Source organism: Pipra filicauda, unplaced genomic scaffold (assembly GCF_003945595.2).
Source record: "Pipra filicauda isolate LSUMZ 115617 unplaced genomic scaffold, ASM394559v2 scaffold701_size143630_pilon, whole genome shotgun sequence".
Lineage (NCBI taxonomy): Eukaryota > Metazoa > Chordata > Aves > Passeriformes > Pipridae > Pipra > Pipra filicauda.
This window is the reverse complement of record NW_024104867.1, coordinates 1-61,850: the sequence shown is the minus strand read 5'-3', so window position 1 is coordinate 61,850 and position 61,850 is coordinate 1. Positions and strand designations below refer to the sequence as shown.

General features: G+C 52.7%; 4 protein-coding genes across 7 annotated transcripts; 2 read left to right on the top strand and 2 right to left on the bottom strand.

Annotated features, from left to right (window-relative positions):
* Nucleotides 1-1,430: 1,430 nt before the first annotated feature.
* On the bottom strand, nucleotides 1,431-11,135 carry LOC114002127. Its single transcript, XM_027747921.2, has 9 exons — nucleotides 11,078-11,135; nucleotides 10,100-10,213; nucleotides 7,380-9,071; nucleotides 6,646-6,745; nucleotides 5,645-5,793; nucleotides 5,374-5,486; nucleotides 4,810-4,899; nucleotides 3,633-3,755; nucleotides 1,431-3,119 (listed from the first exon to the last, which is right to left on the bottom strand). The coding sequence occupies exons 1-9, from the start codon at nucleotides 11,133-11,135 to the stop codon at nucleotides 2,925-2,927; spliced, it is 2,634 nt and encodes an 877-aa protein (XP_027603722.2). The 3' UTR covers nucleotides 1,431-2,924.
* A 3,081-nt stretch (nucleotides 11,136-14,216) lies between these two features.
* LOC114002128 (glutamine amidotransferase-like class 1 domain-containing protein 3A, mitochondrial) lies at nucleotides 14,217-19,345 on the top strand. The gene is made up of 4 exons (XM_027747922.2): nucleotides 14,217-14,402; nucleotides 16,217-16,388; nucleotides 17,425-17,626; nucleotides 18,903-19,345. Exons 1-4 carry the CDS (start codon nucleotides 14,295-14,297, stop codon nucleotides 19,093-19,095), a joined length of 675 nt encoding a protein of 224 aa, XP_027603723.1. The 5' UTR covers nucleotides 14,217-14,294; the 3' UTR covers nucleotides 19,096-19,345.
* A 1,380-nt stretch (nucleotides 19,346-20,725) lies between these two features.
* Nucleotides 20,726-24,968, bottom strand: LOC114002134 (centrin-2-like). Its single transcript, XM_027747941.2, has 5 exons — nucleotides 24,876-24,968; nucleotides 23,411-23,569; nucleotides 22,139-22,267; nucleotides 21,335-21,472; nucleotides 20,726-20,903 (listed from the first exon to the last, which is right to left on the bottom strand). The coding sequence occupies exons 1-5, from the start codon at nucleotides 24,921-24,923 to the stop codon at nucleotides 20,814-20,816; spliced, it is 564 nt and encodes a 187-aa protein (XP_027603742.1). The 5' UTR covers nucleotides 24,924-24,968; the 3' UTR covers nucleotides 20,726-20,813.
* Nucleotides 24,969-25,967: 999 nt separating this feature from the next.
* NSDHL (NAD(P) dependent steroid dehydrogenase-like) lies at nucleotides 25,968-39,988 on the top strand. 4 transcript variants are annotated; one of them, XM_027747930.2, is made up of 8 exons: nucleotides 25,968-26,094; nucleotides 26,913-26,962; nucleotides 29,981-30,142; nucleotides 31,827-31,973; nucleotides 33,238-33,366; nucleotides 34,866-35,008; nucleotides 37,930-38,032; nucleotides 38,772-39,988. In XM_027747930.2, exons 2-8 carry the CDS (start codon nucleotides 26,942-26,944, stop codon nucleotides 39,105-39,107), a joined length of 1,041 nt encoding a protein of 346 aa, XP_027603731.2. In that variant the 5' UTR covers nucleotides 25,968-26,094; nucleotides 26,913-26,941; the 3' UTR covers nucleotides 39,108-39,988. The 4 variants fall into 4 exon arrangements, with proteins under 4 accessions (XP_027603731.2, XP_039245029.1, XP_027603735.2 ...); XM_039389095.1 differs by having other exon boundaries at nucleotides 26,831-26,962; XM_027747934.2 differs by lacking the exon at nucleotides 25,968-26,094 and adding an exon at nucleotides 26,265-26,279.
* Nucleotides 39,989-61,850: the final 21,862 nt, after the last annotated feature.

The window sequence follows — 61,850 nt, the reverse complement described above, 5'->3', positions numbered from 1 at the left end:
CTCGGTGCCCACGCGCGGGCTCGGCCGTGGCCCTGAGTCAGTTCCTGTTCCTGTGGCCCCGTCTATTCTCAGGAGGGTGAGCTGGCTTTTCCTGAGACTGGAAAACACACTTATTTTCCATTCTCTCTTTTTTCCTTCTCTTTCCATTGACACGGGTGTCTAGACTCCACAAAGGGCAAAATCAAGGTGGGCCAGCCCTCCTTCCTGGGTTGTTTCCAACCCCAGTGGGATTGAAGCGTTGGCTGTTGCACAAAGAGGCCCATTCATGAGGTTATTTTGTCTCCCAGGGTGACCTTTCAGGCCCAAAGGGCCTCCAAGGCATTGACAACGCGACCGAAATCGAATTGGTTTTGCCGAATTCTCTGATTTTCCTCAAACTCCTCCTGTGGTGGAGGTCTGAGGACCCCACATTCCCTCCTGTCCCTCTCGTTTGGAACGTGGATGGAGCGATTCCTTCCCGTTGAGAGCAGCAGCACCAGAAGGGCTCAGCGAAGAGTCTCCCTTGAGGGGGGCCTGGACACCCTTTTTTGACCATAACCCCCATTTTTAGAGTGATGAAAACACTCTTGTCAATACCTCAAAAATGGATCTTTTTGGTACCAAAGTATTCAAATGTTTATCTCAGCACTTTCTAACCGAAGTGTTTTGGATTTGCCACTTCAAACAGCAACTTTTTTTCTCTCTCTCCACTTCTCTTTAAAAACATTTTGCTTCCCCTTAAGTGCTGGGAAAACTGTGGAAAGAGTAGAAATATTTTCTTGCCTTGATTTAACTGAAAGATCCCATTTAAATCCCCTCCCTAGACTATTTCTTTCCAGTTTGCTGGTACACAGGAGAGCCTTACATGAAATCTCTCCTTGTCTTACTTCAGCAAAGGGAGAAATGGTTCCTCCCCCAGTGTCCTGATACTGCAATCCACACTTTCTGCGAGTAAAAAACAAACACCCCAGAGAGAAAGAGTGAGGTGTCAAGTGAAGAATCCACTGTTTTTAAGCCACTTTCAGTTCGTGGCACACTAAAATGCATCATTATTTGGCACACTGAAGCCAGGGCTGTTTCCTCACACCAAAATGCTTCAGCCCCTCTCCAAATTCACACTTCTCACTACATTCCCTCAGATTTTGGTGTTTATGAGGTTTATTTTACTGAGTTAAGGTGTTGAAATTCAGCCCTGGGACCAGGGTTTGGTGTGGGGAGTTATCTTTCCCACCCTGGGAAATATCACAGTCTGATTCTCTCCTAAGATCCTTTTTGCATCCTTCATGGCCAGGAACCCCCACACACTGACATCCAGAACTTGTTGACCCACCAGGTTTTGCTCAAGTTCTTGCCACAGATGATTGCACAGCCCGGGATGGTTTCAGTTTATTGAAAATCTTTTATTGCTCTCCAAAACCCAGTTTTAATAAACTCCAAAGAGATACAGGAAGTAGACCAGCAATTTTATTTAACAAACTCAATGGATCTGGAATTTTCTCTGCAGGAAGAGAGCCAGCTCTGTGAGAACAAGCTGAGAAGACCTGGTTTGGCTGTAGTTTGTAGAGGTTGAGCTCCTCTGACTGCACAGCATTTGTCCTTGAATTCCAGCACAACTCCAGGTGAAACCAATGACTCAATGGCTTGGTTTCAGCTGGAGTTTGATCAGCACCTTGCACCTGAGTCAGGTAAGAATAAGATCAGCAGTTTTTGGAGGTGAAACAAGCAACAGTTTGCCAAGGAAAACTCCTCATGAAGGTTTGAAATTCTCTTTCCACCTCCTCCTGGTCAGCAGCTCCCACTCTGCACTGGATTTGTCTACCCTGCCTGTCCTTCCTAAAGAGTCTCCTCCCATTCCAACACTCCAATCACAGGAGCCGTCCCATCTCCAAGATGCCACCAAGATCACAGGTGAGGGCACATCTCCAGCTCCTCTGGTTTATTCCCCATATTTCATGAGTTTGCACAGAAACTGGGCCCCCAGTGAGGACAAATGATTGCCTGGAGTGGCTGGAATTCCTCCCCCTGATCCTGTGAAATCTGCCCTCTGGAAGAGACGTGCCATGAGATGTGACCAGTTGGGTTGTAAGGCAAGAGACCAGCTCCTGGCCTCCTCACACACATAGAAATTGCCCTCCTGAAATTCACACTCGGCAGAAAATGGGAAGGGAGGGTCTTCCCTAATTCTCCAGCACCTCTAAGGATATATTGTTGGAGTCACCAGAAAGGTCATTCCAGCCTGGCTCTGACAGTGAAATACAGCAGATGGCATCCAGGGAATGGCATTGCTTTTGAGTGTTGGGTTCTCCCAGCAGAGGAAAGACTCCCAGATGGAGGTCTGAAGAGGTGACCTCCACTCTAAAGAAGACATGGCAGAAGACTCCCCATCTCACCACCCTTTGCCTGCCCTATTTCAGCCAGTCCATTGTACCCCCAGCACAGCACCTGAGCACACCTTCCCTGCTCCCTCTCCCCCTTCCTGTGGCACTGGGGACACAGGTGGCCTTGGCAGCACTGGGGGAAGGGTTGAACTTGCTGATTTGAAAGGTCTTTCCCACCTCACTGACTGTGTGATTCAAGTTTCATGCAGTGTTTTCCCCCCGCCCTGTAACTCTGAAACACTTCACCTCCCTCCGTGCCCCAAACCGAAGGAATCACCTCCCAGTGAAAGGAATAAAGCCCTGGCACTCTGGGGCCAGCCTGGCACCAAAATAACCCTTGCTTTGGTCATGTCTGCCCTCCAGTGAAAGCTGGCAGCGTCGTCCAGTGAAAATTGTCCTCCTGGGTGACTGTGGTTTGTAAGTCAGCACCGGGATACTTTAGCAGTGTCCAGAGAAAAAGGAATGAATCACCCCCACAGCTGGAAACCCTCTCCCAGTCCCCAGTGACAGGTCATTTTCCAGCAAATGGTTTCCCACTGAGCACGGAGTCGCTGGAGCTGCCTGGAGTCAGAGGCGGGTGTGATGCTCACAACCATCATCAGGGGCCTGTGCTGGCCCTGTCTCCGCCCGGGCAGCCGTGCCCACCCCGTTGGGCACAGCGTGGCTGCGACCCAGGGCTTCCTCACGGCCTTTCACGGGGCCAGTGCTGCTGTTGGGGGCCTCCTGGTGCTTCTTCTGCACCTGCTCCAGTATCTGCAGCACCTGGAAGGAGTAAACACCGCTGTGAGCGGGTCAGCAGCTGAAATAACCACGGAATCATAAAGTCATGGTTGGAAGGGACCTTTAAAGGTCATCAAGGCCAAGCCCCTGCCATGGGCAGGGACATCTTCAAAGGTCCTACTAGCCAGCCCTTCCATTTTCAGCTAGACCTTTTCTTTCAAGCTACGTGTCTGGGCTCAGTTTTGGGATCGCACTCGTTTCTGTCTGCTCAGGGATCTCTGGGAAGGGTGTACACGGAGTGCCTGTCCCACGGAGGCCCCCTGGATCTTGGAGCTCTTTCCATGAATGAATCGGTCTCACCTTGCTTCCAGAAGATCACACAGAGGTGTGATGGTGATCTGGAGCAGGATCAGGACAGAGCAACGTGGAGCTCTGCTCTTCTTCACACCACCCTGTGATAACTTCTCACGCTGTCCTTATAAAACTGGGAAACCCCCAGTCTGAAACCCACTTCGTGGAGAAAGGAAATAGGAGTGAAATCCGGGTGAATTTTACCTGAGACTTGGGGATGAGGCCGACTCTGAAGAACCCAATGTTCCCACTGTCGATTTTGGTGCAGTCCACCACGGTGGAGGCAACGTTCTCTGGAGAGGGCCCGTCACAAAGGACTGCATCCACCTGAAGAGCAACATTTCCACACCAAAACCCCCTCAGGCACTTGGGAAAAAAGGGTTCCCCCTCTCAACAGCAAGTGATTATTATCTGAGGCAATACTGCTCCTTCCTCCAGAGCAAGGGAATGTGGGGAAAAGCCAAAGAAGGTTCTGTGGGGTGCAGGGCAGCAGTACAGCAAAGACAGGTTTGCACCATCTGAGGAGCTTTGAAGAAGTCCCATCCACCAAGAAAACGGGTGTAAACCCAGATTTTTGAGGAGATTTGTACCAGCTGTTGTTTAAAACTGCCCTCACTCAAGTGCCACAGATACAAAGTGTGGAACCCTCAGGATTTAGTGGTGAAATCATAGAATCATGGAATATTCTGAGCTGGAAGGGACCCCCAAGAATCATCCAGTCCAATTCCAGGCCCTGCACAGACACTCCAACAATCCCCCCTGTCCCTCAGAGTGTTGTTCAAACCCTCCTGGAGCTCTGGCAGCCTTGGGGCTGTGCCCACTGCCCTGGGGAGCCTGGTCAGTGCCAACCACCCTCTGGGGGAAGAACCTTTCCCTGAGATCCAACCTGACCCAACTGAAGACAATGAATGTCCCTTGACCATGGTACTTCCAGAATGTGTGAAAGTCCTAAAAGCCAGGAATATTTTGGAGCTTGGCACCGGTTTTAGAGCAGCTTCAGCTTGAAATGGGAATGCCCTGTGCTCTCACAGCCCAGTGCCAGCTGGAGCCCTGGCACATCCAGGCATCAGGGTTTGATTGCTCATAAGAAAAGAAGGAGTTTTTTTTTTTGCTCATCTCGTCCTGTGTTGGAAGATGAACAGACTCACATTGCCAAGCCATAACTACACAGTGCAAATCAGAGCAATTCTGGTTTCTAACCAAGTCCCAAAGCTTAAAATGTTCTTTTACTGCGACACCAACACAAGGAACGTCCATGAGATTTTTTTTTAAAAGAGATGCTTTCCAAGAGTCTAGATACCATCTCTTGGTTTGCCTACTGGGAGCAAAGTGGTTGTGTCCTTCCATCCCCACATCCCTTGGGAGCAGAGAGCCCTGTTACCTTGTCTCCCAGCCTGGCATACACTTGGTTGTGGTGGGTGGTGTCGGCCTCTCCCGTTGGGTTGGCTGATGTGACCACAATGGGCCCGACCTGGGGGCAGAAAAATGAGAATGAAGGCTCTGAGCTGGTTCTGCTGGATCAAACAGGCGACTCGAGCTCGGAACCTCACTCCTGAGTGTCTGTGGCTCCAAAGAGAGCTTGGTGTGGCTCACCCAGGTACAGGCTCCTCCTTTGGAGGCAACTACAGTCCCACCAAAGTGTGTTGGGGTGTCAGACACTCGCTTAAATTGGGGTTTGTTGATGAAGATCATGAAACAACATTTTGTTTTCCAAAGGCCTGCAATGTCTGCCCCAGGCTATCCCAGTTCCTCTGGCCCCTTTCTGGACCTTCTGAAGTTCCTGTGGCCTCAGCTGAGCCTGTGCTCGCAAGGACAGCGCAGGAAATCAGACAGAATGTCTGTCCACGGCCTTTTTTCTGGGTTTCTGACCTGGTGGTTGCTCCTTTTACCCTCTTTGCTGCCACAAAACCACTTCCAGCCGGGCTGAGGCTGCCGTGGCACTCACCAGGTCGATGAGGTGCGTGGTGACAGAGCAGTCGGGGATGCGGATGGCGACGCTCTGAGGGGTCCCAACGTATTTGGCAGAGTCCTTCATTCCCAGGAAGTCCACCCACTCACCTGCAGAAGAATCAGGTGGCACTTAGGGATGTACATCAGCCCAAACACAACGATCTTACTGGGAATATCTCCACGGAACATCTCCAGAATTACTCCACGGGGTGGAGTTTCCAAGCTAAAGCTCTCCAGAGAACTTGGAACCAAGAGCACTTCCTCACCTCTGGGAACCACCAAGCTGATAGGAGATGGCCAGGCAGCCTCCATGAAGTCCCAGAGGAGGGGAGTGAACAAATGCTTGGCAGGTTCCAGTTGCTTGAGGCTGGAAATCCAGAGGGACATGGGGCGATCCTGAGCCTGGCGCTTGGACCTGGAAAAGGGGTGAGAAAAGAGGAGTCTGGAATTCAGACAGGGATTTAATTTCGAGCTGAAAAGGGAACTGTGTTGGTGAGAGCTAGAGCTAAGACAAGGTGTGAAGGCTCTGCCCCAGGGCACCAGTCTCTAGTACAAGCAGGACTGTTCAGCTGTGACTATTCCCAACCAGGAATGTTTTCTCCAAATCAAGGTTTTGCACTGTGATGGGTGGGAATCCCAATTTCTAAGGAAACCCCACCAATATGAGGGGTCTCAGCTGCTCACAGGAGTCCAAGCAAAAGCCTGTTGTCACAAGAGAGGTTTTGGATGTGACAACATGTACCTCCCAAACCTACAGGATAACCCCCTGTCCCGTCTGCCACTCTCTGGGTTTCTGGTGGTCCCCAAGTTACAAAGCTCCACCACCTGCCAGGAGCAGCTCCTAGAAGACAATTACAGCTCTATTTTCTCCTTCCCTCATCTGGATCTTCTCCCCCACCTTGCTGTTCCCACCAAGGCTGAGCTGCCTTGCCCTTGACCAGCTGCAGCCAGCGCTCAGTAGCAGCTCTGAGTTCCAGAAGCTTCTTTAGACCACGACAAGGACTGACCTGTGAGCTTTCTGAGTTCTAGAAGCTTCTTTAGACCACGACAAGGACTGACCTGTGAGCTTTCTGAGTTCTAGAAGCTTCTTTAGGCCACAACAAGGACTGACCTGTGAGCTTTCTGAGTTCCAGAAGCTTCTTTAGGCCACGACAAGGACTGACCTGTGAGCTTTCTGAGTTCTAGAAGCTTCTTTAGACCACAACAAGGACTGACCTGTGAGCTTTCTGAGTTCCAGAAGCTTCTTTAGGCCACGACAAGGACTGACCTGTGAGCTTTCTCCACGGCATCGGGGCGGTTGCAGGCGGCCACAAGCACGTACACGGTGTCTGTGGGGATGCCACAAGTCCCTCCACTCCTCAGGATATCTGTGGGCACGAGAACAGGGCAGAACCCCCTGAGTGAGGGGCTGTAATTCCCACAGCAGAGCTGTCACGGCCAAACCAGCCAATTCCGTGCTCTCCTCTCCTTTTCCCAACTAACAAAGCGTTCCCTCTGGCAGTGCATTTTTCTGGGGTTCATCCAAGGGGAGATCTGGCACTTAGGGGAGTTCTGGGCCACGTTCCTCAGGGCCAGAAGTGGAGAGAGCAAGCACCAGGCATTGGTGCCATTTGTCTGTACAGAGCTTTCCGTGGCAGCTCCAGCTTGAAGGATTCCTGGAGTCCAGGGTGATGAACAGATAGGAAAATGATATGGGAGACAATTTGCTGCTAAACTCAGATAATTACTCTCATAACTTGGCCCACCTCACCAAAACACCACCAGATTGTCCTGGTTTCCACATCAAGGCCAGGTTGGACGGGGCTTGGAGCAACCTGGGCTAGTGGAAGGTGTCTCTGCCCATGGCAGGGGGTGGGATGAGATGAACTTTAAGGTCCCTCCCAACGTAAACCATTCTGTGACTCTATGATTGGAAAAATGTCCTTTAAGCAGCTGTTCTGCTACGAATTCGCCCAGAATTTCCCCTCCACCCCCACACTGTGCCCTTTGCTCTCCCCTTACCTGCAATCCTCTTGACTGAGGACGCTCTCCTGGCGGGCAGGTGAAGGCACTTGCTCATCCCTCCCCTCACACCACCGAGCTGCACGATGGGCCCTCCCATGGGCAGGCAGGGACCCTCGAAGGTGCCGCTGGAAAGGGCAGACAGGAAGCAGTAAAAGCTGACCAGCCCGAAGCTGAGGGTGGCAGCCGTGTCATATCCAGTGGGAAGGGCATGGATGGCATCCAGGAAGAAGCTGAGAGCGACCAGCATGAACGTGAGGGAGTAGAAGAACCAGGTGATGTTTAGGAAGAGGGTGCAGAGGACGATGAAGCCGTTGAAGAGCATGAAAGCAGCGATGCCCACGGCCGAGTGGAAGCTTCTGGTGGTGCCATAGAGGCCACCATATCTTGCCAAGCCCCAGATGATCCACATGACGGCGTGGAGGATGAAGGCACTGCTCTCCAGGGTTTTACCCCTGGCAAAGGCCACTGAGCCGCCCAGAAGCTTAAGGATCCCACCAGCTACCACTACCCATGGAATGACAACGGTGGCAAGGGGAGCCTGGGGGTCTCCTGGGGCCGTCAGAGCAGAAGAAGCCAGGACGCTGCATGCAAAGGCGAGAGCTTCTGCATCTGCATACTTGGAGTAGCCCAGGTATGGAGCGTGAAGGTCTGGCCCCTCACGGAGCTTCAGGAAACTGCTGCGGGCGAGGAGGGCCTTCACAGCCCCCTTCCCCTTCCCTGGGGGGGTCTTGGCCCCTGCTTTCACATTGTACAGGTGAATTAGAGCCACCAGGGCTGAGGCCACGAAAACAGCCACGGCCACACCTTGGGGGCCCCCTGCAAAAAACCCCCTGGGATGGCAAGCCAAGGCGAGGCAGGAGGCCACATAAACCAGCAAATACAAGCCGTCCAGAGGGCTCTTGAGGGAGAGGAAGAGAGCCAAGACGGCAAAAAGGATGGAGAAAACCACCAGGAATGGGGTAGGGAGTGATGGCTCCTCTGGCTGCCACAGTGGGTACAGGAGGCAGTAGCCTCCAGCAAACTTGAGGATGGAAGTGAATCCAAAGGATGTGGCCATCAGAACATCCATTGCACGGTAGGATAAGATGCAGATGCCAATCTGGTAGATGCCAGCTGCCCACAGCCAGGGCACCTGGCCCATGAAGAGTTTGCTGGTGATGCCCAGGAGCCTGCAGCCAAAAACCCCGGCCCACAGCATGTTCAGGATCAGCCCCGTGGCCGCAAAGGGATTGGTGCTGCCACCGGCGGCTTGGGTCTGCTCGTGGCCCTTTTTCTTGGCCAGATCCGTGCCAGGGAGGGCCATTTTTCCTTTGGTCAGGAAATAGAGGATCCTTCCCAGGGCAAAGTACCCCCCCAGCAAGCAGACGATGAGGTAATTGCAAGCGACAGCGGACGGGCCCAAGGCGCGGCTGTGACGCGTGGCCACGTCGTGGGCACTGGCCAGGGAGGTGGCACCGGAGATGAGGGCCAGGACGGGCTCTCTGCACAGCAATCCCACCACTGCCACGAGGAGCAGTGCCACGGTGAAGGTGGCCAGGCCGGGCACCACGGCATCGCGGAGGTCCCCGGCGTCGCCCAGCGCGCCCTGCCCGGCCAGGACGAAGGTCACTCCGTAGCCACACCAGAAGGCTGAGATGGTCAGGCAGAGGGACGGCAACAGGGAGGCATTCCTGGGGCTTCTCCGGATCCCTGGGGAACAAACACAGGCAGGGCTGTGATTTCCAGACAGTGGGATGTGGGAAGAGGGAGTTGGGCCAAGATCGCTGGGCCAGCCTGGAGCCGCACAGATCCTGCGTGGAGCAAGATTCCTCCTGGAGAAGAGGAGGCTCAGGGAGGGCCTTCTCACCCCCTACAGCTCCCTGACAGGAGGCTGTAGTGAGGTGGGTGTCGGGCTCTTCTCCTGATGAGAGAAAATGGCCTCAAGGGGAGGTTTAGGTTGGATATTGGGAAAATTTCTTCACAGAAAGGGTTGTCCAGCCCTGGCACAATTGTGGAGGGGAATGGTGGAGTCACCACTTCTGGAAGTGTTCCAAAAACACGTGGATGTGGCACTTGAGGACATGGTTTAGTGGTGGACATGGTGGTGGTGGCGCTGGTTGATGGTTGGCATTGGTGATCTTAAAGGTCTTTCCCAACAATTCTGATTCCATGACTGATTTTAATGTCCTCATTACTCTGAGTTAAAAATGAGAAATAATTCAACATTCATTCTAAAAAGTGTGGATTCTGCTACAGGCAGTGATTTTTTCTCTCAGTTAAGTTGATCTCCTGGCATGTCCAGATGGACATTCCAAACCATGGATGCTGAAAGCACTCTCAGAAAGCCTGGGAACCCTTTTTTGAGGAGTCATGGATTCATTGTGTTAAAACTCTCAGAGATCCTTGTTTAACACAAACATTGATTTCTTCTCTTGCCTGTACAGTAAAAATTTGCTGTGCTGACACAGAATCCCAGACTGGTTTGGGTTGGAAGGAACCTTAAAGCTCCTCCAGTGCCACCCCCTGCCAAGGGCAGGGACACCTCCCACTAGCCCAGGTTGCTCCAAGCCCTGTCCAACCTGGCCTTGGACACTTCCAGGGATCCAGGAGCAGCCACAGCTTCTCTGGGCAAATTCCAGGAGAAGGGCTCAGTTGTCCCTGAGGCTGCTGTGGTTTGTATCAGCCCCAGCACATGCTAAGCTGTGGGAGGGGGAGGCCTTGAACCCCCCAAATCTTACCTGCATAGGCCAAAAGAGCTGATAAAATGAGCAGAAGGACTCCAAGAGCTGTGCTGGGGATCAGAGGGGCTGCTCTGGCTGAGCTGTAGAAATGCACAGCCAGCAGAAGTGATCCTATGGGAAAAAGGAGAAACAGCTTGTAAACTTGGCCCAAAAAACCAGGAGAGAACCAGGGTGGACAGGGCAGGGAATAGAGGAAAAATGACAGTACAAGATCTGCAAATAGTAAGTGTTGTGACTTGGTTTGTGCCCAAAGGTCTCACTCCTTTCTGGGTGCCTGGTTTCAGAAAACTTGAAAATAATCATTTCACAACCTGAGAGGTTGTGGATGTTCCCATTCCATCAAGGCCAGGTTGGAGCAACCTGGGCTAGTGGAAGGTGCCCCTGGCCACGGCAGGGGGTGGAACTGGATGGGCTTGAAGGTCCCTCCCAACCCAAGACCTTCTGGAATTCCGTGCAAGTGTCTGAAAGGGCTCCCCCGTTGCCAGATAAAGGGGAAAAATCCGTGATTCCAGTTACACAAAAGACAGACACACACACACATCCTTCAGATAATCCCAGAGACGCTGTGCCAGCAGAAAACCAGCCCCAAAATGCAAAGAGACAGAAAACAAAGAAGGAGGAAATGAAAGGGAGTGAACACGGCAAACAGGAGAACGGCTGGAGAAGGGAGAGGGAGTACATCCAAACCCAGATGATTTATTCCAACGACTACCAAAAAAAAAAAAAAAAGTTTGGATTTGCTTCCCACCCAGGACGGAACCGGCACAAAACTCCACGCCAGCACTTCGCGTAGCCAAGACAAATATTTTGTTGGCCGCTGGAAACGGGCGCGGGGGAGCGAAAAAAGCTTCACCCGCGGGCAGCGCGGCTGGCGAATAAACCTCTTTAGGTTTATTCTGCTAAAGGATGGGGGGGGGGGGGGCGTCCAGGAAAGTGAGTCCCGAGCCCGCATGCCGTGCCAGGACGGATCCCTACCTGCGGCAATGCCCAGGAGCCCGAGGCAGCAGTGCAGGGACCCCGCGCCGTCGCCCATCGCGGTGTGCGCGGAGCCCCGGCCGAGGGCGGCACTGCCGCCGCCTTCCCTCCCATGCTCTTTATAACCAAAGCATCGCGCCTGGCCCGCGCTCGGTCCTCCCTGCTCTCCACCCCTTTTGCCTACAAACCTCTTCTGTTCGAGGCGCTCTCTCCGGGTGCGGGAGGAAAATGCAAATGACTTTTTTCGGGCCGCGATAAATTTGGGGCCGTGAGTCAGCGCGGGCTGCCGGGAGCTCCCTCCAGAGGCCTCTTAATTTTACTCTTGATTAACCCTTGTTAAAAAAGACACTTGACAAATAAGGCTGAGGGTTTATTGCCGTGGCTGCCTCTTTGCTGCTGCCAGCGAGGAAATTGCGCCGGTTAAAATGAAGGTTTTTGCAAGAACCCATCTTGCTGGAGCAAACAAGCACTTTGCAAGCCCAGGAGCTCCTTGGGGACCAGTTGTTTCTCCTGAACACTGGCCACGGTGCTGCTGTTTGTCCCTGCCACAGCTCTGAATGCCTGGCACCGCCACCCTGTGCTGGGCAGGCTCGGTGCCACCCCTTCAAGGTGACTTCTGTCCATCTCTCGCTCCACATCCATCCCAGCCCGTCCAGAGGAGCCCTGTTGGCCTCGAGTAAGTGTCAGGCATTGCCAGGATCGCTGCTGTCCCCAGAGGTGACATGAGGGACCTGCTGACAGCTTCCTGCTGCTTCCCACAGAGAACATGTGGTCAGGGCATAAAGGTGTGTCTGGCTGGAGGAGGGGCTGCAGGAAGCAGTGGACACAGGGATCACACTGGGTCACAGGCCAGGTGGGAACTGGGCAGAGAACTGTTCTGTGAGAGCTGACCGAGCTCTGATGGAAACAGGGGCAGGGCAGCACCTGCCTGGCCTGGACATTCCTCCATCGTTTCGTTTGTGGGTGAGGGACCAGTGTAGGGATTGCTCCCATTAGGGAATTTGCCCCAGTTAAAGCAAATTCTACTCTCCTGACAAGCTAAAAGATGCAGAACAGTGTGAAAAACTCCACATTAATATTCCTGGGCTGGTCAGGGATATTCCTGGTGCTCCCTCCAGGAGGAAGCTCTGATGTTCCTCTCAGTAGGTCCTGCTCCACAGCCAGGCCAGAAGAAGAGAAAAGCTGTTGGAAATGACACTGGGAACTGCTGGAGCTCAAATTCAGGCCTGTGGGATCATCTGAGAGGTGACAGACCTGCAGCAGCATCTGGAACAACCCTCAGGGTCCACAGGTAAATGCCAAGAAATCCCACCTTTCCCGCTCCCTGAGCCAGCTGGAGCAGGATGGATTCCAGTGAGCAACTGGATTCCCTCATGGCCCCCCAACTTCCCTGTTTTTTTCAGGAGGACAGTTCCCTTTAACTGTATTCACCCTTCAGGAAGAGCTTTGAGGCAAAATCCTCCTTCCCAGCCCTCTTCCCAAGAATATCAATGCAGATTAAAGCCAGGTGTTAGTATCAAAGCCCAGATTAAAGCCAGGTGTTAATATCAAAGCCCAATGTCTCCACCACAATAAATGTGGGCAGATGCTGCCACCCAGGATGGAATAACCCTGCTGAGAAATGTTATTTATCACAAATCTCTATTGCAGGGAGATCTTTAGGGCTGACACATCTGCTGAGACAGAAACAAGCCTGGTTTGTCCACTTACACCAAACCAATTAAACCAGTAAGGGGAACCAGCCCCATCAGTTTGCAACACGCAGAGCTAAACAATGTGGTTTGCAGCAAGGAGATTGTTTAAATCCCCAATCTCTGGCTATCTCTGTTCCATCACTAACAGGACTGCTCCTGGACCAGCTGGAGGAAGAAGTTGCAGCATAATTCAGCTGGTTTTTCATGCAAGAGGAGATAATACACCTCTAAACCATCGTTAGAATTCCCTGGATAACAAAACAAGCAGCAGTGAAAATGCTTTGGGTATCTTTAATGCATATCTCACAGTTTAATTCGTGTTCTGGGCAATAAAAGCAACTGAGAGGCAAAGCCTGTGGGACTGCAAGTCCTCTCTCACATGTTTTTTGTTCCTGCTTGTACAGGTGTCCAAAATCCCTCATTTTGGGACATGCAGTAAATGAAGTCATGAGCCTGCTCTGAGTAACCAACTTGCCAAAACACTGGTTCATCACCCACAGGAGGTACTTCATGTCTCTCCCAAATCTGACAGAGCCCCAAGGAGCGTGTCTTACAGATAACCCTGGAAAACATTCTGCACTCTTCTTGCAGAGGTATTTTGTTCTCTCCTGAAGGATGGGAAGTCAGCCTTGACAGGGCAGTTGTTTCACCAGGCCAAGCTGAGACAGAGGTCCAGGGTCTTCTCAGATGTGAGCAGAGCAAGGGCAGGGAAGGAGGAGTTTCAGACAATGTTTAATCTGCTGCCAGTGCCCCTCCAGAGCTCAGGGCTCTGCCAGTTCCTGGCACCACTTCCCTGCCAAATGGAGAGGTGGGGCTGTTGAGGAAGAATCAAGTTATCCCTCTAAACAACACTCTTGGGTGGGATTTTGGGGTGTCCTGTGCAGGGCCGTGAGCTGGACTTGATAATCCTTGTGGGTCCCTTCCAGCTCAGGATATTCTATGGCTTTTTGACCATGAATTTCTAACCTCAGGCCAGGAACATCTACAGCTGAGTGCAAAACATCTGCCCTCGAGAGGGGGGATCTGAGGGAAAGAACATTCAGAGTCAGAAAAGGAAATCTTGGCGTTAAGCCTGAGGCAGCCTATGCAGTGTTAGGGTTTAAAAAATGGGGTCCAGAGAGGAATTCACTGGCTTCAACACTTGCTCTGGGCAGGCTCCCTTTGACACCACCTCCTGTGCAAAGGTTTTGGTGCTTTAGTCTGAACTAGAATGGAAAATCAAGAGCTGAGAAGGAAAAACACAGCTGCTCTGTTGGGCACGTCACGTCAGCTGGGGCTGCTTTGCAGACAACGTGCTGGGAGGAAGATCTGTGAGGGAGCAGCCAGTTGAGGAAACAAATAATATTTACATGCCCTGCCTGTGGAACTGGAAATAAAACCCTCCTGCCAGCGAGAAATTCAGCCCAACCCTCCTGGCCCCACCTGCTCCTGGGGGAGGGATTGTGCTATAAAAGACTCCGGGTGGTGAACAGAGCTCACAGCAGCGCCCCGGGGCTCTCCAGGGAATCCTGCTCCGGTGCTCCATGGGGAAGAGGGTGGCTGTGGTGCTGGCTGGCTGTGGGGTCTACGATGGGAGCGAGATCCACGAGGCTTCGGCTGTGCTGGTGCATCTCAGCAGGGAGGGGGCACAGGTAAGAGGCTCCTGCCCCGGCTCCAGCTCTTTTTGCCCCTCTCTGCTCCTCAGTCTTCTCCTCCTTGTCTCCCAGACAAACCACAAGCTCCCTGTCGCTTGCAAATCATGAGTGAGTGGAGTCAGAGGGGACAGCAGAGCACGGGAGCTGTTCCAGTGAGCCTGGAGAACTCCCTGCTCCCTGCTCAGCTCTGCTGTACCACGGGCTGGGCTTGGATCTCTGTGCTCAGTGTCTCCAAACTCTTTCCCGAACAGACTTTCCTGAATGCCTTCTCTATTCTTTTTTTTTTTTTTTTTTTTGGCTTGTATTCCCTCTTTTCTGCTCCGCTGTTTCAGTTTAAAAGACTGTTATTGGTTTGGGCTCTTTGAAATCCAGCTTTTTAAAACCTCAAAGATTAGAAGCGAAAATTGAATCAGAGAATCACAGGATGGTTTGGTTTAGGAGGGACCTTAAAGATCATCCAGTTGAACTCCCTGCCATGGGCAGGGACACCTTCCACTATGCCAGGTTGCTCAGAGCTCCATCCAGCCCCGTCCTGAGCACTTCCAGGGATGGGGAGTCCACCTCTCTGATGAGAGAATAGACAAGTTCTTGTGAGTTGAATTTGGGGAGGAGTAAAAAAAAAGGCAGCTCTAATATACTATTAGTCAGGAGAGCCACACGGTGAGACTGGAAAAGGAGGGAGGGACCCTGTGGAAAACATCACACTCAGCTCTGAGCCGGCCACGTGTCTGGGGCAGAGCCGTTCCCTCGGGAATGGCTCTGTGGGACACAGAGGTACAGTGATGATGTACTATTGAGGACATGAACTCAATTCCACACCCTTCCACCTCTGCCTGCTCAGTTCGGCTCAGAGCTGGGACTTGTCCAAGCGTTTTCTCCACAGGGTGTAATTTTGCCTCTTTTCCTCTCCTCGGGTCGCTCCCCTCCTGCCATTCCCGAAGCGGCGGGCTCGGAGCACGTCCTGCCTCATCCCTGGATCGCCGGGGGCCTCTAGTGGAGGAAACTCAGGCGTTATTCAATCCCTGCTTTCATCGGGAAACACGAATGTCTCAGCTGGAAGGGAGGAGAGCGCAGCACCTCCCTCCTACGTCCCCCCTCGGGGAGCTGCGGAGAGCCACGAGGTCTCCCCTCGGCCTCCTCTTCCCCAAACTAGACAAGCCCAAAGTCTTTAGCTGCTCCTCCCAGGACGTTCCTTCCAGCCCTGGCACCGGCTTTGCCCTCTTCGAGCTCCTTCACATCCTTCTTACACCGTGCAGCCTGGAATTGCACGGGGTGTTCAGCCCCAAAATCTTTTCCCCACCTGTTTGCCACCCTCCACTCTCAACTGCTGCATGTGAGCTTGGAAATGCTGGAGGAAGGGGAAGCATTTTCCAGAAAAACACTCTGGCTTTGGGAAAACAGTAGCTGGGGAGAGGAAACTCCAAGTCCCATCTCTGAGGGAGGCACATGGTGGGACAGCAGCTCCCACAGGGATCCACTGGCTCTGTGGGGCAGCTGGGACGGGGCTGGGGCTGCCCCAGTGAGGGGGATTCGTTGGGATAGGGATGGAAACCTCCAAGAAACAGCTTCACCAAGGGCTCCTCAGCCCCCAAAACAAGCAGTGTGGGCTCCCTGCTTTGCCCCTGGGCAGAAGCTACAAAAAGCCTCTCTTTCCCTCCTCTGCCTGATGCCAGTAGCAGATCCAGGTGAAGGTCACGGCATTCCCCGGCAAAGTCCTTTCCTAACCTAGTCCCTCAGCACCCGCTCCCTGTGACCTTCCACGCGTTTCTCCCTCATTCCTGAAGGATAACAGCCCTTTCCCCTGTGCCCAGGCAGAGGTTTTTGCTCCCAACATCTCCCAGATGCACGTGGTGGACCACGTGAAGGGGCAGCCGACGCCGGAGCAGCGCAACGTGCTGGTGGAAAGTGCCAGGATAGCCAGAGGGAACATCAAGGATCTGGCTCAGCTGGATGTCAAGGGGCTGGATGCCCTGATCATTCCAGGTAGGACCTGTGTGGGGCCTGCATGTCCACAGCCTTGGGAACAGCTTGGGTAAGCCTGGAATGACACAGGAGTCATGGGCTGGACAGGAACTGGAAGCAGGGACTGGGAGGACAGACATGGCTTGGACTCGGATCAAAAGAGAGCATGGCAATGCCAAGGGGATCCCAAGAGGAGAGGGTACCTGCCAACTGAATGATCCTCTGTGCCATCCAGAGGATCATTCCCTGAATGGAGAACTATCCCTTCCCTCCCCACTATCCTTTCCTCCTTCCCAGGAGAGGCTGGGACAGAGAGGGTGGGTCAAAGGCAGAAAGCTTGGTCAGTCTGAGTCTATCTCTAGTGCAAGTGGGATTCCAGTGGGATGGATGAGGCCTGGAGCAGGGATTAAGAGGGGAAATATGTCAGTGTGTTCCCCCAGCATTCAGGAAGGAGCTGTTGGGTGAAGCACACACCCACTGGAGCACTGGAGTGGAAGCAGGGGAGGTGCTTGGGTGTCTCAGCCCACAAAGGTTCAGGACCTCTGTTTTTAATTCCATTATCAACACTGGACAAGTGCTGCCACCCCCCACGTCCAGATTAGCATTCCATCCTGCAATCCCTGGGAAAAACCCTGCTGGGATATCACCTCCCAGCCTAATCTTCTCTTCCCCCTTCTCTTCCCCCTTCTCTTCCCCCTTCTCTTCCCCCTTCTCTTCCCCCTTCTCTTCCCCCTTCTCTTCCCCCTTCTCTTCCCCCTTCTCTTCCCCACCTTCTCTTCCCCTTTTTTCCCCTTCCCTTTTTTTCTTCTCTTCCCCCTTCCCTCTTCCCCCTTCTCTTCCCCCTTCTCTTCCCCCTTCTCTTCCCCCTTCTCTTCCCCCTTCTCTTCTCCGTCTCCCCCGTCTCTTCCCCCTTCTCTTCCCCCTTCTCTTCCCCCTTCTCTTCCCCCTTCTCTTCCCCCTTCTCTTCCCCCTTCTCTTCCCCCTTCTCTTCCCCCTTCTCTTCCCCCTTCTCTTCCCCCTTCTCTTCCCCCTTCTCTTCCCCCTTCTCTTCCCCCAGGTGGCTTTGGAGTGGCCAAAAACCTGAGCACTTGGGCCACCCAAGGCAAGAACTGCAGCGTCTGCAGGGAGGTGGAGGACGTGCTGAGGGCCTTCCACGCTGCCCACAAGCCCATCGGGCTGTGCTGCATCTCCCCAGTGCTGGCAGCCAAACTCTTCCCGGGCTGTGAGGTGACAGTGGGACACGACACCGAGTGTGAGAAGTGAGTGACCCACTGGGGCTCTCAGGGGGGACTGGGAGGCTCGAAGTTTATTAGGGAAGGCTCTTGTTGAGCTCCAAGAAACACCCCCCTTCCTCCTCAGAGACAGACCTGGGGAAGATCTCAATCAGAATTATTTGCTACACAGGGCAAAAGCTAAAAAATCCTAGTAGAGTAAAATACAGCATAAAATAGTGTGGTGCACTGTGTCAAGGGAATTATATTCCAAAAGAAACAATCACCGAGTGGAGATTGAGGTAACACACCACACACTGATCATGGGCAGGTCTTTCAGCCAGGGCAGGGGGTGGAACTGGATGGGCTTTAAGCTCCCTTCCAACCCTGGGGAGTGACCATGAAGAGATGTCCCCGTTCCACAGGAGAAGCTCCACACGCTCCAAGAAAGCCTGTGGGAGAATCTGCCGTGTCACGGTTGGACTGGGCTTTTATGAAGTGCTGGACTGCCAGTCCTGTATTCCCAGGCCATCTCTCAAATCCTGCCTCGAGGGCCTGGAAGACTTTTACCATTTCTCAGCAGATCAGAAGGAATGACCTCACACCAGATTTGCTGGCATTGTTATTTTTGTGTTTCCACAAGTCTGATGGAAATAAGACACTTAATTTTTTTAAGTAAAGCTTAAATTGAGACACCTCATTTGAAATACAGACCTATATTTGCCTCCCCCATGCACGTGGCACCTCATGGACCCAGGGTAGGAGAGACACCAGAGCACTGACTCCAAGTGAAGCAGATCCAAGGTAGGAGCAGGATGGTGGCACAAGCCTTGGAGTGTTAAGAGAGGGAGTTAAAGTGTCCTCAGTCCTACAGGAAAGCTGTGGCTGAATCCTCCCAAAAACCCCAAACCTAAACCTAATTGTTGCCCAGAGCAGCAGCTTTGGCTGCCCCATCCCTGGAAGTGTCCAAGGCCAGGTTGGAGGGGGCTTGGAGCAACCTGGGCTGGTGGAAGGTGTCCCTGCCCATGGCAGGGGGTGGCACTGGATGAGCTTTAAGCCCTCTCCCAACCCAAACCAGTCTGGGATTCCATAAACACTAAGTCTGGCATGGGCAGAGTTAAGCAGTGGAACATTAAGGGTTATTTTGGCTTTCCTTCAGATGTTTAACTCTAATCTGGAGGTGTTCCCTGTTCTGTAAGCCTGGAGAAACTCCTGTGGCAGGAAAAGATCTGGCTCCTATTGAGCAGGTTTTGAGCAGGGACCATCATCTCTTTTCTCTCTCAGCCTTCATCTCAGGGTGGGTTTGTCCCCTCCTCCCTTGCAGGTGGCCCTATGCCAAGACTGCCGAGTCCATGCGGGAGCTGGGCTGCAAACACGTCAACAGCCACGTCACCGAGATCCACGTGGACCCCAGGAACAGGCTGGTGACCACCAGCGCCTTCATGTGCAACGCCCCCATCCATGAGATCCACGACGGCATCGGGAACATGGTCAAGGAAGTGGTCAGGCTTGCCTGAAGGCCACGAGGTCCAGCTCCTTCCCCTCTGACACCCACGTGTCACCGGGAAAAGTGCCACCCAGCTGGAGCTGTGCCCCCTCCCCGCCCTTCCCAGAGCACCGGTGGCTGTGAGGAGGGACAGTCTGGAGTTGGGGTGTTCTGCCACGGCAAACTGGCAGGAAGGGGGGTGTGGGCACACACTGAGCTGGCACAGAGTCATGGAATGGTTTGGGCTGGGAGGGACCTCAAAGCCCACCTCGTCCATGGGCAGGGACCCTTCCACTGGCCCAGGTTGCTCCAGCCTGGCCTTGGACACTTCCAGGGATGGAGCAGCCACAGCTTCTCTGGGCAATCTGTGCCAGGGCCTCCCCACCCTCACAGCCAAGAATTCCTTCCCAATATCCCACCTAACCTTGCCCTGCTCCAGCTTAAGGCCATGCCAGGTTTCCCCAGGGCTCCAGTTCAGTCTCCCCAACCCCCAGCTCCCGGAACAGGTGAATTGTGGCAAAAGGAAGGAACATGGTTCTGCTCCCAAATAAAACCTGCTGGTTTTCCATGGGCTGAACTCTGCTGCTGGTTCTCCTTGCCCTCTGGATCAGGATGTTCTCTCAGTGCCACTGGTGGGCCAGGGAGGGGGAAAAACCATACAGGAAAAAATCCAATTCAGTATCAGTATCCAGGTCTGGTGGGAAGAGGAGGAATTCTTCTCTGGTATAAACAGAACCAGAGAATTCCAGGTTGGCAGGACCTCAAGGCTGAGCTGGCCCAGCTGCCTGCCCAACTGGATCTTAAAACTCTCCCAAGCTGGGCCATCCAGCACTTCCCTGAGCAGACATTCCCATGGCTGATTGTTCTCATCGTGAAAATTGTCCTTGGGAATCTCCTCAGGAATAACCTGTACCCATTACCCCCAGCTTTTCCACAACCCCCTTATGCAAAGGGACTTTCCATCTCCTCTGTATCCACCCTTTAAATACCAGAGCATGGTGATAAATTGTCCCCTAAACCTCATTTTCCCAGGGCTGAACAAGCCCTGTTGTCTCAGCTTTCCCTCCCAGGACCTGGATCACCTTCTCCACATCGTCTTTTTTTGCAGAGTGGGGATCAAAACTCTTTGCACAACTGAAAATAAGACACTTTACTTTAAACACAATCACATTTGCAGCCACTGAACGTTCCTCCAAACACGGGGAGCTCTCAGCTCTGGCACTTTTCCTTTGGCAAAGGGAGTTCTTTGACCATGTGAACTGAACACGAGTTAAATTGCAGCAATTTATTTACTGTTTTGAGTTTAAAGAACATCCTAAAAAGGGGGGAGGAGATAATCCCCGTAAAACACGTTATAAAAAGCTGATCCCTGCAAATATGAAGAGTTCACTGGGCCCAAACTCCCAACTACTGGGGAACAGAGATTGACCCTGGCTGCTTTTGAGTTCTCTCTTTACCAAACTAGAATGGTTTGACAGATTTTTTTTTTTTTTGGTCAGAAAAGGATCTGAATCCTGCCCCAAAAATGTGATTTGTGCACTGAAAGCAGCGTAAACATCTCCCAAGCACAGAGCAGCAACCAGCATGCAAACAGGGTGGGGAACTGCTCACAAACACCTTTAAAACCATCCACTTGGAACAAAACTGGCCTGGTTTTTTTTTTTTATGCTGACTCAAAACAAAGAAAGGACTGGGGGAAAAAATGAGGCATCCACCCAGTGTGTGCAAAGGAATAAATCCAACTGTGCTTCAGTACAGGCTGGTCTTCTTCATGATCCGCAGGAATTCCTGCTCGTCCACTTCCCCATCCCCATCTCTGTCTGCCTCATCGATCATCTCCTGCAAGAGATTGGTGAGCAGGAGTCAGATGTGGATTGGAATGTCTGGATTCAGCAGGATTAGAACCAGTTTTTGGTAAGTTGTACTAACACCGGAGGGGACGGTGTTCCCTCAATGTCAGACTTAACTCCGTGACAAAATATTGCCCCAACTAGACATTCATTTGTTTTTCTAAATATACTTATGCAGAAATCTGCCTCAAAAAATATGACAGGAAATTTCCTGGGAGAAACAAAGTGCTTGGAGCAGAGTTATTCCCTTTCCATCACTCTCAGAAAGCTGCAATTCTACTGCTGCCATTTGAACCGTGTGGGCTCAACCTCAAAATCCACTGCTGGACACAAACTCTTCCATTCCCACCGGGAAAAAGGGGATTTTCCTACAGCTCCAGCACGAAGATCCCACTTCCCTCCCCCCCCCCAGGTACAAACCTGCAGCTCCTCATCTGTGAGGTTTTCCCCCAGTTCTCTGGCCACACGTTTGAGGTTTTGGAAGGAGATTTTGCTGGTTTCGTCGTCGTCGAAGAGTTTGAAGGCCTTGAGAATTTCCTCTTTGGAGTCTTTTTCAGCCTTAGAAAAGGAAGGAGAAGGAAGTCTGAAAGGAAAAATAAGGGGGAGCTGTGTCGTAGGGAACACTCCAAGTAAAGTTATAAAAGATCTGATAGACTGAGAAACCCTTAAGAGTAAATTTAAAGGAGTTCCAGTCAGCAGGAATTACACGTGAAGGCTGAAGGGAGACGGAGACACAGCCAGAATTCCAGGGAATTTTTTCTCTGTCCTAGCCAGCCAGATGTCTTTGGGATTTCACCACGAGGATCTTGGTTTCACTCAACCTATTTGAAGATTTTTAAATCCAGAGATTTAATCTGTAAGTAAATTAGAGCTCAAGAAGAGAAAATACCCCCACGTCACAGAAAAACACTCCAACAGCTCCACAGCTGCATTGGATCTGGGAGAAAAGCCTGGATTTTTCTGGGAGAAAAGCAGGTTTTCCCTTCTCTCACACTCAAAAAAACCCCCCTGATTGCTAAAGGAAGTTGGGAATGATACTGTTATTTCAACCTTTCCTTGAAAAATGAGACAGATTCCAGGATGTTTGTCCTTGAAAAATGAGACAGAATCCAACTTTCATATATTTAGTTGAGCTTAAATAGTGCTTTAATCTCCCCCTAAACCCAAAAGGAGATGAATCACACATTAAAATTGCCTTTAATTTGATTTTTACCACTTCCATACCATTTTCTGGGTCATCACTGCCAAGAAGTCATCAAAGCTGATCTTTCCCGTCCCTTCCTTGTCGATGTCTGAGATCATTTTCTTGATCTCTTCTTTTTTAGGTTCAAAGCCCAGGGCCCTCATGGCCACCTGGAAGGACAAAATCAGTCATAAATCCCACAAAATCAGTTACAAACCCCTACAAAATTATCAACAAAGCCACAGGGGAGGGAATAAAAAACAGGTGAACTTCTGCCACATCACGTCACAACATTCCGTGTCTGAAGGAAAACAGGGGCACATCAGGATGCAGAAAACAGGGATAGAAACATTCCTATTCTGGAATTGTCCTCCAGTTAATTCAGGAATTTCCTAGCCACGCTTTTGCCCCAGCTCAGGACAGGGAGGGATTTGGGATTTGGCCGTATCAGAGTCTTGGGAGAAATGTTTGCACCGAGAAAATTTGGATTATTTGCTGCTCTTAACTCCCCTATTTTGGTTGTATAATCAGCTCGTTTTTCGCTCCAGTGATAAAAATCTCTTTCAATGACTGTGGGGGGAACATTTCCCTCCTTTGATAAAGAGACAAGAGGCAGGTTTGAAACCAGATCTGCTCCCTGTGGTCTTAGGGAACATGGAAATCCAGGTAGGAAATGAGAGGGACAACTCCTGGAAGCAAAATAAGTCCTGATTTATTGATGACTCTTCTTCCCAAAAGAAGAGGGTGGACCAAAAGGGGTTTGCAATGAATAAAAGCAGGAAAATGAATGACATTGGTGGATTCCTCAGCTGGGATAATTTAATAAACAAATAAAGTGAAATCCTCAATAAGAGGGAAAAAACCCACTTTTTAAAAGTGCACAAACCGTTTTTTGAGGTTTTAATAATAAGCAGAAGCAGCATGAAATCCTCAAAAAGAGGGAAAAACACCTTTGAATTGTGCACAAACCCTTTTTTTGAGGAAGGAAGAAGAAGGAGGAAGGAGAAGGAGGAGGAGAAGGAAGAGAAGCATGAAATCCTCAGCAAGACAAGAGCACCTTTTTAATGTGAACAAACCCTTTTTTTGATGTTTTACTGACAGAGAAGGAGTCAGGACAGAAAACACAGAGCTCTCCAGGAATTTTGGGCAGCCTGGCCCCAAACACACCTGAGAACAGCAGGAAAGAGCTGCAATAATGTGCTTTTTTACCAAGCCGGGTTTCATGCTGGGAGAAGGGGCAAAGCAGGGAAGTCGTGTGCTGTCGGAGGTGATTCCGGTTTCTAACACCGGCAGTCCTGTGCTTCCAGCCGCACCTTGAGCTCCTTGACATCGATGCTGTCGCTGCCGTCGGTGTGGAAGAGCTCGAAAGCCTCGCGGATCTCCCGCTGCTGCCCCTCGGACAGCTCTGCTTTGGGACTCGCCTTCTTCCTCTGGGGAGCGGCCCCCAGCGCCGGCTTCTTACAGCTGCAGGCCTTGGGACAGCACGGGGGGTCAGGGCAGGGGGCCGGGGGGCTCAGGGCCCCTTACAGCCCCCTCAGAGCCCCTTACAGCCCCCTAAGCGCCTCACGGCTCCCTCTGTCCCCTCAGGTCCCTCACGGCTCTCTCACATTCCTCACGGACCCCTCAGGTCCCCTTACAGCCCCGTCATGTCCCTCACAGCCCTCTCAGGTCTCTCACGGTCCCCTCAGCCCCTCACGGCTCCCTTAGTCTCTCACAGTCCCTCAAAGCCCCTCACAACTGCCTCAGATCCCTCACAGCCTCCTCAGACCCCTCATGGTCCCCTCAGGTCCCTCACAGCCCCCTCAAGCCCCTCCTGGCCCCCTCAGATCCATCACGGCCCTCCCAAGTCCCTCACAACTCCCTCAGTCCCCTCAGGTCCCTCATAGCTCCCTCACCTCTCTCACGGACTCCTCAGGTCCCCTCACAGCCCCCTCAGCCCCTCACGGTCTCCTTAGGTCCCCTTACAGCCCTCTCAGACCCCTCATGGCCCCCCAGGTCCGTCAGAACCCTGCCATGGCCCCCTCAGCCCCTCACAGTCCCCTCACATCCCTCACGGTCCCCTTACAGCCCCCTCAGGTCCCTCATGGCTCCCTCACAGCCCCCTCAGGTCCCAGAGAAGCTGTGGCTGCCCCATCCCTGGAAGTGTCCAAGGCCAGGCTGGACGGGGCTTGGAGCAACCTGGGCTGGTGGGAGGTGTCCCTGCCCGTGGCAGGGGGTGGCACTGGATGAGCTATAAGGTCCCTTCCGACCCAAAACATTTAATGATTCCACACATAGGTAGTGTGTTATCTGGGAGAAGACATTCCAAGGGGGACAATCTGCCACCCAAAATATGTCTTCTACGAGGGATGGCTTTGATTCTGTGATGCTGTGACTTAAGCCAAGGCTGTGGGATTCCATGCCCCCTGTCCTCTCCCAGTCCAGGAGCATCCCGGCAGTGTTTCCGTACAGTTGTTGTCATTATCCAGCAGTGCTACAGGAGGGATCCAGGAGTGATGTCCCTCATTAACACTGATCCAGACAGGAAGACTCGCCAAGCAGTCCTTTATAACCCAGTCCCCTCACGGCCCCTCAGGCCTTTCACAGTCCCCTCAGTCCCCCTTACAGCCCTCTCAGGTCCCTCACGGCCCCCTCAGGTCCCTCAAGGGCCCCTGAGCCCCTCACGGCCCCCTCAGGTCCCTCACAGCCCCCCACGACACCCTCAGGTCTTCCAGGGCTCCCTCAAAGCCCCTCACGGCCCCCCGAGGCCCCTCTCCTCCCTCACACCCCCCCACTGACCATCCCGCCGCCTCCACTCCCGGCGGCCTCAATGCCGCGTTCTCCCATTGGCTGCCGCCCCCCACGCCGTTGCCACGGCAACGCGCGCTCCAATTGGCCGCGGTCGGGGCGGAGCCAAGGGCGGTAAATGAGCGCGTGGGAAAAGGCTCCTCCTGCTCCCAGCGCGATTGGCCGGAGGGAGGAGGGGCCGGGCCAATCAGCGCGCGGGAGCGGGCTGGCGCGATGCTCGGCCCAGGGGGAGGGGCGGGGTCGGGGAGTGGGCGGGGTCTGAACGGAGGGGCGGTGCTGATTGGTGGAGGGCAGGTGGGGGGCGGGGCCGGGGCGCGCTAGGAGCGGCAGCGGCGGTGAGAGGGGAGGGGGCGGCACTGGGAGGGACTGGGAGCACTGGGAATACTGGGAACGGGTCTGGGGGCTGCGGGGAGGGCGTGGGAAAGTGGAAAGGACGGGGAGGGGCTGCGGGAAGGGGATGGGGGCAGTGGGGAGCGTCCTGGGGGCCGTGGGAAAGCACGTGGGGAGGCTGCTGGGGGTTGTGAGGAAGGTCCGGGGGGATGTGGGAAAGATCCTGGGGGCACCAGGGAAGGTCCTGGGAGCAGGGCGAAAGGTCCTGGGGGCCGTGGGAGGGTGATGGGAGCAGTGGAAAGGTCCTGAGGGCCGTGGGAAAGGACATGGGGGCCGTGGGGAGGGTCGTGGGGGCCATGGGGAAGGTCCTGGGGGATGCGAGGAAAGTCTTGGGGGACGCGGGGAAGGTCCTGGAGGACATGGGGAGAGTCCTGGGCGATGTGGGAAGGTCTTGGGGGCTTTGGGGAAGGTCCTGGAATTAGTCTGAAGGTCCTGGGGGCCATGGGGAAGGTCCTGGGGGGCATGGGGAGGGTCCTGGGCGATGTGGGGAAGGTCCTGGCGGCTGCACGGAAGGTCTTGGGGGCTGTAGGACGGTGATGGGAGTAGTGGAAAGGTCCTCAGGGCCATGGGGAAGGTTGGAGGAGGAGTGAGGGCGATCCTGGGGGATGTGAGGAAGGTCTGGGGGGCTGTGGGGAGGACATGGGGGCCGTAGGGAGGGTCGTGGGGGCTGTGGGGAGGTCCTGGAGGACACAGGGAGGGTCCTGGAGGCTGTGGGAAGGTCCTGGGAGCGCTGGGAACAGTTCTGGGGACTGTGGAGAGGGGATGGGAGCCGTGGACAGGACAAGGGCCTTGGGAAAGGAGCTGGAGACCCCTGGGAAAGGTCCTGAAGGACAATGGGGAGGGTCCTGGGAGCTGTAGAAGGGCACGGGGTTGTGGGAAGGACCTGGGGGCTGTGGGGAATGTCCTGGGGGTCATGGGCAGGGTCAGGGAGGGACTGGGAGACATCCTGGGGGATGTGTGGAGGGTTCTGCAGGCCATGGGCAAGGTCCTGGTGTTCTTGGAAAGGTCCTGGGGCAGTGGAAGGGTTGTGGGGATGGTCCTGGGGGACGTGAGGAAGGTCCTGGTGTTTTTGGAAAGATCCTGGGGGATGTTGGGAGGGCCCTGGGGGTTGTGGGGAGGTCTTGGGGGGCTTTGGGGAAGGTCTTGGGGGTGATGAGAAGGTTCTGCAGGCCATGGGGAGGATCCTGGGGATGTTGGGAGGGCCCTGGGGGTTGTGGGGAGGTCTTGGGGGGCTTTGGGGAAGGTCTTGGGGGTGATGAGAAGGTTCTGCAGGCCATGGGGAGGATCCTGGAGGATGTGGGGAAGGTCCTAGGGATTGTGGAAAGGGCACTGGGGAAGGTCCTGCTGTTTTTGGAAAGGTCCTGGGGGCACTGGGAGGCTCCTGGAGGCCATGGGGAAGGGTCCTGGGAATGTGGGAAAGGTCCTGGAGGCACTTGGGAAGGTCCAGGGGGATGTGGGGAAAGTCTCTCTCTGTCTCCAGCACATCCATTGGCTTATTTTTATTTTTTTTTTAGCAAAACAAAGAGAATGAATTCCCTTTTTTCATCTTTCTTCAGCATAACAGGTTCAAACCTGGATTTCTGGATCCAGAAACGTGGGATTTTATTGTGAAGAAGAAAATATCCTCCTTTTTTGCAGGAATCTGGTGGACAGGCCTCACCTGAGCCATGGCCACACGTCTCAGATCGGTGAGTTGAGCCCCCAGAAGGGGCTTTAAGAAGATTTGTCCTGCAAAAACCACCTTCTCATGGACACTCCTGAACATCCTGAGACTGATCCCGCATTAGGGATAATTCTGGGGGGGATAATGGGGTTTTCCAAAGAATAATTTGCTGCTGTTGGTGCCAAAAAGATCCAGAAATGCTCCAACCCCCCCAGTGGCTTTGTCAGTGCTGGAGACTGAGTTCTTCCAGGATCATTCCCAGATGTTTTATGGCCCAGTTGAGGTCCCTGAGCTCTCCTAGACTGTTGTTCCCTCATTTTGTGATCCCTACATTGAATACAAAAGGTTGGGAGATGGAAAAAGTACCATTTTGCTTAACACAGAGAAGATTTGGGACGTAACTCTCAGGAGTTATTTATTATTATTATTAATTATTATAGTTATAACTAATATAATTATATATTATATAATTTATATTGTATTCTATAATATAATAATTATAGCATTATAGTTATTATTATGAACAATTTGTTGGGCTGTTCTGTCTCTTTACCTGAGGTTCTTAGTTATGAATTTCTGCCTTGTGAGGCATTTTCTCACTAATTCATAGGAAGTTGATGCAAGACCAGCAAATCTGGGATATTTAGGAAGCAAACAACCAAAAAAGCCACTTGGAAAGACTGTGAGCAAACTGCTGTGTCTCCACAGCCTTGCTGGGGTAGAATTCATAGCCTAAAATCAATGTATTCGTGGGCAGCTTGGCTTGTTACACACTTTATACTGTGCAATATCAAATTAGAGAGAGTTTATATATAAAATTATATTTAATTTTGGCTGCCCCATCCCTGGAAGTGTCCAAGGCCAGGTTGGAGCAACCTGGGCTAGTGGAAGGTGTCCCTGCCCCTGGCAGGGGGTGGAACTGGATGGGCTTTAAGGTCCCTGCCACCCCAAACCCTTCTGGGGTTTTATGGTTCCTAAACGTGCTCTGGAGCTGCTTTGAACCCTGTGCAGTGGCTCTGAGGTGCAGAGGCAGAGGGCAGCATTGTGCTGCAGGAAAGCTTTGGGGCACACAGCTCGGGGCAGTTTTCGGGAAGAACACACTGGGATCGTGGAATCCTGGTTGTTTGTGGTGGGAGGGACCTTGATGAGAGAGGATACAGGGGAAAGCAAGGAAAACTAATGATGGGATGGAGCTGCTGCCTTTTGGGGAGGAGCTGAAACAGCTTCTGTCCCCTCTTTGACCAAATCCTGCCACGGTCACCACTAAAAATGTTCCATCTGAACATTTCCTGGGATGGGGACTCCACTCCTGCCCTGGGCACCTGGGCCAGGGCTGGACAAACCTTTCCATGAAGAAATTTTCCCCAAATCCAACCTGACCCTCCCCTGGCACAGCCGGAGGCCGTTCCCTCTCCTCCTGTCCCTTGTTCCCTGGGAGCAGAGCCTGACCCCCCCCTCCTGTCAGGGGGTTGCAGAGCCAGAAAGTTCCTCCTGAGCCTCCTTTTCTCCAGGCTGAGCCCCCCCAGCTCCTCCTCATAGGATTTATGCTCCAGACCCTAATCAGACCCTGCTTTGCATGTCCCATCCTAAATAACTGGTTCTGCTTTGGTGTAACTGGGGAAACTCCTGGAATTTCTCTGCAGCAAAACCTTTCTTTAAGGATGTGACACTTAGAAACTTCTGAACAATCCCTGTCTTTGTGTGGTTCCAGGGGGTTAAAATTCCCTCCAGCTCCATAGATAAACCCCCACCTCTGCAGTTGTGCAGCAACAACAAGGAGTAAATGTGTTTCCAACCAGGACAGAACATTCTTTGTCCAAAGGCTCCCTCAGACTCAGGGTTTGGATGTTCTGTGCTGGGGAGGTCCTTGGTCTCACTCCAGTTACAGAGTGAGCAGACAGGAATCTGTTAATTAGTGCCTGTGACCATTGATTTAAAAAGCTTAAAAAGATAAAGGAAGAACTAATGACTCCAAAGGGCAATCCTTGCCTGTACCTGGGTGCTTTCTTGGCTTGGAGGAGCCTGAGTGTCACAGGCTCTGATACAAAAATCTTCAGTTTGAATATTCTGAATCATCTGTGCCCTGGGGCTGAAGGAAATCACAGAATCATCAGAAAATCCTAGCCTGGTTTGGGTTGGGAGGGACCTTAAAGCCCATCAGTTCCACCCAGGGATACCCTCCACTATCCCTGTCCAACCTGGCCTTGGACACTTCCAGGGATGGGGCAGCCAAAATTAAATATAGTTTTATATATAATTTATATATAAACTCTCTCTAATTTGATATTGCACAGTATAAAGTGTGTAGCAAGCCAAGCTGCCCACGAATACATTGATTTTAGGCTATGAATTCTACCCCAGCAGGGCTGTGGAGACACAGCAGTTTGCTCACAGTCTTTCCAAGTGGCTTTTTTGGTTGTTTGCTTCCTAAATATCCCTGATTCCCTGGTCTTGCATCAACTTCCTATGAATTAGTGAGAAAATGCCTCACAAGGCAGAAATTCATAACTAAGAACCTCAGGTAAAGCGACAGAACAGCTCAGTCGATTGTGCTCCTGAGAGTTATGGCCCAAAAACCTCTCTGAGCTGGGGAAAATGGTACTTTTTCCATCTCCCAACCTTTTGTGTTTAATGCAGGGATCACAGAATGAGGGAACAACAGCCTAGGAGAGCTCAGGGACCTCAACTGGGCCACAGCACATCATAAAACATCTGGAAATGTCTCTGCACCTTTTTGTTGGCTCCCTTCGAACTCCGTTGGCTTTGCCATCCGGGCAGGGTTTGTGGGAGCAAATCCTCTTTTCCTTCTGGGCCTCTTGGGTTAGGGGGGTGAGGCAAAGCCCTTCCCAAACCCAGCCAGTGTGTCTGAGCTCCTGAGTCCCTGTGATGACCAGTGGAGGAGTCTCTGCGTGCCTGAATTTTGACTCCTCCGGTCGAGCTGCGGAATTCCAGCCCGTTAAGGATCCTGGGAAGTTCGGGTGGGTTTCCTTGGGGTGTGTGTGGTTGTTAAGGGGGTTTGCCTCCCCTGTCTGGCTCTCTGCAGGCTGGCAGGAGGTGCACTGTGATCGGGGGCTCGGGGTTCCTGGGGCGGCACATGGTGGAGCAGCTCCTGGACAGGGGTTACTCCGTCAACGTCTTCGACATCCAGCAGAGCTTCGAGAGCGACGGAGTGAAGTTCTTCCTGGGAGACCTCTGTGACAAGGAGGTACAGACCCACAGGGACAGCCTGGCACTGGGCATGGCCCCAGGGCTCAGTGCTGGCCCAAGGGTTGATTCACTTCATCAGTGGTTGGGGGAAGGGGTGGTGGCTCCCCAGCGGGGTCAGCGCAGGAGGGGCTGGTCCCTCAGAGGACTTGGAGAAGCTTGGGCAGATGGGCAGGGAAGAACTGTCTGGAACTCAGCAATGCCAAGTGCAGGGCCTGCAGCTGGGGAGGAACAGCCCCGGGCACCAGCACAGGCTGGGGGGGACCTGCTGGAGAGCAGCTCTGGGAGAGGGCCCTGAGGGTCCCTGAGCCAGCAGCGAGCCCGGGGGGGACAGGAGGCCAGTGGGATCCTGGGGGGCATTTGGAAGAGCACTGGTTGAGGAAGGTGATCCTGCCCCTCTGCCCAGCCCTGGGCAGGCACATCTGCAGGGCTGGGCCCAGCTCTGGCTCCTCAGCACAGCAGGGCCAGGGAGCTCCTGCAGCGGGGCCAGCGCAGGCTGAGGAGATGCCCAAGGGATGGAGCAGCTCTGGGAGCAGCAAAGGCTGAGGGAGCTGGGGCTGTTCAGCCTCCAGAGCAGAGCCTGGAGCCATGTCTGGAGGAGCTGCAGGGAGGGGGCAGAGGAGGGCCCAGACTCTGCTCAGGGGACCCGGCAATGGCACAAGAGGAACGGGCAGGAACTGATGCCCAGGAAGTTCCTCCTGGATCTGAGGAAGAACTTCTTTGCTGGGCAGTGACCCAGCACTGAAGAGAGACCAGAGAGGGTGTGGAGTCTCCCTCACTGAGGTTATTCCAGACCCATCTGGACACAAACCATGTGCTCTGGGATGGCCCTGCTGGAGCAGGGAGGTGGCACCAGCCTGACCCATTCTGGGAAAGGATGTCTGGTTAAACGGGTGTTGGTTCCACCACTGAGCCTTTCCCAAAGCTCTGACACACCTGGAGGCCCTGCACAGGTTGGAAAAGGGGTTGCAGATGTGCCCCCCAACCTTTCCCTGGGGTGAAGCCTCAGCACTTCTCCATGGAATCATCTCAAAGGAACAGCCCTGATATCTCTTGGAGCTGCAAAGAACAGACCTGATTTCTGTCTGAAGCTTTGCATCACTGTTGGTTTAGACACTCAGTGTAATTACAGCCCCTGTGCTAATTGCAGGGGGGCTCTCCCAGCTCTCCTCAGCTCCATGAGAACGACACAGCTCGTTATTCCCAACAGTCAGGGCAGGCTGAGGCCTCCTGAGGGTGAGCCAGGTGAGAGACACCTCCCCACCTGCCTGAACACCACAGCTCAGGGCTTTGGGACAGTCACCTCCAACAGGGCCCTGGGGAACTGGGAAACTGCTGCTTCCTGAGTGTCCCAACTCCTGGCTCCAGGGATTTCTGAGTCTCCTACCTACTGATGATATTCCAAGTAGTTCAGCCTAAAAAGCCTCCAGCTCTGGAGGAGTTCTCAGGTTCTTCTCTGGAAAGAAGGGTTGATGTAGAGTGTGTTTGCCCAGCAAGAGGAGAGGGCACTGTGAAAATCCTGGATGCAAATCCTATTCCAGCTGCCCACCTTTGTGGAGGGAACATGACTGAAATTTCACAGAGTGTTTCCATGAAAAAACTGTCTTTTATTTCCTTCTTATTAATTTTTTTCCCCTGCACTGTGGCTGTCGCTTCGTTCCCGTCTCCCGGGTTGGCTCTCCCAGGCTCTGCTCCCAGCTTTGCAAGGCGTGGCCGTGGCCTTTCACTGTGCATCCCCAGCACCTTCCAGTGACAACAGGGAGCTGTTTTACAAGGTGAATTTTATGGGAACCAAAGCAGTCATTGAGGCCTGCAAAGAAGCTGGAGTGCAGGTAAGGCTGGAAAAGCACGTGGACACTGGAGTGGACTTTATAACACTTGCACTATGGACCAATTTCTGTCCAGTTTAGGGCTCTGAGATAATCAATTCCTACTTGTTCCATGAAAACTAGTGGGAGACACACTCCTGCTTAGTGTTGGATGGAAACTCAATCCATGTTTGCCACAGACAACCTGCACGTTGCAGTCTTCCTGACTGCAGGAAAAGCATCCCTTCAAATCTGTCCTGCCACGCTCCTGGGAATCACCCAGGGGAGAACCACAGCTGGCAAGTGGCTTCTTTCATGGGACAGCTCCAAAGGTGGCTTTTCCAGCAGTGGAAATATCCATGGCATGTATTCCCTGTCTGAATTCTTTGCCGTGTAATGAGAGGGGACACACTCGTGCCACAGTCTCGGTGTAATTTGGTTTAGAAAATCAGTTGCCCTCAAAAGAAAGAGCCTGAGGAAAGCAGGAAACTGCTGTTGGGCAGCCTCAGATCACAAGCTGAATTTCCTCCTGGTGGTCTTTTGATACCACGGGAGTTTTCACTTCAGTTCTCAGCAAATCTGCCAGCCCAGCACATGGGAAGATCCCGTTATCCCAGGCAGTGATGCAGCTCCAGAGGGTTTTGTGCAGTGTCCACGGACAAATCCAGAAGGGATCACGTTCAGAATTTCTGCCTCTCACAGCTGGGGTTGGCTGGTGGGTTTTTCTTTCCCCCTGGTGTCATAAGGAGATGGGCCATGTGGTGTTTCCCTCCAGGCTGTGTCTGGATTCTGTGGGAGCAGAACCTGTTGGATCCAACCATCTCTTTCTGACAATGTCCATTTTCTCCAAGACCACATGTCTCTGATTGCTCAGAGCTTTGAATCCACTTGGCTACGTTTTTATCCAGCAAAAACATCCAGGATTTCTCTTTTTTGGTTCAGTCTCCCGTGATCCTGTTATTGTGAAGATGAGCAAATCCATCCCAAACCCACTAATTTGTGTTAAGTTTTACAGTGTTCCTTTACACTCTGATTTCCCTGGGGATGTTTTCCCCTGCCTGGGGTGTTTGTTGGAGTGTTTTGATGTCCTTTAGGTGGCACAAAACCCTGTGACAGAGCCACACCTGCAGTTTGAGCTCATTTTCTCTTGGCCTTGTTCTTCTAGACTCAGTTCATTCTCTGTAGGATCAGTTGATTAAACATTATTATTGTCTTTACTCAGCCTTCATAAACGATAACCCTCCTCTCTTAGGCTTCAAACAACTGTTTTCTCTGCCATCCTTTGCAGAAACTGGTGTTAACCAGCAGTGCCAGTGTAGTTTTTGAGGGCACAGACATAAAAAACGGATCAGAAGACCTCCCTTATGCACAAAAACCTATTGACTACTACACAGAGACCAAGATCCTCCAGGAGAAGGTATTTGCCATTGTATCTTGTGGTTAAGTTGTTATTTTTCAATGTATTAACTTAATAATAAGAGACTAAAACTGTGTTGTGCCATAAATTACCCCTGAAGTTGAATGAAATAGTGTCTTACACCACCCAAGTTGGCTCAGAACTGGCAGAGGTGTCACTTCCATGGCATGAAAATGCCACTTCTTAGCTTTAAGCTTTGGTTTAAGAGCAGCTGAGGGGAGTTTTTTGTCTCCTCTGCTCTGGGAGGCTGTTTCAGAACCCCATTTTCCTGATTTGCAGCCTGAGTTTATAGTTGGGATTGTGAACAAGGCCCTGGGGAAGGAAAAGATGGGAATGTGGGCTGAGCTGAGGAGCACACCAGCCTAATAAAGTGTTGTCAGCCAGTTCTCTTGGCCATACACTGAAATATTATTGTTCAAAAACACCTAAAAACTGCCCCTACATCTGACAGTTCACTGCTCTGCATGTTTGCACATCCCCAGTATCTCTTGTGTTCCATGTTCTTTTTGCTGCAGCATTTGGGGTTTAAATATGGGGCAGCAATGTTTTAAATCAACCTGGTGTTGAGCCTTTTCCCATGGCTTGGCCTTTCAGTTGTGGAAGGAATCTGGGCTTGTTGTGCAAGAAGAATTCAGAGTTGCTTCCGTGCTGGTGCTGCCAGCGTGCCCCTGAGGCCTTCAAGGGTTTCTCTCCAAAAGAGCTGAATTAATTTTAATTGTAAAAGCATCTGTGCTTTCACGAGCACGAGCGCTCTGCGCCGAGGAAGGGAGAGCTGGGGAGCAGCAATCCAGTGCAGGGTAATTCTGGCTCCATTTGGGGTGAAATGCAAAGTATTCCCTGTGGTTTTGGCTGGGCCCCGATCCTGGGGTTTCCCAGAAATCCCAGCAGCTGTTGGGAATGAGGAGGACGTGTTGGTTGGAGGCTCCCAAGGGAATTCAGTCCCCTTCAGAGCTCCTCTGCTGGACGTGCTCAGCTCTTGGTGCTGCCAGAGAGGTGGGCTCAGCCCCTCCTGAAGGAGATCCAGGAGGTTTGGGGTAGGAATGGCTGATGGGAGGGACAGAGGTGGAATTGCTGAGTGGCCTCCTCTTCTCCAGCACAAGGAGTTCATGGAGTGAAGGAACTTGGAAAACCTCTGGGGTTTAGGGTGTTAAATGGGAGAAGCAAAGAGTTCCCTTCCTTTGCCTGGCAACTCCTGAAGTGTCCAACTGGTTCTTGTCTGGTTTTTCTCCTCAAAGAGAAGTGGGAGAAGAGCTGGGAACAAAGGAAGGATCAATTGTAGAGCTGGGAACAAAGGAAGGATCAATTGTAGAGCTGGGAACAAAGGAAGGATCATTTGTAGAGCTGGGAACAAAGGAAGGATCGTTTGTAGAGATGAGAAGGGGGAATAATTCATCCACTGGGGTCTTCCCAAGGGGATGGGAGCCCAGATCACTGAGTGAGGAGCTTGGAATTTCCCTTCCCAGCCTTTCTCCCGTTTGGATTCTCTTCTTTCCCTGCAGGAAGTGCTCAGTGCAAACGACCCAGACAACAATTTCTTCACCGTTGCCATTCGGCCCCACGGAATATTCGGTCCCAGAGACCCTCAGCTGGTTCCCATCCTCATCCAGGCAGCCAAGAGGGGCAAAATGAAGTTCATCATTGGGTGAGCAAAGCTCAGGCATTTTATTGCTGTGATGAAACCTACAAAAAGCCCTTTTGAGAGGGCATAATATTCATTTTTTCCACTTTTGATATTAATTTAAAACTATCATTTTATTATTTTCATTACTGTAATTAATAATACATATTATATCTTATGTTGTGTCTGATTATAAATAATATAAATCACATTAATACAATATTCTGATAATAAATAATTATTAAATATATTAACAAATATTTATTAAATATATTTAAATATATTTAATGAATATATTTAATATATATTTATTATTATTTATTTAATATTATAAATCATAAATTATAATTATTATAAATTATTATAAAGTCTAAATATAATATTATTATAATTGTAAATTACAAATCATTATAATAAATTATTATAAATTATTATTATATTATTATTTATTATATAAATATTTATTAAATAAATATATTTAATAAATTATTAGAATATATATTTAAGTATATTTATTATTAAATATAATTAAGTAGCAATTGTTTTAAACTATTAGTTATTAATAATTATTTTTAATATATTATTATGTTTAATAATATATACTATGTATTATTATAGAATATATACACTATTAATATAATATATAATTATGGTTATTGGTTATTATTAAATATTATTTAATATGAATTATTTTTATTAATGAAACGTTTTATATTATTTTTTTAAATATTGATTTTTTTTCACTTCTTTCTTTAAAAATCCTCCTTTGTTAGGGGTCCATCCCCTCAAGTGGTGAGTGTTCCCAATGCCAAAGGAACATCCCTGAGGGAAGCTGGCATGGCTTTAGCTCTCTCAGGAGCTGTGCCATCAGATGTGAGAGCTCAGATAACTCACAGGAGTTTAATTAATACACACTTTTGGTGTGGAAGGTTGTGGCAATTAAATAACCTGTTAAATACTCCAAGTATTTGAATATTCCTGATGGTAGGATCAAAGAGAGCTGCCTTGTCCTTGAGCCCCTTGCAGAGCTTCCAGTGGAGCACTGGAGGTTTAGAGCAAGAAGTAGTTGAGGTTGGTTTGCTCTGGAAAAGAAAAGTGCTTTTTAATTAAGAAGGCATTTCATTAAGAGTGGATTTTTATTCCGTGCGGGGGCCTGGTTTGTGTGGTTTTAGGCATTTTTTTAGGCATGTTTTTAGGTGTGGTTTTTGGCATGGTTTTAGGCGTGACTTGGTGTGTTTTTAGGCGTGGTTTAGGCGTGGTTTTAGATATGGTTTAGGTGTGGTTTTAGGTGTGGTTTTAGGCAGGTTTTAGGTGTGGTTTCAGGCGTGTTTTAGGAGTGGTTTTAGGTATGTTTTAGATGTGGATTTAGGTGTATTTTAGGTGTGCTTTAGGTTTGGTTTTAGGTATGGGTTTAGGTGTGTTTTAGGCATGGTTTTAGGCAGGTTTTAGGTGTGGTTTCAGGCATGTTTTAGGCAGGTTTCAGGTGTGGTTTCAGGCATGGTTTTAGGTGTGGTTTTAGGCGGGTTTTAGGAGTGGTTTAGGCTGGTTTTAGGCGTGGTTTAGGTATGTTTTTAGATGTGAATTTAGGTTTATTTTAGGTGTGATTTAGGTGTGCTTTAGGTTTGGTTTTAGGTATGGTTTTAGGTGTGTTTTAGGCAGGTTTCAGGCGTGGTTTTAGGCGGGTTTTAGGAGTGGTTTAGGTGTGGTTTTAGGTATGTTTTAGGTGTGGATTTAGGTGTGCTTTAGGTGTGGATTTACGTTTGGTTTTAGGTTGGTTTTAGGTGTGTTTTAGGCAGGTTTTAAGTGTGCTTTAGGTCTGGATTTAAGTGTGGGTTTAAGTGTGGGTTTAAGTGTGGGTTTAGGTGCAGTTTAGACAAGTTTTAGGCATGTTTTTAGGTGTGTTTTAAGTGTGCCTTTAGGTGCACTTTAGGCATGGTTTTAGGCGTGGTTTAGGTGTGTTTTTAGGTGTGGTTTAGGTGTGTATGTGCACATGGTCTTGGGGTAGAAGGAAGGAAGAGAATAGTTTGATGGGGTTTTGGCTGTTGGGTTTTTGATTTAGGGGTTTTTTTGGTTCTGATTCTCCCAGCTCACTCCTGAATTGATCTCTCACGTTGATCTGTGAGCAGCAAACCTTCCCAAACTCCAGGTTTGGGCTGCAGCAATCCTGGTTTTATGGCCAAGTGATTGTGGGGATGGGTTGATTTATTTTGGTTGGTTTGATTTCAAACTGAAACAGGAGGGTTAGAGGGGATACTGGGGAGAAATCCTTCCCTGGGAGGGTGGTGTGGCCTGGCACAGGTTGCCCAGAGAAGCTGTGGCTGTCCCATCCCTGGAAGTGTTTAAGGCCAGGTTGGACTGGGCTTGGAGCAACCTGGGCTAGTGGAAAGTGTCCCTGCCCATGGACTGGATGAGCTTTAAGGTCCCTTCCAACCCAAACCATTCCATGATTAATTGGACTCTGAGCAGATGCATTTTCTGTACCTGCCTCAAAATAAGATTCCACACAGTGGGTTGAATCTGTTCCAGCGGGGGCTGAATTGGCTTGTTGAGGGAGTGACTTAGAATTCCATGAGCCAAACATTCCTAATTGGAAGCTTGTCCTGGAGTGACATTCTCTGTGCTGGTTCCCCCTGTGCTTCTGTTTGTTCTGCTCCCCAGAGCTGGGGGATCTTGGCAACCTGGGAGGTTTCAAACTGGTGCTGTTACAGGAATGTAAACTTTGAGGGCAGTGACAACAACAAATTTCCTTGGTCTCCAAAATAATATGTAGTGATTCCACCCCCCTGGCAGGGCATGGCCTGAAATTGCAGCACAAAAGAGTGGGAAAAGATAAATAAAGAAACTTGGGATAAATCTTTCCTGGGTGAAAGTCCTTCCTTTTGCCACGAGCAGCTTTTCAGCCCGATGTGCCTTAGGGCTAAAATTCCTTCTGTTTGTGTTTCCAGGGATGGAAAGAACCTGGTGGACTTCACCTACGTGGAAAACGTGGTCCATGGGCACATCCTGGCTGCGGAAAAGCTGCAGAAAGGCTCTCCCCTGTGTGGGAAGGTGAGGAAGGACCTGGGGAGGGGAGGGGAGGGGGTGTCCCCAGCCAAACTTCCAGCTGGGATCCTGAGTTCTGTGTCCTGACCATCCCTCCTGGAGATGAGAGGAGCTCCACACCCAAGTGGGTCAGGTCTGGCCATGGGTACAATGAATGGTTGTCCATGTGGTGACCCTTGTGTGCCACCACATCACAGAATCCCAGAAAATTCCGAGTTGGAAGGGACCCACAAGGATCATCGAGTCCAGCTCTTAAGGGAAGAGCCCATCCAGGGGATGGCACCCGTGATGTTATCAGCACCAGGTTTTAACCAGCTAACATGGGCTAAGCTGGATGAACATACTTGGATTTCATGCTGTAAAACCCCTTGTGAAAGGAGATCCAGGCACAAGTGTGGGCACACATGGAAACACAGAGGCTTTTAGGCCAGAGGTCAGAACAGGAGAAACCTGGGCAGCTTTTCCTGGCCCCACTTGTGCTCTAATGTGTTTGCTCTGTGCTGTGTCAGTCAGTTTGTTTGACATTTATGAGGAATCTCAGCCTCTGGAGTGTCAGAAGGAGCTGTTTCTTGGCAAAGAAGAGGCTCATCCCTCTTCACCCAGAAGTGGTCAGTGCCAAGCAGCACGTCCTGAGATGTGCTCTTGCCCAGCTCAGGGGTGAACACGAGATGGGCCATCACTGAGCCAAATTAGTGAAGCCCAGGATGATTTTTCTCACCTGGCTTCTCGTCTCCTTCTCTTCCAGGCCTTTCACATCACCAACGATGAGCCAGTTCCCTTCTGGGCGTTCATGTCCCGCATCTTGACCGGCTTGGACTACGACCCTCCCAAGTACCACATCCCCTACTGGCTGGCCTATTACCTGGCCCTGCTGCTGGCCCTGCTGCTGGGGCTGCTCAGGCCCCTGGTGACCATCAAGGCCACCTTCACCCCCATGAGGGTGGCCCTGGCTGGGACATTCCACTACTACAGCTGCGAGAGGGCCAAGAGGGACATGGGGTACAGGCCTGTGGTGGGGCTGGAGGAGGCCATAGCCAGGACCCTGCAGAGCTACCCCCACCTGCGCCGGGCCAGGGCCTGAGCAGCCCTGCAGGGACTCCTTCCAGCTTGATTTTCCAGGATTGCTGTGATGTCTTGCCGTGGGCACTGAAGGAAATGTCACCAAGTCCCAGGAACGGGGAGTTTTCCCCCCGCCCCGAGTTCCTCCTCGCCGTTACCTGGGCTGAAAAACCCTCACACAGGAGCTGTTCTAACAGTTCTTTGAGGTGACTTCTTGTTTTGAGCCAGCTGCTGAGCTCTCTGGACTGCCAATAAACACCCTGCTGTGCCCTCTTCAGTCCCGAGGCAGCCCATCAGCATTCCTGCTCTCCTCTCCTCTCTCCACCCTTGTCCCCATGTTTTGTTGCTGTGGTGACATCAGCCACCTCCTCTCAGAGCTGAGGAACCAAACCCTTCTCGTGGCTGGTCCCCTCTGGGCTTTGGCTTTGCTCTAGACAGGAGAAGCTCATGGCAGAAAGCAGTTGTGCCACCAGCTCTAGAATCATTGCAGCTCATTTTGTTTTCTCTCCGTGATTAGTGGGTGATTTGGCTTCTTCCTGAAGGAAACCTGAGGAAAGGCCTCTCTTTGTTCCTTTGGCCCTGCAGGAGCCTGCTTCTGTTCCAAGAAGAACTCAAATAAATCACAAAGAGATGACTTCCTAGTTTTCTGTGCCATCCCTTTCTGACCATCTCAGCACAACTTGGATTTGAACGATTCCCTTCGTGAGGGGAGAGCTCTTTGCTGTGGACTCTTTTCCCATAACTCATTTCCCACAAGAACTACAGTAGTTGGATGATCCTGCAGCACACAAAGCTCATCTTCTCTGACCTCTTATTGCTGGTCATGGTGATTTCTGTTGCTTTGACCACTTAGTCCATGAAAAAACCTCTTCTCCACATGGAATATAATGCAATGATCCCCAAGCTATTTTGTTTGACATGTGTATTAAGAGCCCTCTACCCTATAATCTTCCTAAGTGCTCCAGTTCTGGTATGCTCTTAAATGAAGGGTTTAGGGTACAGTTGGAATTTCCCTCCGTGCTGATTCCTGACTCCTGGGAGTTTTGGTGTTTCAGAATTATGGGAAGTACCTCCCTCACTCACAGAATCATTGAATCCTAGAATTCTTGGGGTTAGAAGGGACCTTAAAGCCCCTCCAGTCCCACCACATGGGCAGGGACCCCTTCCACTGTCCCAGGTTGCTCCAATCTCCATCCAGCCTGGCCTTGGACACTTCCAGGGATGGAGCAGCAGCCACAACTTCCACCACAATGAGCCTTAACCTCCATCTGTGAGCTTGATCCTATAAAATTGGTTTTGTTTTACCTCCTGGCTGTTTTTTGGAGAGTTTTTATGTTGGGCTTTCCTTCCTGGGAATTTTTATGTGCTGCTTTAAGGGCTCATTTTACCAACCTTGGCCTTGATGTTGAAGTGACCTGGCCAGTTGCTTGGGCCAGTTCCTACTGTTCTGGTCTGCACTGGTCAGCCAGCTGGTCCTCCTGGAAGCAGGGATAACACTGCCCTCCCACAGGGAGGTGGGGAGGGAATGGGGATGTGCTGCAGTGGAAGGATCCGGCACCGGCATCACCTGCAGTCAAACCACAGCAAAAGCACCTTTGGCCTCTAGATGGCATTTCCCAGCCAGAACTGCCTGGCAGCTCCAATCTGTCCCCAAAATCTCTCTCAGTCCTTGGACACAGTTCCAGGACTGTGCCTTTGGAGGCCTGTCAAGGTAAGGAAGGTCCCAACCAGAAGGGGCTCCTGAAACAGTTGGAGTCAGCGGGATGGAAGCAGGAGGGGCACTGGGGTTTCCCTCACCCAGGGAGGGTAACCCAGAGGTTTTCTGGGATGGGGGGGAGCAGTTCCCCGGGCTGGGCAGGGAGGGAAGTGTTGTGTCACACCCGGGTTGGGTTGGTTGCTCTCCCTGTGTAATTAGGGCAGCTGCCAGAGCTGCTTCTGGCTGCTGAGGAGCTGCTGTTCCCCAAACACAAGTAAACAGGGATTGTTGCTTTGGTGGAACCTGACTCTAACCCTGGCCACAAAGCAGGAGAACCTTGCTTTATCCATAGCATCTCCCATCCCTGGTCCAGCCTCCTCCTCTCAACTCATTTTCTCACCCTAATGAGCATAAAGCTCATCTTATGTTTTCTTGGCCAAGCCGAGGAGATCCTTCTGTTCTTTCCTGCCTGGTATCCATTTGGTGGGACAGCTCTTCAGGACAGGAAGGGCATGGACCTGTTGGAGTGAGTCCAGAGGAGGCCACCAAGATGATCAGAGGGATGGAGCACCTCTCCTATAAGAAAAGACTGAGAAAATTGGGATTGTTCAGCCTGGAAAAGAGAAGCTTCAGGGTGACCAAATTGTGGCCTTCCAGGACCTGAAGGGGCTACAAGAAAGATGGAGAGAGACTTTGGACAAGGATCTGGAGTGACAGGACAAGGGGGAATGGCTTCACACTGCCAGAGGGCAGGATTAGATAGAATATTAGGGATAAATCCTTCCCTGTGAGGGTGGGGAGGCCCTGGCACAGGTTGCCCTTAGAAGCTGTGGCTGCCCCATCCCTGGAAGTGTCCAAGGCCAGGTTGGAGGGGGCTTGGAGCAGCCTGGGCTAGTGGGAGGTGTCCCTGCCAGTGGCAGGGGGTGGGACTGGATGAGCTTTAAGGTCCCTTTCACCCCAAACCATGCTGGGATTCCCACCCTGGATGGTGTGTGTGACAGGGAGCAGGAGGCTGTGAAGCAAAATTGCCATTATCAGATTTTCCATCCAAATATCCAAGGCCAAGGTCAGGTGCAATCTGTCCTTGGTGGTAACACCCAACAGGAGCTCCTCAAGTCTTCAGAGAGTTCCCTGGAGCACTCTCACCAAACTTCTTATCTCCCTCACTCAGCTTTCCTGGCTTTTTCTTGCTGCAGCTCCTATTTTTGCTGACCTGAGACTGGTTTTGGCAGCAGGAGAGATAAAGGAGGGGTCTGTTGCTTATCCCAGAGAAATGAGAGGGAGGGAAAGGGAAGGAGGAATAGAAGTGCTTTTCTGGTGGAGTTAAGGTAACCAAAAACCCCTCTCACAGAGACATTGCTCAGGAGGGTTGTACAGTCTCGGGAGTTCCTTGGGGTGTGGGGGAAGCTCTTGTCCACACACACCTTCCAGAAAGGAAAAGGGTGGCTTGGGCGTGATACCAGAAACAGGGAAGAGGAAAAATTGATGGAAAAGTAGATGTCCAGTGAGCAAAAAAGCCCAGAGGGGAGCTCCAGTCCAGCCAGAGCTGGGGATGCAGGAGGTGCCCAAGGCCGGGTTGGACGGGGCTTGGAGCAGCCTGGGCTGGTGGGAGGTGTCCCTGCCCATGGACTGGATGAGCTTTAAGGTCCCTTCCAACCCAAACCATTCCATTACTCCATGATTAACTGGGCTCCTGACAGTGATAAGCAGATGCATTTTCTGTGCCTGCACAGATTCCACACAGTGGGTTGAATCTGTTCCAGCGGGGGCTGAATTGGCTTGTTGAGGGAGTGACTTAGAATTCCATGAGCCAAGACATTCCTAATTGGAAGCTTGTCCTGAAGTGACATTCTCTGTGCTGGTTCCCCCTGTGCTTCTGTTTGTTCTGCTCCCCAGAGCTGGGGGATCTTGGCAACCTGGGAGGTTTCAAACTGGTGCTGTTACAGGAATGTAAATTTTGAGGGCAGTGACAACAACAAATTTCCTTGGTCTCCAAAACAACGTGCAGTGATTCCACTGGCAGGGCACGGAGGGGGGCACAGAGGTTTGGGGGGAGGATCTTTGCATCCCGTGGGAGCTCAGCACCTTCGGTGACTTAGAAACCCAGGGATCCACGGCACGTTCCAGCGCTCCGACAGCCTTTTGGGAAGCTGTGGAAGGGGATTTCTGTTGGCTCTGCAGATCCCTGTCTCTGTTACCCCAATGTGCAGGCAGCAGCAGGCACTGGGGTGTTCCCACAGCTCCCAGCACCGCGCAGTGGGCTGGACTCTGCTCCCGGAGAATTCCTTCCCGAGTTTCGCTGGTGCTTGTGCAAGCCCCGGGAAGGTGCCAGGCCCAGGGGTGTGAGGGTGGTACAACCTGGGCCTTATTAGGGAGAGGGAAGGCAGCTCGTTTGCCTGGGGGCCCTGAGGAAGCTGCTGAGCTGGTGATGGGAAAGAAATGAGCATCTCCCTGCTTGCAACAGGGCACAGTGGAGGTGCTGCTGCTGCTCCCTCATGGCACAGGTTTGTGTCCCTGGCTCAGCCCTGGCTCAGCTGGCACTTGCCATGGCCTGTGATGGCACAGGTTGTGTCCCTGGCTCAGCTGGCACTCGCCATGGCCTGTGATGGCACAGGTTGTGTCCCTGGCTCAGCTGGCACTCGCCATGGCCTCTCCTGTGCCCTGTGCTTGCTGAGCAGACCCTTTTGTCTCGGTGCTGGTTTGCTCCTGCCCTCCTGTGCAGCCCTGTCTGCGGGAGCAGGGGGCAGATCAGTATTCCAGCAGGGAATAATCTGGGAGAGAGGGTTCTGCTCTGCTCCCTGCTATTAGGAAGGTGAGGTCTGGCGTCCTGGCAGCGCTTTGGAATGACACCTCACGAAAAACCAGTTGGATTCCCTTGTAACAGATGGGTGTAGTGGTTTGACACCCTTCCACTCACCCGGTGATCCTCTGCTGAGGCTCGGCTTTGGTGTCACCTCTGCAAAGGCCACAGGACTGATGGGTTACTCACCTGCAAGGGGCAAGGCTGGGGAGTTCCAGGGCAGGAAAAAAAAAAAAGCAGAAAATGGTCCAGTGCAGCCCAGTGCTCTGGAGTGAGGCTGGGGAATTTGTCATACTAAAAAAGAAAAAAAAAAAATTAAACAATATATTTGAGCAACTCTTCAACTCCAGGCTGCACTGGGGAGGGAGGCTGGGGACAGGAGGCACTGCTGTCGTGGGGGTGACAAGCATTCCTTGGTAAAAACACCTTCCCATAGAGCTGCCTGTTGGATTCCCAGAGTTCCTCTTAGATGTCCCTGTTTCTGAAGGTGTTTGGGCTGCACCTCTGGAAAGGAACGAACTGGAGGGTTCAACACAGGCTGGTTTGAACTCCCTGTTTCTGGCAGTGGCAGCTCTGTGCTCCTCATGTCACTCCTGGTTCTTCCTTGACATTATTTTTCTGACCTAAATGCTCTGAGTCCTTTAAATCTTCTCCTCTCAGGCTTTCTCTCCAGCCCAGGAGTAGTTTCTGTGGCTGCAGCTTCCTCGTGTGATGCCATTCCCACATCTGGCTGATCCCAAGTGAGGACACAAGGGAGGCAGGTGAGCAGCAGGGAAACAAGGATCAACCAGTGCCAGCTGTGGGACACCTCTGGGAGAGAGGGGGGGAGTTCTGCTCTTCTTGTAGAGGAGATCCCAGGAGAATCCATTTCCTGTAAAATCAGATATTCCAGGCTGGAATTTACCTACAGCTCTTAAAGTGGTTTTAAGTGGAAATGGGGGGAAAGGCTCTTTTTTCCTGCTCCTCCCTCCTGCCCTGCTTCAGGGGTGTGTGTTTGTGTCCCTGGAGAAGGTGGTGGTGGTGGAACAGAGGGATGGGACATTCCTGCTGCTCTGGGCTGGGCTCTCTGGCACACCTGGATGGCAGCTTTACCTGCCCCTCTTGGGTTCTGCCCAGCACTGATTTTTAAAGGATTTTTTTGTGTGTTGCTGGCTTCAGGGTTTGCTCCAGAGCTGTGCAGGTCACCTGTGCTGTGTCCAGGTGAGGCTGGGGCTGCCAGTTGTTACCTAAAATCGGAGAAATAACTCTCTGGACAATTTTGAGACCGAGTTTGGTGCCTTTGCCCCAAAGCATCATGAACTTGTCAGTATTTAACTCACACTCTCTGCATATTGAGTGGCTCCCTAACATAAATCCGGAGTCTTTATCCCCAAGGCTCCTGGAGAAGCTGGAGAGATGATGCTCCTGCTCTGATTCTCTCAGTTAAGTGCCCAAAGTGAATTGCTTTTCCCTCCAGCCTTCCTGGACACCTTTTAGCCTCTGTTTTGAGGTAACCTGGCTGTGCTATTCCAGCAGCTCTTCCAGATGTCCCTGGTTGGCAGGAAACTCCTGCCTCTGGCCACTGCAGGGACTTTGAAATGCCATGTGATTAAAACCAGGATCTGCTCCCTTAATTATGAGGAGGAAAAACCCCCATCAGGGTTTCTGTGCCTGCCGGGGTGAGTGACATCCAACAGCTTAAATGGGATAAATCCACAAAAAAACCTCCTTTGGGATGGATTGTCCCTCCCTGTTGAAGCTGCTGAGCACCAGGGAGGTGCTTTCTGAGCTTTGTGTGCAGGCTGAGGGGTCTGGGAGGTCCCTGGAACCCCCCAGTTCAAGGTGAGCTGCCTGCAGGGGGTGGCCATGGCTCCTCTCAACTGGGCAAAGAGGATGAAAAGCCTTTTCCACAGGGGGACAAATGAAGAAGGAGAAAAAAAATTGCGTGTTCCTATCCCACTTGCCTCAGTGGGAAATAAAGGATAAAGCTGTGGTGTACCTGACTGTAATTGTACACTCACATATATCACATTTAGTGTATGTTCTGTGGGATCTGATCTCTCTGACCCTCTGCTGTTGCCCTAATCCATGTGAGAAAGATAGAAAGTCCCATTCCATGTTCCACCAGTCCTGGAAGACAAAGACAGAAGGTCCCATTCCATGTCCCACCAGTCCTGGAAGGCAACAGTTCTTGAGGCTTCCAGACTTTTTAAGGTGCTTTCTCTCTTTCCAGCTCTTCTTTGGGAAGCCCACATCCTGAGAGGTCCATGATTTTCGTGCTGGCCTTGGAGCATCCACTTCTCTGCTCCTGTTTAGCCACAGGCACAGCTGGAAGAGCTTCCCTGCTCCACCCTTCCCTCAGGAAGTGGTGTTTGGTGGCCATGTGATGAGGGTGCTGGGATGTAGGGACATGATGAAGAAGTGGTGAGGAAGTGCCCTGAAGTGAAGGTGGCACTGCTTCAGGGCAGGTGGGACGGAGAGCAGTGGAGCTGCTGGGTCAGTCCCAGCTTTAACTGCAGTGAGAAGCTGGTACCTTCCATTCCAGGTAGGTGTTGCCATGGCAGAGTGATGTCCTTGGAGAAGCCTCAGCTCCAGAGGGACCATGGACATGGTGTGGTGCTGCCCCTCCCCAGGCCTGCAGCTCACAACTCACAGAACCCCAGAGTGGGTTGGGTTGGAAGGACCTTAAAGCTCATCCAGTCCCACTCCTGCCAGGGGACACCTCCCACTAGCCCAGGTTGCTCCAAGGCCTGTCCAGCCTGGCCTTGGACACTTCCAGGGATCCAGGGGCAGCCACAGCTTCTCTGGGAAATCCATTCCAGCACCTCCCCACCCTCACAACCAACAATTCCTTCCCAATTTCCCATCTATCCCTGCCCTCTGCCAGTGGGAAGCCATTCCCTGTGTCCTGTCCCTCCATCCCTTGTCCCCAGTCCCTCTCCAGCTCTCCTGGAGCCCCTTTAGGCCCTGCAAGGGGCTCTCAGCTCTCCCTGGAGCCTTCTCTTCTCCAGGTGAGCCCCCCCAGCTCTCCCAGCCTGGCTCCAGAGCAGAGGGGCTCCAGCCCTGGGAGCATCTCCGTGGCCTCCTCTGGACCTGCTCTAAAAGCAGGTGATGAAGCCCCAACCAAACACCTTCCAGGACCCCTCTGCACCCACGAGGACACACTTTCCCTGCCCCATGACCCAAGCACAAGTAATGCTGAGGCAGGAACAGCTGGGAAGAACAGCTCCTGCCCTCTCCTCACAGCTCTGCTGTGGGATGATGGGCAAACATCCAATCCCAAACCGGGATGTGCCATAACAGGGCCCATAATCCACCCCTGGCTCCCAGCAGCACAACCACGATGACATCAGGGATTTTCAGGCTTTAAGGTGTTACTCCAGCCCCAGATCTCCCTCTCTGATCTCAGGCTGCAGCAGCAGCAGCAGCAGCCAAGCTCAGCTGAGCTTTGTTCCAGGTGATCCCAGCTGAGATAAGCAGGAGAGAAGCTGGAATATTCAGCGAGCCCCACCCTGAGCTCAGAGAGGGCTCAGGGGTGTCCAGCTCAGACAGTTAAAATGCAGCCCAGACCCTTCCTGGGTAAAGCATCCTCTGTTCCACGGCTCCAGCTGACAGTGCAGCTTTATTTTGAGCAACCCCTGAGTCATGCCATCGTTTGCTGAAGGTTTGTCCATGTTCTTTCCTGAAATAATGGTGACTCATCACCTGGCCTGGCCAGCCTTGCAGGTACAAAAGGTCCTCAAGCACGAGGAGGGACACCCCAGGGTCCAAGGAGTGGGAGAGCTGAGAGCCCCTTGCAGGGCCTAAAGGGGCTCCAGGAGAGCTGGAGAGGGACTGGGGACAAGGGATGGAGGGACAGGACAAGGGGGAATGGCTTCCCACTGCCAGAGGGCAGGGATAGATGGGATATTGGGGAGGAATTCTGGGCTGGGAGAGTGGTGAGGCCCTGGCACAGGTTGGGCAGAGAAGCTGGAAGTGTCCAAGGCCAGGTTGGAGCAACCTGGGCCAGTGGAAGATGTCCCTGCCCATGGCAGGGGGTTGGACTGGATGAGCTTTAAGGTCCTTCCAACCCAAACCATTCCATGATCCTGTGATTCTTACTCCCCTGTGGCAGTCTCAGGCTGAAGCCCTGACTTCTCAGGAGGGCTCTAAACTCAATCCCCAACTTCCAGTCCTTAGGAATTGGCAACAAGTGTGTCCACGGGTCCAGCTGTGCCCGGAGCCACCAAAGCTGGGCCTCGGGGACCTTGGTGACCAGAGCAATTAGAAAGGGAAAGAAAGGGAGGGAGAGCAGAACACCCGGCAATTTCCTCAGTGATAATCACCCCTGGGTGCCTCATTTAATGAGACAGAACTACACAATCACTGCTGAGGGCTAATTACAGCCCCCGGCCCTGATGCTCCCTGGGTACCACCGCTGGAAGCGGCTCCCGGACTCCGGGAACCTGAGTGGCAGGGGGGTCCCTCCTCCCCCTTCCTGGGCGACAAGCCTGGCTGGAAATGCTTATCCTGAATGGAAATTAGGTGGGATAAGAGCTGGGGGGCTCCCCTCTGCTGTCCCATCGGACCCCAGGGCTGGGGAACACGGCGTTTGCCGGAGAATGCCAGGAATGCAGAGGAGAGCTGGCAGGGAGGGGAGGCCGTGCCGACCGAACGGAGAAACCTGTTTGATTCCCCTGAAGGGCAAAACACACCCAGGTCTCCTCCTCAAAACAAGGCTTGGCTTCCCGGAGCCAGCCCTCGGCAGGGCTCAGGTGTGCCCACGGCCAGCCCTCGGCAGGTAAAGGGCTCAGGTGTGCCCACGGCCAGCCCTCGGCAGGTAAAGGGCTCAGGTGTGCCCACGGCCGCCCGCGCTGCCAGGGAGGATCCGACATTCCCGCTGCCAGCCGCGGGGAGCGAAACCGCCGGGAGAGAGCTCCGCATCCGCCTTTTGGGGGAAACCACACCTGAGGAGCCTCCGCAGGTAGAGCTGGGCAGGGGGACGGATGGCCCCGGAGCCTTGCAGGGGGAGCCGGGGGAGGAAGAGCAGCGCTGTGCCTTCCTCACCTGCTCGTACGGGCGCTGCAAATCCTCCTCTTCCACGGGGAAGTGAGGCTCTTTCAGCGGGGCCTCGGTCCGAGGTGTGGGGCTGGAATGGTGCCGGAGCTCCCCAGGGATGGGGTCTGTGCCACGGGTGAGGCTGAGGAGGGGAGGTTTGGCTGCACCCGTGTGATCCCGAATTCCCTCCCTGCCCGTCGCCCCCCCACAGCTTCCTAAAATCTGTTCCCCTCGGAATTTCCATGGGGCACAGTAGGGAGCTCTCTGGGTGTGGGCAGGAGTGAGCACAGTCCGGACAACACCGGGAAAACTGGAGCCTGTGACCCCTGACAACCTCCCGAGAGGCTTGTGGTGAGCTCAGCACCTTCTCCCTCTCCAGCCCTACTTTTCCAGGACTCCTGTGGGAGAGAGGGAAGGTTTTTTTGCTGTCTCCTGCTCTGCCTTGTTTTGTTTCCCTCTGAATGAGTGTGAAAGCAGCACCCTGGTGAGGAGTGGCAAAGCTGGGGCAGAGGAGACGAGCACCTCCCTTTGTCCTTGCTTCATCTGGGCTTGGGGAATGCCACCTTCATTTCCCTGTCCCCACCCCTCTGCCCGCTCCAGAAAAGAGCCAAAAATCTCCATCTGCACCCCCCTGTGTCCCACAGGAGTCCTGGAAAAGTCCAGGCTGCTCCCGGACAGACCCCTCACGTGAGAGGAGATGGATTCACCCGGGTAGGTTGGGAGGCAGGGATGTCCTCTCTCATCAGCTTGATCAGGACGTTGTGCTTAGGAGAGTTTATTTTATTCATCCAGCCAAAGGAAAAAGCGTGAAATTTCTTCCCAAAATTCATCAGGTTTTAAGTGGAAGTCCGGATTTCCACAAATGACAGCTTTCAGCTTTTTTTTTTTCCCCCCCCCAAAAAATGTCGTGTTTTCTTGGCAAAACTGTGGTGTCATGAAGGCTCAGTGAGTTTTCTGTCCTGCTCTGTTTGTGGGTCAGTGATGCAAACACAAAGCTCCACCTTTGACACCAAAACACACTTTTCCTTCCTTTTTTTCCTTTCATCCTTAGACATCAAGGCTTAAGGTCAACAGTGTGTGGGTGAGGTGAACGTCCTGCACATCCTTCCCTTTCCAAACACAGGAATTAGTTGAGCAATTAGGAATTAATGCCTTTAATTACAGCAATGAATCTGCAGACCCGGTATGGCGAAAAATAATTGAGCAATATTGGCAGGAAGAGGAGTGAGGTTTTGGGATGGGGGTGGTCCTGCTCGGAAAACCATAGAGCTCCCAGCACAGCAGAGCCTTGGGATGATCCCTCGGGATGGGCAGGATTGGGTGCTGCTCTCTTTAAGCTTCCTGCCTTTGGTAGCTCATGGCTTTGCCAACTTCACCTGGTTGACTAAATTTTAATTCTCTGTGGGATCTGTGGTTGTGAGTGAATTCAAGGAAATTAGTTGTGCATTTGTAGCTTTTCATCTGCTGTCTCAAACCCGGCTGAGACGTGTCTGTGTTGCCCAAGGAATGAGGTCTGGGCAGGATTCCCCAGGGCACTTGCAGGGTTTCATCTCTTTTCTCCATGTTTGGGGAAGAAGAGGCATTCCCTGCCCCCAGCAGTGAGGAAAAGATCCTCCTCCCAGCCCAGCTTCTCCTTGGAGCATCTCTGTGTGTGCTGAACAAGGCAGCCACGAGCTGGTGTGCTGGACAAGCCCGGAAGGGTTAATTTAAGGTTTCCTGAACTGCTTAAATTATTGAATTCCTGATTGTTCACAGCTTGACTTCAGAAATCTCCTGGTGCTTCTTCAACATCCCCAACAGTCTCAGTGTTAAATAGTCACTGCATGGAAAAGGGGGAAGGCAGGAGGGAAAAGCTGGTCCTCCAGAGCAGCTGAGAATTCTCTAAAACCATGGAGTCCCAGAATGGTTTGGGGTGGGAAGGAACCTTAAGGCTCATCCCATGGGCAGGGACACCTTCCACTAGCCCAGGTTGCTCCAAGCCCCATCCAACCTGGCCTTGGACACTTCCAGGGATGGGGCAGCCACATCTGTGGGCAGCAGAGAGGGCTCATCCCCTGCCTGTGTGGACAAGACTCACCCAAGGTTTTGGGATTTAGGGGTTTTCAGAGGAGGTTGTGCACGAGCTCATCTCCCTTTGAAACCCCACAGACATTTACTTGCTCGTAACACTGAGCCAATATCGGGACATTTTTTGCCTCTGGGGCTCACTCCAAGTCCTGGGGCATCCCTCAGGCTGTGGGTGTGGACTTCCAGAGGCTGCCTCACAACCTCCCGCTCCAAACGCGCTCAGCCCCCGCGTGAGGCGGGATGAGATCCTCGGCTGAGTTCCCAGTGGGAAGCCTGGGGTGGAATTCCCGTTGCCACTCGTTCCCCCAAGCGCAGGGAGTGGGAGGGGAAGGTCCATCCTCCCCAGGCACGGGATGTCATTCCAATCAGAGTTCAAATAACTGTAGTTTTAGGAATGTTGGCTCCAAAACTGTCCCAGGCACTGGGCAGGAGGTGCTGATCCCGCCTTTAGCTGAAATGGTTTGCAAGGGTTAAGGTGGTTCTGGCAGGGTTTGTGCCATCCACTGCTGTCCCTTCCCAGCAGATCAGGTAACAGGTGACAGCAAAGCAGGAGCAGGCACAAGGTTTGCATTGTGTGCTCTGGCTACTGCAGAGAAATGTGAGGACGTGCCCAGCCTGGTCCAGCTCCCGGGAGGAGGGTCTGGATCAGCCTTCCTGCAGCTGGAAAACTCCCTGCTGGGGCAGCTCTGGTGGCTACAGGTGACCCACGGGGAAGGGGCTTCTCTCCCTGGCTTTGGGAAAGCTGGGCTAAAAGCGTTCCCACCCTCACCCCTGAGAGTGGGGCCCCGCACCAGCGTTCGGGGCTGGATGGCAAAATTCTCAGCAGACTTCAGGAGGTTCAAAGGAAGGAGGTTCAGACCTTTTGCAAGCTGCAAGTACGTTTTAATTTGAGCGCCACGAAGGTCAAAACGGGCATCAATTATCCTTCAACCGGGATATTTTTCCACATGGATGCCCCGGGTGCTGTTTGCGGCGTTCGGGTCGCTGGCCAAGCCCTCCATTAGTGCTCGAGTTCCTGGGGGGGAAATGAGGGTTGTGCTCGGAGCCAGGAGCAGGAGGAGCATGTGAGAGCTCCTCGGATGGGCTTAGCTCCCGGGAGCAGAGCCCAGGGCAGCTCCCGGTCCCCGGGGGCGATTCGGGGTTGCTTTGCAGGTGGTTTCCTAAGGGATGGCACGTGGGCTTTGGGCTGAGGGAAATAACAGCGGGGAGGACGTGGTTTGTCATCTCCTAATGACCTTTCTGTGGAGGCACCTGGAGTTTAACTCCTGGTTCACGGAATCAAGGTTGGAAGAGACCTCCAAGGTCATCCAGTCCCTGCATGGACAGGAAAGGCGGCAGCACGTGGATCATCTGGGGGTTCCTGTCCCAAAAGGGGCCCACTGATAGAGCAGTTCCTGGTGCAGAGCATTGCTGGGCCTCCCAGAGGGACCAGCATGGAAAAGCGAGCCTGGAACTCAGGGATCACATCTCGGGACCAGCATCAAAAAGTGAGCCTGCAACTCAGGGATCACATCCCGGGACCAGCATGGAAAAATGAGCCTGGAACTCAAGGATCACATCCCAGGACCAGCATGGAAAAGCGAGCCTGCAACTCAGGGATCACATCCCAGGACCAGCATGGAAAAGGGAGCCTGGAACTCAAGGATCACATCCCAGGACCAGCATGGAAAAGCGAGCCTGGAACTCAGGGATCACATCCCAGGACCAGCATGGAAAAGGGAGCCTGGAACTCAGGGATCACATCCCAGGACCAGCATGGAAAAGGGAGCCTGGAACTCAGGGATCACATCCCAGGACCAGCATGGAAAAGGGAGCCTGGAACTCAGGGATCACATCCCAGGACCAGCATGGAAAAGCAAGCCTGGAACTGGGACATCAACCAATGGGAGATCCCACCCCGAGGCCGGGAACACTGGGAACAGGAGGGCTGTAACCTGACCTTGGTGGCTGCCCCGGCTGTGTGGACAGTTCAGGAGTCTAAAAGCACCCCGTGGCACTCCCAGGAAAAGCTGGGATCAAAGCAGCTCTGCTTCCTTTCCCAGGGCATTCCTTCCGTCCTCAGAACTGGGTCCAACATGGGATCCAGCTCATCCCGAGACACACACGGGGCAAGGTGGTTATTTAGGCACAAAGGGGCCGAGTGTCCTACAAACTCCTGACAACAGCAGGCAAAAAGACTGGTTATTAACATTTAGAAGCTGCAGTTGAGCCACCAAAGAGGAGGGTGGCTGGCAGGGTTTCCTTCTGGGCAGGGAAGAGGAGCTCCAGTCAGTAAGAACAAGGAGTGTTTCATCTCCTGGAGGGTAATTAGGTCTTTTTTTAAGTGGCTTGCATGGAAAACAGGATCCTTCCCAATTAAGTAATGGGCTGGTGATTTCAGGCACTTGAAGAATTTTATTAGCAAAGAGTGTTGGTCTGGCTGTGCCTCCGGTCCTTCCACGGGGGACTGGCTGAGGGGGCCAGGACAAATCCCCCTCTCCCGGGGTGCAGCTCCACAGCCTCGGGCCCAGCTTTAGCTGTGCCCTCGCTCAGGTTTCCCTTGCTCAGCCCGTGATCCGTAGGGATCGCTCCCTAATAAGGGCAAGGGAGGAGTTTGCGGTGGAAAACTCGGAGGGCACTGAAAGCGCCGGGGCAGGGCAGGGACCCCGCGGCACCGGGAGAGCTGAGCTGGCTCCCTGCCCGCACGGCGCCCTCGAGATTAACATCTGAACAAGCTTTCAGCTCCTCTTTCCTAATTAAACACCTTGTAATTGCTTCCCTTCCCGGGATGGGCAGCGCTGGAGCGTCTGCAGTGGGAGGCCCTTCCTGCTGCAGCCCCAGCTCGATTCCAAAGCACGGGATTTCTGGCTCTGGGAAAAGCTGCTCGTGCATCCCAGGGCTTCCCAGAGGAACCTGTGCTGTGTGATGTCGAGGTTGTTCCTGGCGGTGCTCCATGCCTCTGAAAACAGGGATTTTGGATCAGTTAGCCTGGATTTGGCAGCAGCTCCGTTGGAAGTGTGCAGGCTCAGGACAGGCTCTGATGGGATTTTGGTCCCGCACAGGCAGAGCAGTTATTTCTTTGCCCATGTTGGATACTTTTCCAGTGGGAATTACCCATTTTTACGGGTCTCCCGTTGCCTGGGGCATCCCAGTGCTACATCCCAGAGCTCAGTGTCCAAAGCTGAGCACTGGTTGCACCCATCCAGCCCTCCAGGATGAGGGACTTCAGCCAGAGGGTTTGGGCCACGTTGTCCCAGAAACTTGAGTCTGAGCTGGGCCATAGATCCCAGGTTATTCCAGATGGAATTCGTTCAGAAGGAATATCTGGCTGTCAGGTGTTTGTGGTGCACAGGGATGGGTGCCCAGTTTCCTACACCTTGGTGCTGCCTATAGGGAAGGGCTGGAGAGGGGCACTCCTGGAATCCCCCTGGAACACTCTGCAGAATTAAGGAGGTGGGGAACTGTCCTAACCAGGCCAAATCCATCCCTGCTGCTCCCTGAACTCACTCCTCCCAGCTGCTGGAGAAGGAAAGAGGTTATCCCTGGAGGATCACTGGGATCATCGACCACACCTGGCACGAAGCTCCACCTGTGCCACATTCCCGAGGGAGGGAGAGGCCAGGGGGGTTTAACTGCCTGGAAGTCGGGCAGATCCTGACTCAGAAAGGGCTCAGGAGGGCTCTGGGAGAGAAGGTGGATATAAAATTGGCTCTGTCCGGGGTCAGAGTGTGGCTTCTGCCCCTGTAGCACCGAGGGCTTGGCGGCAGCTTCGGCTGAGCCTGTTTTTCCACTGGAATCCACGCTGGAAACATCCTGGGAAGTCAACCAGGTGCCAACCTGTGTGAATTTTGGCCGTGGAGATCCAGCAAGAGGGAAGGGAAACGAGGAGACAGCAGGTAAAAGGTGACAGAGGTGTGAGGGTGAAGGAGCACCCCTGGGATGGACGCGGGAGGGCAGGGGGAAGTTTGGGAGAGCAGAGCTGTCCAGGAATCCTGTCCCAGCAGCACAGGAGAAAGGTTGAGGGGTCCACACGTGCCCCCCTGCTCAGCTCATCCCGTGCTGGCTGTGCCACAGCACCAGGACATCCCAACCCGGCTGTTGGGGCAGGAATTCCCCACAGGACACAGCTGGGAATTCCGGCTGCTCCCAGACAGCATCTGAGGGGAATACCACCCCTGGAGCAGGGATAAAGCCTCACCTCCTGCCTGAGAGCAGAGGGAGGCACCTCCATGGGAGTGGTGGGAAGAAACACCCCAAATTCCCGAGCTTGGCCTGCAGGAAGAGCATTTGGGGAATTTTAGAAGGGTCTTCTCAGGGGCTTTTGGGTTGGTTTTTGGGATAGGAGTGTGATAAAGGGATCTGGAATACTTTGAGAAGGCTTAGCTGGCAGCTGCTTTGCCTTGGGAATGTGGACTGGCACTGATGAACCCGATCCAGCTCCAGGGTTGGATTGGCACCCTTTCCCTTGGTTTTTTTGGGGTTTTTTTTTTTTGGAATTAGCAACACTGCACCTTTTCAAAAATCCCTGTAAGCTCCACTACGTTTTTGTTCCCAAGACAAGGGGAGTTAAAACCTGAAGTAACAAAAAGCCAAGGAATTTCAGCCTTTCCTAACGAAATATTTTCATTTTATGTCTCCAAACAATGTGGGATTTTCCCTCCATGTTCATTTAATTCTGATTTCCTTTCCTCAGGCCCAGGCAGGATTTAACCCCTCTCACAACATGGTGTTCCCAGTCACTCCTTGGACAGCTCAGGGTCCTTCCCTTCCTTTTTTTTTCTCCCCCAGCTTTTTCCAGGCTGCATTCCCTATGGATACACCTTCCCTGCTTGGGGACTGGGCATCCTGGCTTAGCCTTTCCAGGCTTATTTTCAGGAGTGGCTTGTCCTTATAATCTGGGGGTTTTAAGGATCAGAGGATGAAAACTCCTGTGGGATTTAATCCTGTGGGAAACAGGGTCCCTGGGGAGGGAGTCCTGCTGCTCACTGGCCATGGCTGTTTCCAGAGGGGGGAGCTGGAATTCTGGATTTATTCCAGAATCCCGGGGCACTCTGCAAACATTCAGCCAGAGGGAGGTTGTCCAGGGAAGGTGGGTGAAGGGAATCATCCTTCCCAGTGCAGCCATTCCAGAGTCAACTGGGCAAGGCTTAACGGTGCAGGAACCCTTGGGATGGGGAAGGGAGCAGGATTATTGCTCATTTGCATAACGATGGCACCCAAGGGTGCTAATTAAGATCCAGGCCTGTGGTGTGCAGACACTTCAGAGGAGGCAACTGGCTCCAAAGGGAGCTCTTCTGATGGAAAACCTTCCACATAAATACAGAGGGAATGAGGGATTTTATTGAAATGGATTTATTTTGCCCCAGATTTTAGATTTGTAGGGAATATTTGGGAGAAAAACCTATATTCCTGAACAGCCCTGGTGTCTAAAACAGACTTATTTTCTGGCCTTTCTAACAGAGATATTCCTGGTCACACAGCAGGAGGATTTTCTAGGAAGTAATGGAAAACCAGAGGAGGAAAAGATGTGTCTGGCCTGGCAGAGCTTATTCTGGAGCTGTAAGGCAAGAGGGAAGGGATGGGTCTGGTTTGAGGCAGAGGAATTTCAGGTCTCCACGTGGTGAAGAGACTGTGGGGATTACAGAGCTGGGGAATTCCACGTGGATGGGGTTTAAATCCAGGGGAAATGGGGTTCTGTGGGACACTGAGGGACACAGATGGCTGGGGCTGGGGCAGGGCCAGGAGTGGGAAAGGTGACAAACCCTTCAGCTGGACCTGCTGGCCTTTCATCCCTCAAAGTCTTCATGGGGAATGGGGATAAGCATCCCAGGTTTTCAGGGAACAGCCACCCGAGTGTGCCAGAGGGAGGGAGCTGTTTGTTGTGCTGTCCCAGCTCTGGAAGCTTCTGTGCACCCAAAGACTCCCTGGCAGCAACAGGATGTCGTAGCCACGGGAACTGGGAGTGCCCAAACCACATTTCCTGCCCCAAAGCATCATTTTGGGGCCATTTTCCCCTTTTCTGCTCTCCTTTTCTCCCAAGTGCTGGGCTGTGCTTGGGTGGGGTTGGCAAGAGGAGGCCAAGGAGCAGCATCCTATGGAGAGGAAAGGCTTTCTCCTGGGGCTTTTTCAGGAATGTGTCCTGCAAAATGAGCTGCAGTGGGGAAGAGCTGGAGATGATGCTCCAGGGATTCCTGGATCTCCCCTGGCAGTGCCACAGGAGAGGTGTTGCTTTGCTCCCAAACTCCCAGGCCGTGCTTCCACCTCCGAAATGACTCTCACAAGGTGCTTTTGGAGCCTAAACCCTCCAGAATCCACCCACTCCAGGGAAACCTGGGACTTCACCCACTGGGAGGAACAGCTTTTGTGTTGTGTGAGGCCTGGAGAAGCTCCGAGGGATTCCAGAGCAGGGGAAATCTTGGAGTTTTCCCCTCAATGTTTCCCCCTCTCCTGCTGAGTTCAGCTCTCCGAGATTCATTCAAGTTGCAAATGATGTTCTTGTTCTTCCAGGAGGGAAGTGGAGCCCTGGGGATCAGCACTAGGGCCTTTCCTGCACTAGGGAAGCACATTTGCTTCTGTACCAACCGAGGAAATTGGACCCTATGGCTCCAGCTCATAATTCCCAGATAAGCCATACCACCAACCCCCTTTTTTTTCCCAGGGCTTGGAGCAACCTGGGCTACTGGGAGGTGTCCCTGCCCATGGCAGGGGGTGGGACTGGATGGGCTTTAAGGTCCCTCCCAGCCCAAACCATTCTGGGATTCCATAATATCAGCCCAAAACTTTACCAAGCCCAGTGTCCGACAGGATCCTACAGCCCTGATCCTCAGGTGGAAGGTGGAAACAGCCACTGGATAGAGCTGGTTAATGGAGAAAATCATGGAATCACAGAATTGTTAAGGTGGGAAAAGACCCTTAAGATCATCAAGTCCAACCGTCAAATCAGCACCACCGCCATGGTCACCACTGAACCACGGCCTCAAGTGCCACATCCACGTGTTTTTTTAACAATTCTGGAAATGGGGACTCCACCCCTGCCCTGGGCAGCTGGGCCAGGGCTGGACAACCCTGTCCATGAAGAAATTTTCCCCAAATCCAGCCTGGCCCTCCCCTGGCACAGCCGGAGGCCGTTCCCTCTCCTCCTGTCCCTTGTTCCCTGGGAGCAGAGCCCGACCCCCCCCCGGCTCCCCCCTCCTGTCAGGGAGCTGCAGAGCCAGAAGGTCCCCCCTGAGCCTCCTTTTCTCCAGGCTGAGCCCCCTCAGCTCCCTCAGCTGCTCCTGCTGCTCCAGCCCCTTCCCAGCTCCGTTCCCTTCCCTCCACACGCTCCAGCCCCTCCATGTCTTTCTTATGAGGAGCCCAGAACTGCCCCCAGGGCTGGAGGTGCCCCAGCAGTGCCAGCACAGGGGGACACTCTGGGCCTCTGTCCCATCAGATTTGCCAAAGGTTTCCTTCCAGCCCCCTCTGTTCTGCTGGGGAGCAGGAGGGGAGCGGCTCCAACCCCTGGGAGTTCTGCCGGAGCTGTGGGACACCCCAAAGGGTGTCTGTGTGTCCTGGGGGCTCCCACTGCTCAGGGTCACCATCCAGCTCCCGGCCTGGAGCATCCCTGACCGCCCGGCAGGATTCAGAGCTGGAAAACGCAGGAGCCAGTCGCCCAAAGCCCATCCCGGGGAACGTCACCGATCCCAGGGAGCATCACCGATCCCAGGGAGCATCACTGCTGCCGTCTGTCCCAGCAGGAATCTCGGGGGAGCAGCAGGACGGTGTTTGCTGCCGTCTGTCCCAGCAGGAATCTCGGGGGAGCAGCAGGACGGTGTTTGCTGCCGTCTGTCCCAGCAGGAATCTCGGGGGAGCAGCAGGACGGTGTTTGCTGCCGTCTGTCCCTGCAGGAATCTCGGGGGAGCAGCAGGACGGTGTTTGCTGCCGCCCCTCCCGGGATGGCGGGGGTGGGAACAGGGAAGGCGGTGCCAGGGGAGAGGCTCTGCCCACGTGTGGTTCCTGGCACGTTTCTCTCCCCGTGCCAGTGCCACCCTTTGTGGCTTCCCGTCCCCTCGGGTGGATCCGGGGGGGGGAATGGGGTGAGTAAGAAGCAAAGTTTCTGTTTAAGCAATAGAGATGTTGTTTCTCTCGCTCCAGCCCTTCCCCAGAGTCTTCCCTACGTGTTCCCGAACCTCGGCTTATTCCTCCAGGATAACCACCTGGGAATCACTCTGCCCTTCGGCTTCCAAGTCCCTCCATTCCGTGGCAGATGGAGCCTATCCCTGCCCCTGATTTGCACTGGAAAAGGAATGGATGAGACATTTTGGATAGTTTTTTTCCACTGCTCCTCATCTTCCGCTTTTATTTTGTCCTGGAATGGGAAGGAGTTTAATGAGTAGAAGAGAGCACCAAGGGAGAATGAGAGAATCCCAGACTGGTTGGAGTTGGAAGGGACCTTAAACCATCCAGTTCCACCTCCTGCCATGGGCAGGGACACCTTCCATGAGACCAGGATTCTCCAACCCAGCTTTGGGTACTTCCAGGGATGGGCTTTGATGTAGCTGTGTCTGAATCCGCCTCACTCTGGGAGGTCCAAGGAATGTGATTCCTTTTTAACCCAAATTTGCCAGATTACAGGAATTTCTGTGCTCCTGACAGCTCCAGCCTCGTCTCCCACCTTCAGGAAGGAGACACCCAAGTATTCAGAGGCTCCTCATGGATATTCAGGATGAGTTTTCCTTTCTCTCTAAACAGCAAGTCTGTTAAATTTCCGTGGGAAGGGGGAATCTGGGAAGGATGAGCAGGGGTGGGCTGGCTGCTCCTGGTGGGAGCTGGATCAATGTTTGGGAGTGTTTGCAGGAGGAATGGGAGCCTTGGGGTGCTGGCAGAGCTTGTCCATGGTCTCAGAGCAGGGGATGTGCAGTGGGGAGAGCTCTGGCTGAGACAAGCCAAAGGAGGAGCCTTTGCCAGGCAGCAATGCCATGAGATCAGCACCTGGAATTCCTCCTGGGCGTGTGGCTTCGCAGGAATACTGCAGGGACAAGCCCACCAGCAGGGAATAACAACCTCATTTTAGATTCTCCTGGAGAGGGTTGGGCCTTTTCATTACTGAGGAGCAGAGTCACTCCAGAATCCAGGAGATTCTGGCAAGGAAGGACTGGGGGGGGGGGATGGAAAAGCTGGAAGGTGTCCCTGCCAATGGCAGGGGGTTGGAACTGGAGGAGCTTTCCAACCCAAACCGGTCTGTGACTGGTTTTCTCCTCTGAAACAAGGGCTCATCTCCTGCAGCTTCCGTGAAAAAACAAGGGAGTGGAAAAAGAACCATTTCTGACAAACCTATAATCAGATGTCCCCCTCATCCCCAAACTCTGGGCCAGTGCTGAGGGGTTTCCTTTCTTTTATTTATTCATTTGTTTGTTGGGGAAAAAAAAACCCTGATTGTCGTGGCAGACTCTGAACCAACCAACTTTTTCCCCCCCTGACTTTTCGGTTTTGTGGTTGTTTGTGATTCAACTCCAGCCCTAAACCAGCAGTGAGTGCTCTGCAAACTCCTCATCCCGAGGGGGGACATCCAGGAGTTTCTCCTTCCTGGTCACTGGAAGGAGGGGCCCAGCTGTTGTCAGAAGGAAGAATTAACTCTTTGCTTCCAAGACAGGCGGTGAGATGTTCTCTGCTGTGTCTTGGGGTGATCCCAGATCTCTCTGTTAGAGATCTGTTGATCTCTTGGCAGATCCCTCCTCAAGAGCCCTCATGTCCTGCTCCCACTGGCCACCAACCCCAAGGTTACTCCAGAAGCCTCTGGGTTCTGTAGACTCCAAAAGGTCTATCCCACCTTTTTCTAAGGTCTCCTCTCCCACTTTCTTCCCAGGCCTGGAAAAACACCTCAGTCATGTCCGCTCTGAGGGGTTCCTGGTCTGGATTTGGTTTTTCCTCTCCTTGAAGGGTCGTGGGGAGGAAGCCCAACAGAGGGACAGCAGCAGAGTGTCCCCCCCTCCGGGCTCTGTGGCTGTGACACTGTGGCCCTGCTGTCCCCTCCACAAAGGTTTTCACAGCAGAACTGTTATTTTGCTTATCCCCTTTTTTTTTTTTCATCTCTTCCAGGGGCTTGTTGGCTTCAGGCAGTCTGTGCAGGGGAAGGTGCTGCTGTGACCATGATGTCCCTGGGTGTCAGCAAAGGTAATTCCTTCCCTCTCGTGGTGATTCCTGTGTTTCCTCAGCTCAGCTGCACCTGCTGGAATGTCTCTGCTCAGCTCCCTCAGTGCAGTGTGTCCAAGGGCAGAGGACACCACTTCCCTGGCACCTCACTCCAGGAATGACCAGGAATGACACGGAGGGGCTGGAGCGTGTGCAGGGAGGGGAACAGAGCTGGGAAGGGGCAGGAGCAGCTGAGGGAGCTGGGGGGGCTCAGCCTGGAGAAAAGGAGGCTCAGGGGGGACCTTCTGGCTCTGCAACCCCCTGACAGGAGGGGGGAGCCAGGGGGGGTCGGGCTCTGCTCCCAGGGAACAAAGGACAGGAGGAGAGGAAACGGCTTCAAGTTGCACCAGCAGTGATTTAGGTTGGATGTCAGGGATGGAGATGAAAGAGAGCCCACCCAGGAGAGGACATTCCCAGATTTAGGGAGATTCAGTTGGACAATATGCTTTTGAAATGGAGCTTGGGGATGGAAATGTGGGAATGAGGAGCCAAAGGACGTGTCTCCTCCAGCTGGGACAGGCCACCAGGGCAAGCTGAGACCACTGAGGTGTGAAAACACCCTGCAGAGGAGGAGATGCATCAGGATAAGTTGATCCTGAGGACTGGATGACCTCGTGTCTCCATGTTTCGTTGGAAGTGGGAAAAGACTCGCCCGGTGTTGGGATCTCTGGCAGAGAGGAGAGAGCCCCGTGCTCCTGCTCCTCCACCCCCTCTCACCTGCTGCTCTGGGAGGCCTTGGCCTTTCTGATCCCTCTCTCCTCCCTCCCCTTGGCTCTCCAGGAGGGATCATCCCCCCCACGGACGAGGACCGGCGCAGGATCATTAAGCAGATGAAGGTTCGCACCACCCTGAGAGGAGACAAGAGCTGGATCCACCACCACAACTCGGACTCTGAGGATGAGAAGAAGAGCAGCCCCCTGTAAGTGTGCCCATGAGGATGCTCCTCTTCTTCTTGCCTTCCCATGAGGATGTTCCCTTTTCCCTTCCCTTCTCCTCCCACTCCTGTGAGCAGCCCCACAGAACGCCCTGAGTTGGAAGGG

Excerpts from the sequence above, each read along its gene's own strand:
- NSDHL (XM_027747930.2), top strand. The coding sequence starts at position 26,942 with ATGGCCACACGTCTCAGATCG. Across the intron at positions 31,974-33,237 it reads GCAAAGAAGCTGGAGTGCAG|AAACTGGTGTTAACCAGCAG; the intron begins GTAAGGCTGGAA and ends CATCCTTTGCAG. Across the intron at positions 35,009-37,929 it reads AAAATGAAGTTCATCATTGG|GGATGGAAAGAACCTGGTGG; the intron begins GTGAGCAAAGCT and ends TTGTGTTTCCAG.
- LOC114002128 (XM_027747922.2), top strand. The coding sequence starts at position 14,295 with ATGGGGAAGAGGGTGGCTGTGGTGCTGGCTGGCTGTGGGGTCTACGAT. Across the intron at positions 14,403-16,216 it reads TCAGCAGGGAGGGGGCACAG|GCAGAGGTTTTTGCTCCCAA; the intron begins GTAAGAGGCTCC and ends CCCTGTGCCCAG. Across the intron at positions 16,389-17,424 it reads GGATGCCCTGATCATTCCAG|GTGGCTTTGGAGTGGCCAAA; the intron begins GTAGGACCTGTG and ends CTCTTCCCCCAG.
- LOC114002127 (XM_027747921.2), bottom strand. The coding sequence starts at position 11,135 with ATGGGCGACGGCGCGGGGTCCCTGCACTGCTGCCTCGGGCTCCTGGGC. Across the intron at positions 6,746-7,379 it reads CTCAGTCAAGAGGATTGCAG|ATATCCTGAGGAGTGGAGGG; the intron begins GTAAGGGGAGAG and ends TCGTGCCCACAG. Across the intron at positions 5,794-6,645 it reads GCCGTGGAGAAAGCTCACAG|GTCCAAGCGCCAGGCTCAGG; the intron begins GTCAGTCCTTGT and ends CCCCTTTTCCAG.
- LOC114002134 (XM_027747941.2), bottom strand. The coding sequence starts at position 24,923 with ATGGGAGAACGCGGCATTGAGGCCGCCGGGAGTGGAGGCGGCGGGATG. Across the intron at positions 22,268-23,410 it reads TCGATGTCAAGGAGCTCAAG|GTGGCCATGAGGGCCCTGGG; the intron begins GTGCGGCTGGAA and ends TTGTCCTTCCAG. Across the intron at positions 20,904-21,334 it reads TCACAGATGAGGAGCTGCAG|GAGATGATCGATGAGGCAGA; the intron begins GTTTGTACCTGG and ends AATCTCTTGCAG.